The sequence below is a fragment of the Lepidochelys olivacea genome (genome assembly GCF_965140295.1).
Source record: "Lepidochelys olivacea isolate rLepOli2 genome assembly, chromosome: 9".
Taxonomy (NCBI): Eukaryota; Metazoa; Chordata; order Testudines; family Cheloniidae; genus Lepidochelys; species Lepidochelys olivacea.
Window position 1 is genome coordinate 86,587,926 of NC_140419.1, and position 72,089 is coordinate 86,660,014.

The following is a 72,089-nucleotide window of genomic DNA, read 5'->3' on the forward strand; positions in this document are numbered from 1 at the left end:
AAGGATTTCACCCCTTGACTGGGAAATTGAGGGGTTTAATTCTTGGCAACAATCTTTTTTAATACAAGCCAGCTAGCATAATCACATCTATTTCAAACTCAAAACATTTGCCTTCAAAAGTATATTTGAACCCTAAGGATCTGTTATCTCTGGCGCAATGGGCAGTATTCTGAAGGCGGGTGGCACTTCACCAGAGCATCCCAGCCTGCCCATAAATTTGGTAGTAGAATTTTAACAAGGGTCTCTTGAGGTCCTCCTCTAGGACATCACTGCTAAAATCACAAAGAAATAGTGTTTTTACTTTCAGTCTAGTCTGCAATGAACATTCCTTCCACATCACAAACTCATGACAGTTATGACTGTCCATCACAGCTCAGAAGAGGCTCAGTCCTTCGAACAATAGGAGTATTACAGGTGAAGATTTCAGTGCAGTGGGAGAACTAAGTACTTTGGGAAACTTGTACAGTGCCTGCCCACATTATAGCAGTGGGTTCTGCAGGAATATAATCAGCATTTCACTCTTAAGAGCAGCACAATTAACAAAATTAATCTAAAATCTGCAAATGGAGGGGCAGGGGATTCTAGGCTTCCCCGCTAATCAAATTCTGGCTAGTTTGATTTAAAACCTCTGTTATCCCAGAAGTGGATCTGTTTCTTCCTTGATCCTTCACTCATATTCATTATTGATTTTTCCTGAAGGATGTCAAGGCAGTTACTGAATGCCACTTTATCCTCTCCAAAAGAACCTTGAATGAAGTTTCAGGACACTATGAAATCAAGGAATGTTTACTCCAATCAGACACAGCCCACACTTTTTTTGTTGCTCTTAGAGATAAAAGTTTAAAGTGCAGTCTTGATTGGAGAGCTTCTGTGATTGCTGATCTGTAGCAAGTCCCACATTTCTATAGCCCATCTACCTCATATGGTTTGCTTTGACAGGCCAAAGTACCTTTTATTTTTGTTTCAAGTTTAGGCATCTTGTTCAGGGATGAATCCATTGTCTGTCTTCACTTTTTTTCTATTGAAGGACCAATGTACCATGGTTGTAGCAAGAAGATCTAAAAATCGAAACATCAAAGCTTTGCTTTACCCTTCTATTACCTAATCTGAGGTTTTAGATGAAATGAGTAACATGGATGGTTTTAGAGACATATGTAAAATTAAACTATTTTTCCACTGAAAGGTTGTGACATTCAAGTCAAATTAAAACTTTTTTTGTACCTCTCACAACTCTCACTTCCTATTACAGAACAAGACCCTGTATAAAATAATGACAAATACATTAAAAGAACATTATTAAGGTTGCAAAATCAAGCTCTCATGAGTTAGGAAACCTGTGCAATCTTAGTTCAGCTCCCTTGTGCATATACATTAGGATACAATCTTTAATGACATGACCACAGTTATTTTTATCCCCACTGCACCCGTGACTCTTTCAGTACACAAGCTGGATGGTGCTTACTGAATGAACAATATTTTGTTTTGTCTTCATTGTCAATGTGTTGCCCCAGGCCTTATTTACAGCAAACTATTCAAACCCTGTTCTGAAGAGAGACTTCCTAATTTTCTCAGGGGCTTTTCAGTGGTACTCATCGCTATAGTTATCTAAGGTTTCACAAACATTTTTAAATTAATCTCCACAAAGCCCCAGTGAAATGAGGTGAGGGGAACTGATGCACAGACAGATTAAGGTAAACAGTAGTGACTAATTTTGGGTGCCCAATTTGAAATGCCTTGATTTTTCAGCATTATATAGCACTTTATATGTTCAAGCACAGCTCCCAATGACTTCTGCAGTTGTTAGTGCTCAGCATTTCTGCAAATCAATCTCCATGGTCACTTGAAGGGCATCCATGAGGAACGCACAATTAGTGACCGCCTCTGAATATTTTTGTCTAAATGACTTGCTGAACATCAGAGAGGACCTCTATAGCAGAGGCAGGGATTGAATGCAATTCTTCAGGGAAGCATTCAACTGTCTTAACAATGAGAGACCATCCTTTCCCTTCCTGCCATCCCCTGCGTCATCTGCCATGTGCCTTCCAACTTCCATGGTAAATGAGGCAGAGATCCTATAGACAAAAATCTCCTCCAATGTACAACTCTGATTCCTTCTCCTGCACACTGAATGAGACAGGCTCCCATGGAAAAAACAAATATGTGATCACATACTTAAAGATTGTGTCATAATCCATAAGCACAAGGGGTCAAATTAAGGTTGCTCATGCTACCTTAAATCTGGCATTTCCTAACATTTGAGTGTTTGACTTTGCAACCTTAATAATTTTCTTGTAATGTGGTTTTTCCTTTGCTTTTAAAAAAGCAAACCAAAGACACAGAAATACCACCCTGTGGCATCATATTGACTCCTACATGGATTATCAGCAGGGTTGGAACCTTTAGATTTCTCACAGACTTCTGCTAAATAAGCCAACAAAGTAATTTACAGCAATATTAGGGTGTTATCATCATCCCCCTCCACTAAAGGGGGATGAGAAACACATTTCCAGTGGGTTTCACAGATATTTGCTGATAGCAGAAGAATAGAGAGACAGGAACCTTGGGTTTCATTCCAGGCTCTGAAAGGGAGTAGGTTCTGGAAGGGAGTGTGCTCTTATGGGCACAGACTCTTCTGCCAGTTTCCCCACAGGCATGACCTCTTCTGTCCTATGCCCTCCAATGTGTCGCTGCCTCAGTCCTCTCTCGTAGCTAGCACCTAGCTCTTTGTCCCTGCCTCAATCTCCTTGCCCAGCCAATCCTAGTCTCCCCTTCCAGGCTGTCACCCATCCTGTCTATCTGCTTCCTTCATTGGCTCACAATCGCAATTTCCCTCTCTGGGCTGCTCATCACATTTTGGTCTCTTGTCACCCTATCCCTGGCTCCTTCACCCAGGTTTGAGGCCAGTCCCCCTTTCTGTTCAATGCAAATCAGTCTGATTCAAGTCAGCAAGCTCTCCACAGGATGTGGGTCATAGGACCCTGCTAACGAGTGTTTCAGAGCTTGAATCCTACTGAGATTCAGGTCCAAGCCCTATCATTTTGTGCTGTTGATGCAGCTCAAGCCACAGAACCAAGTCAGAAGGTCTGCGTTGTGCACTATGGACACATCAGCATGGCTTAGGGTGACCAGATGTCCCAATTTTTTGGATCTTTTTCTTATATAGGCTCCTATTACCCCCCCACCCAGTCACGATTTTTCACACTTGCTGTCTGGTCACCCTAGCATGGCTGAGACCCAGGTCCAGCAATTGTAAATTGAGGTTTACTCTGCAGTGTGGATGCTCAAGCATGGGTTGGAGACACCAAGTCCATAAGCCCCGGTTCCACAGCATTGGGTTTACAGGACTTTGTAGACAAACCCTAAGAGCACAGGAGAGTCAGGTTCCCTACGGGCAATTCTGGTGTTTGACTGTGCTGCAGCTCAGCCTAACCCAGAGCAGCTGGGAGCAGTCAATACAGTGAAAGTGCTTCTGAGACCCGTAGCCCTGGCCTGGAGCATACTCAGTCATGCTGTGGGGATGTCACCTGCTCAGCCTGGTCACCACTAGGGGCTGTGAAAGGCTGGAATATGCTCATACTCCAGAGTCTTTGGAGATTTTAGCTGTTTGGCAAAGCACTCTATTTGTCCCTAGCCTCATTTTGGATATAGTTGAACTGTTTTGAGAGGAATTCAGCCCGAGGCAGACACCCAGCATGGAAAATTTCAGCCCAAACAGGTAGCGTGGTAAAGTTACAAGAAAAACAGGGTCTTAGAATAGGAACTGTTGAGCAACCTTAATAATAGTCTATGCTGTCAGCTTAATCTATAACAATACTTGCATGTGTATAGAAGTTTTTATACATGCAGCTCAAGGAACATTAGTTACACCTCACAGCATGCCTGTGAGTTAGATATTACTTAGAGGAAAACTGAGGTACAGAGAAGTAAAATGAAGTGCCCAAAGAGAGACAGTGAAGCAATGGAGGAATCTGGAATAGGTCACAATGGACTTTGCTCTTGTATGGTCTGAATTAGAGCCAAATGAAAAATTGATATTTTTGGCTTGATGGCTGATCCAAAAGAAAATTCTGAATTGGGGGCTGGGGTGGTTGTTTGTTTCGATTTGGGTGTTTATCACCAGAAGTAAATTTAGCCAACTTTCTTTAAAAAAGAAAAATTTTTAAATGTAAAGCCAAAACAAATGTTTCAACTTTTGGTGGGCAGCCAAAACTTTTGGCTAAATTTAACTCAAAATTAGAAATAATTTTAGTTGACTTGAAACTGCATTCATCCTAAAATTTTTTTTCCCAGCTCTGTTCTGCATACTTCACAATATGTCCACTCAGCTTTGGCCTATTGGTTTTCATGGTTTGGAACTGAAACTCAAGGCAAAGTACAAGTGCTGTGAACCCACACAAAGTGAAATAAAGTGCGAGCTTCTACAAACTCCCTGTAAACACAACCACGATGATTTTCACAGCTCTAGATTTCTTTGTTTTTTAAATAATTGTTATTAGATTATCCATCTAGCTAGTGTCTGTATTTTAGGCATTTCTATAGCAAATTGTAACATTTCACATCCATTATTACCATGCTGATTCAAGACAGCTCAGTAAAGAGTGCTTGTTTCTGAAAAGAGCTATGTAGAGAGGAAGGCTTTTTCCCCCCACCCTAAAGATGGGCTGTAACGGGAAATGTCACATCCAGAACTGAATTTTCCCAGAGTTCACAGTGCTCAGATCTGGGGGTTTGGTTTGGGTCCTATACAAAATAGGATACGATTGCCTATGAAAGAAGTACTACAGATAAAGATCTGGTGGTTATAGCGGGTCACAAAGTAAATATGAGTCAGCAATGTAATACTGTTGCAAAAAAAAGCAAACACCATTCTGAGATGCATTAGCAGGAGTGTTGTAAGCAAGACTTGAGAAGTAATTTTCTCTTTACTCAGCATTAATAAAACCTCAGCTGGAGTACTGTACCTAGTTCTGGGCACCACACTTTGGGGAAGATGTGGACAAACTGGAGCACGTAGAGAGGAGAACAACAAAAATGATAAAAGGTCTAGAAAAGATGACCTCAAGGAAAGATTGAAAAAACTGGGTTTGTTAGTCTGGAGAAGAAGAGACTTGCTGGGGGACATGACAACATTCTTCAAGTACCTGAAAGGTTGTTATAAAGAGGAGGATGAAAATTTGTTCTCCTTAACTACTGAAGATGGGACAACAAATAATGGGCTTAAATTGTAGCAAGGTAGATTTAGGTTAGATATTAGGAAAAACTTCCTAACTGTAAGGCACTGGAACAAATTACCTAGGGAGATTGTAGAATCTCCAGCATTGGAGGTTTTTATGAGCAGGTTAGTCAAACACTTGTCAGGGATGGTCTAGATAATATTTAGTCCTGCGTTAATGCAGGGGAGTGGACTAGATGACCTCAAGGTCACTTCTAGTCCTACATTTCTGTGATTCTGTGATCTGAGTTTGACTAGTTGTAATGAGAGCTGAGATTTATGCTTTCATTTTTAAAATGTCAATCATATGTTATATGACAAAGATGGATTCAAATGCACTTTGACTAAGGTCTCTATCTGAAATGATTGGCTTACGTCCAGTTTTGTTAATTAAACACTGTAACCTATACTAGATTACCTTAGAATTCAGAGATCATGCCCATATTTGGCTATTTGGGCTGAATCATGAGAAGTTTAGATTAAATTGTTGAACCCTTTAGGTTGAATTCCTTCCTGGTATAATTCCACTGTACCATGAAGTGACACCAGGAATGAATTTTGCCTATTATATGGAGAATTTGGGTTTTTGCCATATTCTGCTCAAGTGCCGACCTTCTCTAGCATTGGTTGTTCTCCATTCAGCTGACTTGTCTTAGAGTGCTGAGCTCTTCAGGAGGGCTGTGCTTGGTAGCTAGTCCCCTTCTGTTTTACTCCAGAGATGGAGTCCCTAGTATTAGGGTCTCCTGCATCATTCATGGAGAAATGGCTAGCTCTGTTTGTGTTGCAAAACGGTGAGACAATGTCAGAATAAATATCCAAAATCATATCTGTCAAACACAACTCTTCCTGTCCTGGTTTGATTCATTATACTCTAATGTGGCTTATTCAGATGTGTTTGCATTTTTGCCCAACCCTCTTATCCATCACTGTCACCACAAAATAAATTTTCAGTAATTTTCTATCACATTTCAGTGCTATAATGGGTATGTCTTCTGTGGAAGATAAGTCCTATATTCATGTTCCTAATGCTTGCACTGGTAATCTGATGACACTCCATTCAAGAGAACAACCTTTCTATTGCAAAGTTGCCTTGATTTAAATCATACCCGCAAGTCATAATTTGGGTGATGGTGATGTTACAATAACCTTTTCAGTTACATTATATCGGCTATAAATAGTTAAAGGAGCTGCTTTCAGATTAGTTTTAGGAGTCCGTTTTAATTTAATTTGAAAAGATATTCAAGGCAAGTCTCTAGTCAGTGTGGAGCAGTTTGTGGAGGGTTGGAATTGAAGCATTATGGTTTTAAGGCTCATGTACAATGTAAGGAGAGTGATCACTTTAGATAAGCTATTACCAGCAGGAGAGTAGGGTGGGGGGAGAAGTGATAAACACCCATATCACTTTTGAAGTGATAAACACCCATTTTTTCGTGGTCTGTGTGTATAAAAACATCCTCACTGCATTTTCCACTTTTATGCATCCAATGAAGTGAGCTGTAGCTCACGAAAGCTTATGTTCAAATAAATTGGTTAGTCTCTAAGGTGCCACAAGTACTCCTTTTCTTCCTGTCACTACTGTTCTCAGCTGCTATGGGGTGGGATGGAGTGAGTCCAGGCTCTGGAACTGAGAGAAGGGAGCTTGTCTCGCCTGTGCTCTCAATGACCACCCTCCACCCCCCGACTGGCATCCAGGCAGCATGGAGAGGGCGATTACCTATCTGATTCAAATGCAGAAGCAAAAGCCTGATGAGGGGAGGGAAAGGAGTAGATTGTGATAAGGTGTCTGGAAGGCTGGGACTGGAGAGGGGAGAGAAACTGTCACTGGGACTTGACAGGTGGAGACTAGGACTAGTTGGGAAAGGAGTCTGGGAGCTTGGGGTGGGTAGATTGGGAAAGGAGACTGGGACTGGGAGCTGTGGGAAGAAGGCAGACTGGGATTGGTCGGATGCAGAGGTTGGGGCTAGGAGCAAGGTAGGGTAGGGGAGGCTGGGAGCTGGTTGGTTGGTTGGTAGGGGAACTCTGAGATAGGACAAGAAACTTTGGGAATGCTGGGCCTGGCTAGACAAGGAGACAGGGATTAGGAACCAGTGATGAGAGTGAGGGAGAAAGGGATATGAAGGCTGAGAGAGATCTGATGAGGAGTTGGTGTTTTGGGGGAGAACTGAGAGTGGCTGAGCAAAGAGACTGGGTCAAAGAGTCAAGGAGGGGGGTGGAGGGCAGACAGAAATTGGATGAAGAGCCTGGAGCGGGAGACTGGAACTGAGTGGGGAGAGGGGGCAGATAAATAAGACAAGGAACCAGGAGGGGAGAAAACTGGGATTGTTTTAGCAGGGATACTGGAACTGGGACAGGGAGCCAGGGTGAGGGAAAATGGAGGAGTGGGATATGGACAAGGCAGAAGGCATCAAGCATGGGGGGAACGGGCTGCAGAATCTGCACACTAGAGCACACTCTCCTCCATAACCTGGAATGGAACCCAAGGTTCCTATGTCTCACCATTTCTGCGCTGTCAGCAAATATCTGTGAACCCCACTAGAAAAGGGTGTCATCGCCCCCTAGTGCTGGTTCACACAGAGGATAACAATCTAGTATTGCTTCTGTTGCTCTATTAACTCAAGTACCAAAGGTCAATTGAAAAGGGGATATAAAAATTTCAGCCATGCTGATACACATGTAGATGTCAATATGATACCACGATAGAATTTCTTTTTCTTCAGTTTGCTTTTTTAAAAACCTAGTAAAATACACACAAAACTATGTAAAAAGAACATTATTAAGGGGCAGACTCAATCACTTACAAGTTAGGAAATGCCAGAATTAAGGTCACCAGTGATGCCTTAATTTGGCCTCTTGTGCATATGAATTATGATACAGTCATATACTGTCTTTTCCACAGGACCCCTGTCTCATTCAGTGCTCAGGATGGATTTGCTTGCAGGAGAAATCAGGGTTGTGGAGTGAAGAAGGCTTTTGTCTATAGGACCTTGACCTCGTTTGGTGCAGAAATTGGATGGTGTGTACCAAACGAGACAGGGGACTGCAGGAAGGGAAAGGGACGGTCTCATGATAAGACAGTTGAATATTTCCCTGGATTCAATCCCTGCTCTGCCACACAGTTCCTGTGTGATGTTAGGCAGGTCATTTAAACCAAACTATTCAGAGACGGTCACTAATTGTGTGCGCTTCACTTTCTGGGTGCCCAATAGATGACCCTGGGGCCTGATTTTCAGAACTGCTGAACACTCATAACTGCAGAAGGCAGTGGAAACTCTGCTTGAACATATAAATTGCTATTTAATGCTAAGTATACTGAAAAAATCAGATCCTAGGCATTTTAAACTGGGCACCCAAATTTAGTTGCTACTTTTGACCTTAATCTGTCTGTCTTTCAGCTCCCTGTCTGTAAAATAGAGATGTTACCACCCCTCACCTCATGTCACTGGGGCTTTGTGGAGATTAATTAAATAACGTTTGTGGAGCACTCAGATACTCTAATGATGAGCACCATAGAAAAGCCCATGAGGAAATTAATAATTCTGTCTCAAAGCCTGGTTTGAACAGTGTGCATTAAAAAAGTAGGGCTTCTGATTTTAAGTTTTAACCAATAAACTCCGATAAAATACCGCCGATACAAAAAAAAATATAATTGATGTTTACACAGTAAACACCAGAAATAGTTACTTGTTTCTATGTTCTTGTCTACATGGAGCATTAATACAGACTGAAGAGGTGTGATTTCTAAAGTGCACTAATGTTGCACCTTAGTTGGCCCATGTAGATCCCTGTAGTGGTGCACACTAAAGGTTTCCTAGTGTACTTTAATGTAATGCTGTTTGAAACAGTTAAAATACACCAGAGAAATTGCAATGACATATTACTCATTACAGTATGTACTAAGAACTCTGAATCCCTCCCCCACTCTCCCCAGTTTTGGACAGCTACATACAACAAAAACTGCTAAAATAAAGTCAGAAAAAAATGACATTAACATAATTCCCAAAACAGAAGCCCTATCAATAAAACCTGCATCCCCTTATTGAATAGTGAGGATAAAACAAAACATTGAATAGCTGCTAATTAATTGAGCACAAACCATTCTGTGGCACTGAATGAGGCAGGGGTCCTGTGGAAGAAATAGTCTGTAATCATGTTTTCAAAGACTGTATCATAAAGCACATATACAAGTGGGCTGAATTAAGATTGCACAAACGTTCCTAACTTTTAAGTGCTTGACTTTGCAAGGTTAAAAGTTCTTTTAACATAGGTTTTTGTGTGAAATTGTCTTTCATACTTTCTTGTGCTGTTGGTTGACAGTTGTTTTGCATGGAATATAAGCAGTAGAATGTGGGTTCTTTTATGATCAATGTGACAAGATCACATTAAAAAACTGGGATTACCCTGGGACTTTACCACGAGAGTTTCAAACTTTTCTGTATTCTGTCCCCACTCTCAAGTAACTAAACTGAATAACATTTATAAATAGTTTCTTTATAATAAATCATTAATTCCTAATAAATTATTATGGAGTGCTACAATACAGTGTGTAGTGACAGGTATAAATAATTTTATGAACTTCCATTTGGAAGTGCTTCCTAACAGGATTTAACATTATTAAATAATTTTGAATTATTTAAAATGGTAATACTCTTCTTCAACATCTTACAAAAAGCCTTTTAATAACAAACTAAGAAGAGCTATTTCCTTTAGGTGGTATTAGTGTATTTATACACATTTTGAACTATTACAGAGTTTTGTTTTAAACTTAAGAATTTTTTCTAACTCTGAGTACCAGCTGCAACACTTTGAAAACAAAGAGTGTGATGTGATACAATAACATTTTTCCTGTTTCAAATAATAAGGTAAAATGCATTCATACTGAACTAAGGACTAGCAGTCTTTAAACAGAACTAGCCCAAATAGTAATTTAAAAAATGATTTGTTAATATTCTTCCCAAAGAAAAAGTCTGGTTTAGTTCATTGTGATCGGTGATATGTGAAAATGCTTGTGAATCCTGATTGTTTCAAGAATTTTGGCATCAATATTTATTCAGTTGACAATTAACATATAGAATAAAGGATTCTAGTACTCTTAATGCTAGAATTTGTTATTCTTCTGTTTAATAAGTTTGTTATCCAGTCAAAAAGCAGAAATAATAACAGGTAGCCAAAGTGACCAGTCTCATATAACATGAATAAAGAATAACAAATATTCATAGCTATGAATTCTTTACAAGTGGCAGGTTGAAAAATATTCATTGAAACTAATTGGTGGATATTTATGAACTATAAATAAAATTCACAGTAATCGTGGATGGCTCACAAATGATTTATCAAGCCAAAAGGGGTCAAAGTTTGTAATGAATATTATTCTGTGCATCAGTCTGACTGTCATTAGCTGTAAGTTTACCTTGAAACATGTACTTGGAGTAGGTGAGGTGCATACTGTGATAGGCATAGTTCCTCTAAGTCTGTGCTGAGCTGGAAAGGCATGAAATTGAGGGTAAGCAAGATGGATGGTGTAAAATCCAGTGCTAGAGCACAAGCCACAAGTTCAAACCTGACCTGTGGTTTACACAGCAAGACGGATGCACCAGGAGTTCTCACAGCTTTAGATGCTGACAATAAAACCAAGGTAAATCTCTGTGTATTGAAGTGTGAACCAATGTAAAAAGATAAATACAGTGGGACCAGTTCTCATGTCTAACTGAGCTTCACTCAGTTTAGTACCTGGCTGAGGCAGAAATGAGCAAAGGTGGCTTTACACAAGCTTTATGCCCCTAGTCCTAGAGGCTGGCTCAGAGCGGGATTGGCTCTGCTGCAACTTACAGCAGCTCGAGGTCTGCTCTGATTTACCCCCGGTTGCTAAGTCACTAAGGTATAACTCCACGGATTTCCCCCTCTTTCTCAGCCATTCTAGCTCTCCACCACTTGGGAGTTCCTCAGCTGCCAGTTATATTGCCATTTTGCACCACCAGTACAGTGCAAAGGGGCTGGGTCTCTGGTCCAGCCGTGCAGTCATAAATACATACTAATCTAGCAACGTTAGCTGCTTCTGGATATAATTCTTTTTGAAAGTATCATGCAAATCCATTAAGTGGAGCACTCAGTCTTGGTTTTCTTAAGGAAATTAGGCTGGATCCATTTCAACTCCATCACCTCTTTGAGTTGTTTCACAAAATTTGTTTAGACTCAGACGAACCGTTCCTCGAGGGAAAGCAACCATGGAAAGGGCAAAGCTCATTCAAAATACCTACAGCTTTGAACCTGTGGAAAACCTGAGGGCAACGTCCCTGAATGGGGGGGAGTGAGCAGAGCAGACAGCATCATGTTCTCCTAATTATGCAAATCCCAAGGTTGCCTGGGTCCATCCTTTGAGAATTCAGGTTATAAGCATGGAAGGACGGCTCCTCTCCCCTGTGGCACAGTCAGTTTTATGGTTGTGTTGCTGCTTGAGTCTGTAAGAGCTGCGTGTATACAGGGTTATACTCTATTTATCGATCAGTAATGCTGCAAGGAGCAGCCTCAACGGCAGAGACGGGTCTCACAAAGAGGGCTTCCAGTAGCCTTGGTCGGATTTGGATTTAAATGAGTAATTACCACTATTTTGCTCTCATTTGTGCTGTGCACCTGGGGGTGCCTGGGTTCCATGGAGCGGGGAGGGGGAGGGGGAGAACGCAGGCCCAGAGTTTCAGAAGTACTCAGGCAGACTGTTAGAAGGGCTGAGCACCCATAATTTGTGGGGAGGCAGATTTTCAAAAGAACTCATGACCCAGAACTCTATTGGGAACAATGGGAGGATCTGGGTTGCTGAGCACTTCTGAAATTCTGGCCTAGCTCTTTTGAAAATGTGGCCCCAGTTGTAACTTCTGGGTCCCTCTGAAAATGCTAACCCTACAGATTAGGTACAGGAGAATGCTTGTTTCCTAGTATACCCAGAGAGAGGACACTGGAAAGAAAAGACAAAAAAAAGCTCAGCTCTTGTGATGTGAGGTCTATGGCAAAACTTATCAAAAGTGGAAGATACTGCAAGTCAAGCAATATCTGCAGCAGAGACAAGGAGAGCCCTGAGGCTGAGCAACACATGCATAATTAAGCATGTTTACCAAGGCAGTCTTTGGTCTGAAGCAGGACAGTGGGTTGAGGAATATGTTCCTCTTAGATAAAAATGGCTAAAAACCTGATTTAAAACGCCCCCTTCTCCTTGTTACTTAGTAGCAGAATAACAGAAGTAAAGCAATGGGGGTGATTACTCAGTAGCTGACAGCCTTGATTTTGTCTCTGGAGACAGGGTTCACAAACACCATTTTGCTGCCTAATAGATACATTTGAGTCGCCAAAGATGAAGCAATAATGTCAGCAATTGGACCATCAACCAGAGAGACCAGCTACACCTTCAGAAGACCAGATAGGAGAGGGTCAGACAAACACGTTTTTAATTTGACCATCCCCACAGTTAAACAAATGATATCTACCCTAGTAACTGGAGCAAAAAAGCACAAAAAAGAAGTGGAAGCAACCACAGGTGGCCTTGAAAGTAGCAGCTACATAATGATTATTTGACAAGACTTCCTGGATACTAACAATCCCATTAAAAATAACTTGGCAAAAACATTAGGACCTTGAACTTGACTTAAAAAAGGAGAGAAATGAGGGGGATTAAAGTAAAGACTCTGAAATAAAAAACAACTGCTGGGCATGTCCACTGTGTGAGTCAGTCAACGTGATGGGAAGCTGTTGGTGAGTAGCCAAAGTCAACCTCTTTATATTTGGAGAGGCATTTTCTCTCCCTTGCTGTAATTATTTGCATTAAAGTTGTGCCTAGAAGTTCCTTGAAATCAGGAACCCCATTGTGCTATACACATTACAAACACATGGTAAGGGACAGTCCCCGCCCAAAGAACTAAGAATCAGCACACATAAGACTGAGGAAGGAGATAGTACAGATTGGGAATAGGCAGATTTTTCAAAAGAGCTCAGCTCACATCTACGCTCTGGTAGGAGTCTTGAGCTCTTCTGAAATTCTATCCCTGTGTGAGCTGGCCCAGGTTGTCTGTGGCAGAACCAGAAATTAAACTCAGATTGTCTGAGTCCCAGTGCAATAAGTACTGATTCAGGATAACAAGGGATCTTATGTTTGCCAATACATTCTAAAATAATAATAAAAATAATTAATAAATGGAGAAATAGGATTTTATATATATTTATATTACATATATATTATACACACGCATTTGGTATGAAACTGTTTCTACAGCTCTCATTTATTTTCATCTATAAAGAAAGCAAACAACTATGATGGCAACAACAAAAATAATTAGGGAGTCAGAACATGTTCAAATGAATAGATGGATAAGTATTGAAAATAATACTAAATAATAAAATAGCTTTCAGGTATATAAGAACAACACTCCAAGGATCTAAAAATATATTACAATGTTAACCTGTCATTCCTGTCCACGTCTCATAATTACCACCACTACCACCAAAAAACAAACTCTCCACTCATCCCCACCTGGGGATAGATAACAATTATTAATCTTATTTTACTGTTTTGGTAAATCTATGGCAGAGATTGATGAAGGGCCCATTCTACTCCAGTTGAAGTCAATGGGGATCTATTGACTTCTATAGGAATCCAGTGAGGCCTTATCTAAGGTCATACAGCCAATGGCAGAGTTGGAACTATCGTGCAATTACAACTGTAACACGACACTCCCCATGAAGGAAGCATCCCATGGATTTGTACAGTTTGGATGTTATCGGCTAGAACTCAGCTATACACGTTGCTACAAATAGCAAAATACTATGACACAATCACGAGTTTAATTTTCTCTTGGAAATTGTCATGAAAATAAGCAATTTTGGTAGGTGGGAGAAAGGTGTTATTTTGCTGAGAATAGCCCAGTTGGTGCTCTGGAAAAATTGTGTCCCACCTGAGTTAGTTAATAAAATTAATGATAACTTACATCCATTTTTCTTAATGGACCCAATACAGATCTTAGTTATACTGTTGTGAATGGTATAAGTTAAGTAGAATCACTCTAGCTTTACTTCAGTGTAAATGAGATCAGAATCAGGCCCATTCTCTTTTTCATTCTTTTTCTGATACAAATCCTCCTTCAATTCCTCTTGGACCTGATTATTTCGTTAGCTGTAGAATGAATATATATGTGTGTGTGTGTACCTATATACACAGTACCTATATACACAAAAGGGCTAAATTTGTTCCATTGTTTGTGTCATTTAAAAATACGGATTCTAGAAGATTTTTCGGAGTCTTCTAAACAGTCATTGTAAGTTTTCTTTGCTTTTAGTTTTGTATCTTGTTGTTTCTCTTTCCGTTTAGGTTCTGTATATACAAAAAAATCTTTAACAGTACAATAAAATAGACAATTTTGTACACATGGCTGGATTAGTTTTGTCCCCCAAAGATGCATTTCTCTAAATATTGCATTTTTCCTCCAAAAGTTGTGTTTTGGTGGAAAGGGATTTTTTTTTCATCTTAGATCAAACTCACTGATCTTCCCAAAATTATCAATTTTCTTCTTTGAAAAACAGCAAAAGAAAAACTGGTAATATCACCAAGTTTGTTTCCTAATTCCAAATTGAAGATTACTTTATAGAAAACAAAAATGAGTTTAATGAAAGGACAAACTCTATGACTGTTTTATAGATCATTAATCCAGTTTGAGAATTAACACATTTTGGATACTTTGGAGAGGAGGAGATTGTAAGTTCCTTCAGGTGGGGACCTCTTTTTTTTTTATTTTTGTGCTTGTACAGTGTCTAACACAGTGAGGTTCGTGGTCCATAACTGAGGCTCTTAAGCACTACTGTAATAATACTAACCAAAAGCAACTAAGCTATTTCCTTAGAAATTAGGTTGATTTTGTAGGGCAGAGTGTGTGCATGAGTCATTTTTCAGCAATATATTTGCAGTGAGTTTTAAGAGGCAGCATAACTGTGCATAGCCGTACAACTGAATAACCTGTAAATTTTTGAATTCCTAAGTACTAACAGATACTATGACTGAACCATTACCATTTATTGGCTTGGGAAACAACTCTTTCAACACCTTCCCCCCACAGCCTCCGGAATAGAGATTTACATTAGAATCTGTTTTTAAAAGATTGCAATTATATGCTGATGTTTAAAGTACCACATATTAAAATAGCAAAAGCCTGTCTTAAATTTACAAAGCATTTGTTTGGCTACTTAATGCCCCATGACTGTGAGAGATGCCTTGTGTTCCGGTGGTCAGAGCTGGAGAACAGGAGCCAGAACGTCTGGGTTCTGTTCTTGATTCTACACTCACACTGACTTGTTTTGTGATCTTAAGGGGACATTGCTTATTCTCACGCTGTTTACAGTCCCTCATAGAGGTATTGTGAAAATTAGTGTAGACCTTTGACCCTGGTATGTTCCATTAGTGTTGCCCCTTTGGTGTAGGTGGGGCATGGGGGAAACCCCAGTTCATGCAGAGTGAGTCAGGAGCAATCCTCCAGAGATGGGGGCATGGTCACAGCACTGCAGCAGGCCCTTTCATGCTTAAGGGCATTTGTGAACTATCCTCAACTAACTGGATTTAATTTACATCAGTGACCACACTTCTGTTTCCCATGCTCTCCTTTTAGGGATCTGCACCAAATGTGGTTTGTCTGGTAGGATTTGGAGATCCTCAGGTGAAAAGTTGATGTAAGTGCACTTAATATTATTATTATTATTATTTATTATGATAAACATTAATATGTTTTTTAAGATTTAATTTGTTTCAGTAGGGCTATGTTTACAGTAATTCCTAATTCCTTATCTTGTGTTTTAGGTAGGGGTTACCTTGCCTCTGAGAGAGAGAGAGAGAGACCTATAGACTACTCTTCCTAGAGCAAAAACAGATTTTTACAAAGAATGATCTGCCCCTGACAAAATATTTATACCCAATATTAGTGATTCACTTTCTGCAAGCTCAAAAGTACATCTTTCCAGGGATAGTTTTCATCCATATCAGTCCCTGAAATAAACCAAGCAATGTTACTTCCCTTTGGAGGATGAAAGTGAAAGGCCAAAGTTTAAAGTGTCAAGTAGAAATAGTGGAACACAGACAAATCTTAGTTTTGCTTATCAGTACAACCCATGTAGCATGGAAAAGGTGATATCATTGCCACTCGGCTGGGATTCATACCCATTTGCCCATCCAAAGTTAGATTAGAGAACAGATGTTAAAGAAGCAGTTAAAGCTATAGGGCCAAATTTGACTCTGAAGGTTATTGTTATGCACCCCCAATGAAGTGCAATGGAGCTGAAAAGAACAAATGAGAGCAGAATTTGATATTCAATCTCCAGATCCTCATTCCCTGACAGGAAATGTCCTCCATGACAGCTCAGGTATCGGAGAGGTAAAATAACATGGCATTAGAGCAGCAGTGGGCAACCTGCGGCCCGTCAGGGTAATCCGCTGGCGGGCCGTGAGACAGTTTGTTTACATTAACCATCCACAGGCACGGCCGCCTGCAGCTCCCAGTGGCCGCGGTTGGCCGTTCGTGGCTAATGGGAGCTGCAGGATGCGACACAGGCTGCCCGCCGCTTCCCGCAGCTCCCATTGGCCAGGAACAACAAACTGTGGCCACTGGGAGCTGCGGGCGGCCATGCCTGTGGACGGTCAGTGTAAACAAATTGTCTCGTGGCCCACCAGTGGATTACTCTGACGGGTCGCAGGTTGCCCACTATTGTGTTAGAGGGAAACAATGTGGTCTGGTAGATAGGGTACTGCACTGAGACTCAGAAGAGTCTAGTACTAGTTCTCCTTCTAAGTTTCTGTGTGACCCTGGAATAATAACAATCTCTCTCTACCTCAGTTTCTCTAGCTGCAAAACGGAGCTTATTACCAACCATTGTAATGTGCTTCTAGATTGAAGAAAGAAAAGTGTAAAATAAGTCATCGTTTCAATTAAATGCCCTTTTATCACTTTTGCTTCATCCTTTGAACAATCACCCCACACATATATACTCTGTAAATACCCCACAACATCCACTTTTTGCCTGATTTCGTAGATTGTTTTTTAAAAATGGGACCTTTATTAGGTTGGATTTGCAGTGACAAGGCAATTAGTCTTTTGGAAGCATGTTACCTCTGTTGTAATCATGTGACCAGGAACCCTGTTTGTGCTGCAAAACAGACATTGTCATGGAATAGGGTTAGGTGACTGGGGAAGAGGAAAACCGACCCCCCCCCCCCAAGGATGATTGAAGAGGGGATTTTATTTTCTTTAGGGCAAGGAGCAGTAGACAGAGATGTGTATATTTGCACTGCTTGTTATATAAGCATTAGATCTCCCTTCCCCTCTCCCTCTACATCTCTGTTGTTGAAAGAAAGGAGAAGAAAATATGTTTTTTAAAAGGGCACACTGATAAATTCATGATGCTGCAGAGACTAGGTGAGGATAGAGCTGCCTGGGGCTCTTTTTTGAGCTCACATGGGGTCGTGAATGAATTTAGCACCACAGAAGCAAGGAATAAACCAGAAAAGTGTAAGTGTGTGTGTGAGACAGAGAAAGCTGTGTACTGTACAAAGGGGTTATATTAAAATACTATACAGTATTGCAAAACTTTTGACCAATTTTCTAAGGTAACCTGATTAATTTTTCTTGTGACACACAAAACATAAAACTATCACCGGGTATTCGGATGCTGGATACAGAATATCATTCTTGGGTTATTTTGAAAACTGGACCCATCACTTATTGATTCCCTGCCAGAGAGCTGTTGTTAATTAAAATCAATTTAGACACTAGAGTAATTTTTCAGATCAGGGAAAAATGTAATTTCTAAAACAATTTTAATTGTCCGGTACAAATAACTGCAAAGGACTGAGGCTCATTGCTTTGGTTCCGGGGTAGTTGCTTATGCATTCTGAGCCCGGTCCTGAACTCCTTCGTCAGTGCAAACTCCCAATGATGTCAGCAGGAACTTTCACAAACTACGGGCTTCAGGATTGGCCCTCTACCTTCTCTCTCTCTCTCTCTCCTTCCTCTCCTTGTATCCGACAGTACTGGGGACTATTTTCATGTTTAATCTCAGAAAATAAAATCAGACCAGGTTATTATCTGGATAGGAAGCTTCCACGGAGAGCCCAGGAGGGGCAGGAAATGGTTTGGGTGATTCAGGAAGTGGCGCTCTTTCCCCCTGAGCGAGGGCTGAGCAACACCCTGATGTGAAGTGAGTGAGAGGGGTACAGTTGGAGTTGAAGTAGTTACTCAGTTTCCCTTCACTCTCCCACTGTGGAGTAGTTCAGGATTATGATGATACGGACAGTTTCAGAAACACACATCCTGAAAATACTGTATGTGGGGTATGCAGGCCCATAACCTGCAAACACTATAGGGTAGGCAATGTACAAATTAGAGGGATTATGAAGATTTTGAAATCCCAAAAGCAATTTCCTGCATTTAGTTGGCTTTAAAATATTTCAGTGTAAGAAGTTTATGCATCTCCCAACCTCCCCTTCGCCCCCTCCACCCCAGGTGTATCTAGGCACTGTGGATGAGGAAAATTGGTTAATGTGGCAAGTTAGGTTCTGTTAAAACACTAAAACAGTATTTAAGTGCACAAGTCCAACAAAAGCATAATACCTCAATATTTCCCATTAGGTGCACAAAGAAATAGACAGCATCTTATCTCCAGAGGGACTTCAGACCATGTGCAAAAGGAAAAGCAGGAAGGCTCCCTCCCTGCAGGTGTAGCCAGCACAAGGACCAGGGACAACAGCAATCCATTCATTGGGAGACATCTTTCCTTTCTGGCCCCACCGAGTGGCAGGTTTTGCCATTCTGAAGGATAGTGGAGCCTGAGTTACCCCCAGCCCACACTGGCCTAAGTGTTTGGAGCGATCCTAGGGTTCCTGGGCCTGGGAGGGATGACTTCTTGGAACAAGAGAGATTGGCTGGGGAGAAGAGCATTGCAGGTTTCCCATCTGTGTGAATGTCTTTAGCCATTGTTGACCAAACTTTTGTAAGCAGGGGCTTAGGTTCCCAATCAACGAAACCTTGAGCCCAAAGGTTAATTTGCCTGGGTTTGATGTTCAGGATGAATATTTCAAATAACTTTACCTGTTTCTTTTATCTAAGCAGCAAGCTGCACCAGACACCACACGTTTTTCCATGCACAATGCTTTCTCTTTCGCAGTTACCAGAACGTAAGGGTCCTTTGAGTTTGCTTGACAAGTTTTTCAGATGCTTGTTTTGAATTGATGGGTTTGAACAGGAGCAATTTGTTATACTGGCATTTCCCCCTCAACTGCACAAAGAGTCAGTCCTCTTGCAGATACATTATCATCTCTTTCCCTGCAGAAGCTACTTTTTGTTAAGATGGAATGAATGGGTTGGAAAAGTTTAGGTCGGCACCAAAGGTCAAAACGGACGGATGCCTGCAAACATAGGAAATGCAGACTGGGTGGTAGATTTTCTTGCAGATACAAGGCTAGTTAAAATTACAAACCTGGAACTCAGAATTTTGTTTGAAAAAGACGTAGATTTAAAACCTTTCTCTCTTTGAATGTTTGCTATTTCAGAAATACAGGCTTTTGCTCTATTTGAGCAGAAGAAAGCTTTAATGTCAAAGTGTAGGCAACACAATGAAGCATGTAACCTCCAAACCTTTGCGCAAGTCACCTATTAATGTTTAAAACATCCAAAAGCCCTGGCTCAGGTGATGAAATACAAGTTGAAAAACTATTTTCTGTGTTAAACTTTGTCTTAGGTTATGTCTACACTACAGAGCCTATCTCAGCATGGCTACACCGGCATAGCCCCCTCTGTAGACACAGTCTACACCAACAGAAGGAGTTTTCTTCCCATGTCAGAACTCTGTTTCCCTGCGTGACATTAGCTATGCGGACAGAAGCACTCTTACATTGGCATAGCTGCTTCTACACTGTGGGGTTTTTTGTTTGTTTTTTTGGTATAGCCGTGTCAGTCTGGGGTATGGGTTTTTTCATAGCTTCATTGGTATAAATTTTAAGGCATTCTCTAAATACACAAAAGTTGTAACATTTTACCTATATCAGTATAATTAAAGTGGTACAGCCCCTAGTGTGGGTGAAGTTGTATGGTATAAGGGGAGGGGAAGAAGCTATACTGCAGGGGTGGCCAAACTGTGGTTCTTTTACCATTTAAAGTGCAGCTTGCGGAGCCCCTTCCCACCCACCCCCTTATTTTCCACCTACCAGACTGTTGAAGGGAAGAGCTTGGGACCGCTGCCTTGCAGTGGGGTGGTGCAGAAGGGGCTTCCGCCCAGCGGGGAAGGGGGAGGGAGGGTTTGGGGTGTGTCCCAGTTCTCAAACTTCTGAAGATTGTCCTATGTGGCTCAGAGGTTCAGTAAGTTTGTCCACCGCTGCTACACTGGTATAAAGCACCTTTGTACTGGTACAACTGGCATCCACACTAAAGATTGTACCAGTCTAACTATTTTGGTAAAAAAACCCACACCCCTAATCAGCATAATTATACTGCTACAAAATCTCTGTGTAAACCAGGCCTTTGTGCCTGTGCTTCCCAGCCTGCAAACCCTTTCTTCTGTAAGCAATCCAATGACTTCCACTGAGGTGAGAAGATTACAGGTCTGAGCCTCTGCTGAGAACTTTGGTGCCAAATTTGTTGGGTGATTATACAGATAATTAAAACATCTGAATGTTTTAGATAATTATCAGGGCAGAAGGAAGAATATTCTTCCCCCTTGAGGGCAAAAAATGAATACTGTGTATGTATAATATTTCTAATTTGGCTCACTTGTGTATGATCAGAGATTTATGATTAATGTCAAGTGCATTCAGTATATACCTACACAGCAATAAAAGAACCAGGGCTGGCTCAGGTCAGCTGACTCAGGCTGCTGTGTAGACATTTGGGCTCAGGGTGGAATCTGAGCTCTGAGAGCCTGCAAAGTGGGAGGGTCTCAGAGCCCAGGTTTCCGCCCAAGCCCAAACACCTTCATTGCAGTTTTCAGCCCTGCAGCTCAAGCCCTGTGAGCCGCCCGCAGTCAGTCTAGGCTCTGAGACTTAGTGTTGCAGTTTGACAGTAATGTAAATATAACCTCTGATGGAGACAATTTTACAGGCCTAACAGTAGGCTTAAAAACTTGGAAAATGACTGATACTTGTATTCTGAACATCATCACAGGTTAGCTAACTTAAGGTGGAGTCAGAATTCCTGCCACTCAAAGTGGTGACAAATTCACTCTTGTCTGTATCTTCCCAGCTAAAAAACCTCAGACCTGCTGGCCACCTGATTTAAACATGGGGTAATTTCAAATTGTGTCTGATTTTCATCAGTTTGACATCTCATGAGTGTTTACAAAGTATTTCTAGATTGGAAAAGTAAAGGGGTAGAATTGTGTTTGTTTGCAGGGTTAAGCCTGCTGAGAGGCAAAGGATCCTTATTATTTAGGGGCTGTGGCAATACTCAGCTTTTTCTTAATGTCCTGTTGTCGCATTACCTCCACGGCAGTTCCACAGGAGTTAGCTGTAGAATAAAGAAGGTATCAGCCTTTTAATGCTAAAGTAAGGCAGAATTGCTACAGTGCAGAGAACAGATCAAAGGCTTTTACCATAGTTATGAGAGAAACTTGGTGCTGCTTTCTTCTGCTTTTGATTCCTATATCTAAAATCATTTAGGGCCTGATCCAAATTCCATTGTAATTCATTTTATTTACTTCAGTGGCCTTTGGATCAGGCTCTTATTTTGCATCTATCCATTAGAAACAGTGTCTGAAGTTCAAGGCAGTTGTTGCCTCTATGCACTGATTAGCTGAACTGGGTTTTGGTTAGGCACAAGTCGTCTAAAAAATATCTGTTACACACACACACTTTCTCTCTCTCTGTCTCTCACACATGCACACCATGTTAAAATATATTTAAGGCATTGCAGAGAAGAGTAAATGTCTATGAACACTTCCTAAATTTGAAAACTCTGTTCTACTCCAGTGCCATTTTAATTCTTGTCCATAATTGTTAATAACATTATCTTTGCTTTGCAGTCTGGACTTGCAATAACTAATTGTTTGACTTGCATTTGAAACAAGAGCTATTAGGGCTCTCAGACTTGTAAAATGACTGAAAACCTGCAGAGGGTTGCTTTTCCAAACAGTCCCGACTAAACAGACTTAGCTGAAAGAAACGTGACAGCCTTCTAATCCCACCACTGGTAATGAACTGGTTCTGTGACATCTATTCATTGAATAGAGAGACTTGGAAAAAAAAATAGAAGTAAGTTTCTTCGGGTCACAATGATTTAGTTAAAAAATGATTTGTACTAAGGAGGCTGTGAAAGTGGCCAGAGAAGTGATAATAGTAACTCTTCTGAGCTATTGCACAGCCCCTATTTATATCTTTAATGAGTCTTGTGTTTTCCAAACCTATGTGCAATTAATGTTACTTAATAGATATGGAAATTTTCATTGAACATTTATTCAGCAATATATAAAATTTAAGCAAGTTAGTTTCCCAGATGATAACATTCTCTTTGTCAAAGTAGATATTCTCAAATGGTGCACATTAAATTTTTGACTGCAAATATCACCTTTAATGTATGCTTTGGTGGCTGCTGGGGGCTGAAAAAATCATTACTAATTGATATGCCTTAATGGCCTGAGAGCTTTCAGAGTTGGATGAGCCCAAGAGAAACGCTGAGAGGTAGATATTTGATTCTAATTATGCCTGAGTAGGTACAAGGAGAAAGTAGAACCATCGTGACAGCTATATCATTGTCAAATTGCTATACCTCGGGTTTTCTACTAATTTGACACTATTACAAAACACTGCTTCAATAAGCTCATGAAAGGCAAAGTTAGATAAAGGAGAGAAGTATAGAAAAGTAGGTCTGTACTGGTATCTGTATTTGCTAAGAGTGTCACTGGGGAAAAAAAGGACTGGGATTTGTAACTGATCTGTTAATTAACCTACCTTACTGTGTCATTTTATTTCATCCTGCATCCTTAATATCTGAAACATTTTAAAGGATGTTGGAGATCTGAAATTTCCATTTGAATTCAACCGCATCATGTGTCTGGGATCAGAGTTTGTTCCCCCTCCCCTTTTTTTTTTTAAATGTATCCTTTGATCAGTTCTACCGTTGTTACTTGAAGCTGGGCTAGCAGCACATTGTACACAACCAGAGGCAATGCTTTGAGTGAATGTCGGAAACTCTTGAAAGCAGGGGTTTTTTTTGGTTTTTTTTTTAAAGCACGGATCTCAGTTGTCCACATGAAATTATTTCTGCTTACCTATGAAACAAGCTAATTTGTGAATCTATTGTCTCAATGTTCAAAATAGGTTTACAACTTTGTAGCTTTCACGTAAAGATTTGTTGATGGAGCTCTGATTTCATAACCAAAAGATCTTCTTGAGTGAAGAGGTAGTGAGAGAGGTGTTTTGGTTCAGGACTATTAGGCTTAGTGCGGGGTTCTGTTTCATGGCCAAACCAGGGCTATGGCTCACAACATTTGTTCTCGCAACATTTCTGCCATCTTTGGCCACCTTTGAGCAAAGAAAGTGCCTTCCAGTTTTGGGTTGAACCTTGAAGTCATCCCACTAAACTACATGTGTGTGAAGGAGGAAAGAGAGTCAGGTTTGAGGTTCTGGTTCTGACCCATTTGTAATTTTAATGACAGAACAATGTATATGTATGCAGCTGATAGTCAGTTGCAAATTAAGGACAGATATCTATATTCTAGGCAGAGTTTGCAGTGACTCAAGGTTAAAGTTGTCTGATATTTTTCATTATAAGATTCTGTTTTCAGTTGCTTTTCACTTTGTCATACTTAATCATTCAGGCTGAAATTTTCCATGTGGGGTGGTGTTTTCCTTGGGGTGATTTTTTTGGTGAAAATTTCAGCAAAATATTGTCCAGCAGCAGTTTCTGAGAATGAGGTGAATGAAAAATGAATGACACAGGGGCCCTGTGGAAGAAATAGTATGTGATCATGTAATTAAAGACAGTAGTACAAAGCATGTGAAAGGGGGTCAAAATTAAGGTTTCACAGGCAGCCCTAATTCTGACATTTCCTAACATTTGGGTGCTTGACTTTGCAAACTTAATGCCCTTTTAACATTGATTTTTGTATGCAATTATGTATTTAATACTTATACCCCTTCATTGTGTCCATTAACCCTTGTGTCATCAGGGCATTGCCAGGTACCACATGGTCACCTTATATTATATATATAGAGTATATATATATATACTCTATTTCCATCCCTTCTCTGTCTTTCTCTTATTTATAGTGTAAGCTCTTTGGCACAGGAAATGTGCCTTCATTTGTCTTTGTACAGCACCTAGCACATTGTAGGAGCAAAGAATCAGGCACACAGAGACTGATATAGTGATATCTTTACTGTAGATTTTTAAACCACTGTCTAGAATTCTGCACCTGACATATAATTTTCTATTAAATTGCGTACATATCGAGGTTATTTCTGTTACATTTATTATTATTAATTTAGACTGTGATCACAAAGTATTCCAGAGGAAGATGCAGTGTCTGCTGGAACATCAAACTATCTTAAATAGAACCTTTTCTGTAAGAGCCATGTTGGAGTATTATTAACTGTGGTCTCTGCAAAGCAGGGGTTGAAATGAATATGCAAAAAGGGAGGGTGGAAGGCAAAGGAGCTTGTACATGCTATACTCACAATCCCATCACTCCCTGTTTGCCATGTCCAACTTTACAAGTAAACAGATAAAATGAGACCGAAGGGAGATACAGCAGCATTGATAGAACGATGCTGGCTAGGATGTGAGAATTTTGTTGTTTCAAGCTGTGGCAGCTCCTGATGTTAAGAGCAATAATACCAATGAACAACAGATGAAAGGAAAAGGTTTTAAAGACTTTGAAATGCCTGCAGTGCTGACAGCAGGTGTCCTGTTCATTATCTCTCCCCATTTATCTTCTCTCTCCATTCCCTGCCATTTTCTTCTCCCCCTATTTGCCCATCTAATGCTCCATTCTATAATCTCCATGACTCTCAGCCTTCCTTCAGCTCTTGTTCTGGACTGTCTCCCTCCCTGCACTCTCACCTCTCCCCCTCCCCTTCTGAACTGATGAAGAGGATAATTTCCTTTAGAGGAGAGAAATGAATTGATACATTAGGCAGGTCTCCCTTTATTGACAGTATGTCTGGCTTCTGCTTTGAACAGAGATGGAAATTACATGACAAAATCATCACAGTTCTGGCCTGCATTTTCATAAGCTGGAGCAGCTCCCTGTCTTCCCGCAGAAAAAAACTCTGCACTTCCATGTATGTCAGTTTCAACAAGATCTGAGTCTCATCACTCTCTCAGCCCAGCTAAGAAGCACATAGGTTCAGAAGCCAGCTGGGCAAACTCTCTTCTCCACCTCCTGCTGCATCCTCTTTCTTATAGGTTTGCTTTGCTGTGGAGAAAGGACTGTCTTTATTAAACACACTAGTTCATGACTCAGGATTGAAGATGCCCACTCTTTTCAAAAGGTGACACTTAAACATTGGGCCAAATCCACAGAGATACAGAGTCCTGACATCTCTCTGGATTTGGTCTAGTATGTTCTGTATCTTAATTCTTCATGGACTAAAGAACCACTTTCATTGATAAAGAACTTGTTTTTTTAAACAGACGAATTAACCATTGGAACAATTTACTGAGGGATGTGGTGGATTTTCCATCATTTAACTTTTAAACTTGAGATTTGACGCTAAAATATATGGTTTAGTTCAGCAAGAAGTTATGGGTTTAATGCAAGGATTACTGGGTGAAAAAAATGGCCTGTGTGATGGCAGAAGTCAGACAAGATGATCATAATAGTCCCATCTGTCCTGAAAAAATGTAAGAATCCTTGCTCAGGCAAAACACTCACTGACTTCACGTGACAAAGGAAGCTAAGGCCGAGCCTGGTTCTCCATTGTTGTGTAGTTATTTAACCAAATAAAAAGTGGTTGTAAAATGTAACTCTTCTGATGTGGTAACATTTTGCACACATTTTGGACAGGTGTAAATGGCCACAGAAGTTAGAAGGCTGTGGAGAACCTGGTTTATCATCTTTCAGTTGAGAGAGTTTGCAGTGATTTTTGACATTGTGGGCCAGAGTAATTGATATGTTCTGACTAGTTTGTGCTGGCTAAATCTATTTTGCAGCTGCATTACCTGACAAAAGCTGCAGAAAGCAGCCAGAGCGTATCACGTGCATAAAATTATGCTCTTGGCTAAACCAGTAGAACTCAAATAGCTTCAATAGAGGCATTGCAGTTACCCCTATTTTACCCCAGTGTAAAGGATAGTCTGCTGTTTTATTTTGGCTACAGTATCGAAGGGATGCCTTTTTGTTTGTGTTTGGATACAGGGAGTTAGGCTTCTCTCTTCCAAAGCTCAAGTATGACTACAGTGTTGAATGTATATTTTTGTAAGCAATGGTTTTCTGCTATCTCAGTTTTAACTTACATTTATACCAAAGATATTTTGGAAAATTCTTTCAGAGCTTCTTTAGCTGTTTTTTAAAAAAATGATAGCAGCTGTTATGAATAGCTTCTATGTTCTGGGTGCATTAGAAAGAAGCTCCGTTTTTGATAGTATCATATTGACATGTGTGGCCATCCCTAGACTATGTATTAATTTTGTCTTCTCAAGGATACTCTAGTTAGAGGTGTTACCAGAGACAAAAAAGAGATGTTTTCATAAGCAGTTGTGGGTAGAACTTTGTGCTTGATTGTGTGGGTGGAGGTGTTTGAAATGCTAATTTTTTTCCAGGATGCTGGCATGACAGAGGGTGTTAAGTTTTGATAACTGGCAACTGCAAAGCGAATGTGAGTTTCACTCTGTGTTCTGGCTGATTGTAACATTCTTACTGTCACCCTAGATTCTTTTCTTTCTTCTTTAATTCTGGTGTTTAGACAATTCTCCAACAAGTTACATTAAGTGATCTCCTTGGGGGTTGTCAGTTTTCAGCTAAGGTTGCTGGAAATAGTCTGTAATGTTATGTTTGATTTTCCTCTTAAAATTAAATGCACACTGGAAATTAAATTAAAAAATTAGAAGCAAGTTTTCAACTGAAGGTTTGTGTGTGTTTTAATATAAGAGAAATAAAACCTGTTTTCTGCAGCTTGAAGAAAGCCCTGTTTGTCAAATGTTGCTTGATGGTGTGTGTGTGTGTCTGTGTGCGTGTGCGCACACATGCTATATAAAATGATTGTCTAAACTACTAAAAAAATTATTGCGTATACTGGTTTTGTTTCTTAAGATTTTTCCAAATTAATATTCTTGTGTAGACAGCAGATGCCTTACAAATAGTTTCTATGTATTTCTATCTATCATAGGGTGTTGTACTATATTAATTAGATCTCACTCCCTGCAGAGACTATAAAAGAGCAAAAAACTGTTTGAGGTCAGATGTGAATTAGCTAAATCTTGAGCCACTGTGAATATCTTGGGAATTCTCTCTAAAAGTAGAAACCAAAAATGTGTTGTTGTTTTTTCAAGTGGTCTTTACTAATTGCAATTTCTACAGAAATGAGCTCTTAAAACAGAGAAGATGCTGTTCCCCAGCCTCATTTACTGATGTTAGTTCAGGAAAAGGGCAGATGCAGAAGGGAGTCTGTCTGGATGGAGACGGAATGGAAAATCAGACTTTACAGAGCAGTACCTAAGAGAGCTAAAGTAAGTCACTCACAAACATTTCAGGTGAGTGTGGTTCAGCCCTGAGTGTGGGTGATGCAGAACCAGATTGCCCCAGGCACAATGCTTCACTTCACAGCTCTTACTAGGACCAGGTGCTTCTGCCACATGGGGAGCTGTACCTTAGAGCCGCAGTACAGTGCACTGAGGTCTGGAGGAGATACTGACTAACCTACTGTAGATGGATGAGTGGATGGTCACTTCCGTTTGCCTGGGAAAGAAGGAATTTAAAGTAATGCCACAGGAAAAGTCTTGACTGGACTCCAGATGTCTTAGGAAATCAAATCATGGTAAAAGATGGGCCAGTATCTCATCTCCAATTACTCTGACTTTACACCCTGCTGAAGTCCACCAATGATTGAATATCTGCCAATGCAAAACAGATTTGTGTAGTTGAATATATTTTTAGCCTTCGAGATCTCAGATCCCATCAGCTTCCAGGAGATGGGAGAAAAGTCCTGTGGAACTTTAAACATTTACTTTCACAGCACAGTGACACTGCGCATATACATTGAATTCTGCCATGGCAACAAAGAAGTTAATTTATAGTGGGGAATAAAATTCCTATGCCCAGATGTGGCTTCCTTGCCTAGAAGAGGAGCTGCTAAACTGAGCACCGTTCATAATGAGAAAACTGTTCTTCAGTGCTGGGAATTGTGCTAGTACATCAAGGAGTAACGAGGACAATACCAGAAGCACAATCTCCTGATCTGAACAGTTAACCCTTTGTTTTTGCCTGTACATTTCTTGTTTGAAGTTTGCTATTGTGGTTTGGGCCTGAAACATAATGAGGACTTAGACATTGAAGTTTTGAACAAGAAATATATCTACTATGTGTCTTTGTTGTGTGAGAGTGGATAGGGCACTGCAGGGGGAGTCCAGATACCTATTAGATAGCTGAGGGAAAATCCTGGCTCTGTTGAAGAATGGTATTGTCTTCCCATGGTATTGTCTTCCCATTCCCAAATCCCATTGTCTTCAGTGGGGCCAAGATTACACCCCTGGCTTTTATTGCTGTCTCTGCCACTGACCTAATGTGTAACCTTGGACAACTCATTTACCTGCTCTGTGTCCCACAGTCTCCCTCTATGGAATAGGAATAATGATACGTAACCACCTTTGTAAAGCACTTTCAGACAAATGAATGAAAAGTACTATATTAGGGAGTTTTCTATGGTTTTCAACAGCAAATGTTAGTTACGCTGTTGCAGGTATTTGCCCAGTATTAAAATTTCCAAAAGGTGTATTTATAATATGTAGACAGATATTTCTCTGTGCATGTAACAAATATAAAAATCAACTAAAAAGAAAGTAAAAAGAATATATTCTTCTTTAACATATTCTGTGGACATTTTCATCTAGTATCCAATGACTCAGAGGAGAAAATATTAAATCACTGATTATGATTGCATAAAAATACTCTCAACTGTCAGATACAGGACAAGATTTTTTGTTTTTAACAAAATTGTTAAGGATCTGTATTATTTCATATGGTATTTATTTAATTATGCATCACAATTATGTAATTGCATGTAATTATATGATTACATGTATTTACTCTAAATACATAATTAGATGCAATTACACACTAAGAACATGAATTCATTACAAAAATAATAATATAAATGAATTCACAAATCTGAAGCACATTAACATTAGCACACTCATTTCAGCTTGATAAAGTGGAGCCTGACAATATACATAGCTGTGGCTCAAGGTACGTTTCACTAAAGAGAGAATTGCCATGAAAAATCTTGGCAAAAAGCTGCCATTTGCAAAGTTATTTGTAAAGGTCAAAAGGTCTCCATTTAGCTGCCGTATTGCTAACTTCACAAATGCAAAAATTGTAAGTCAGGGTCTCCAAAATCATTACATGAGTTTAAAAATCATGATTTAAAAAAAAAACAAAACTTTTTTTATTTGATTTCTGGGTTTTGAATTTTTGGGGTGCACTTGGGTCACTTTTTCCAGCTTTTCTCTGCAACCACCTCAAAACTTCCTCTTTTGAAAAAAATTGAAAGCTGATATTCTTACCTAGGTACTTGCCTTTGGGTACTGCAGTTTTAAGAAAAATCATGAATGTCACAAGTTTCACACTAAAATCGCGAGAGTCCAGCAGCTTTTATGATAAATCACACAAGTGAAACTGATGTTGTCCTGCTTCCTGAGATGTACCTATAGCCTTGTTCAGTTTTTTTGCTGATGGTGGAAGGTGCCGGTCACAGTTTCAAGGGAACTGCACCTGTATTTCCCCCTCTGTGGTCCCTTGAGGGCACCCACTTAAGGACTCTAGCGCACAGCTCTCACTTCTCTTGGGCATCTCTCACTCCCTCCTAACTAGAGATTTTAAGGCTGCACAGCTCCCAGCCTTGCACTGTGATATCCCTAGCAAGCCAGACTGCCTAAAAAGACCAGCACCTGCACTTTGCTTTCTCTCTAAAAGCTGTGACCAGTGTATTGCCCACAGTTATAAGTCACCACACAGCTTTTTCTAAGCAAACACAATTTATTCTTAAGGTAAAACATTACAGAGAAAACATTTAACACAATAAAAGAACTGACATACATGCTAAAAAGCTTACCAAAAATCTCCTCCATCCCCAACTCCACCATAGGGCTCTTGTAGGTTTTAGTCCTTCCAAACCCACAACTGGGTTTCTCCATAGTTACAAGTTCAGCTGTCTTAGATCCAGAATCAGAACCAAGACAGTCAGCCATTTAATATATAGCTCAGGCCTTTGTTCTTGGCCTTCTGTAACAAATAACAAAGACCGTCTCCTCAGGGTGTAGCTTCGTAAAGTTGGGTTTTTTGCATAACCAGAGTTGGGGAATTTGCATTAACCACTCCCTAGGAATTCTCCAGGAAATCTACTTAATACTCATTGTGCCTAAAGTCTGTACTTGGCTGGCACATGTTCAGTACAGTCTTTTGAACACCCAGGTCTCACATCTGTCCCACCTCCCCTGCCTGGAATAATACATACACTTAATTCAATACGATTTTCCAAAGATATTGCAGAAAATTGCCCTATCAATCACAGTACCAAGTTGACAGCAAACCTGGGGACTGATGCTCTCTTTTTAGCAATGGAACAAACGTATGATGTGAAGCAACAGCTACAGTGTAGGCTTTCCTTGCCCCCTCCCTATGCTGCTTCACCAACGTACTTCAGCACTGACCTGGAGGGACCCACTCTACATGGTCGATGACAGTAATGCAAGCTTTGGTCACCTTGCAAATGCAACACCCAGGCAGTGAAACACAGGAAGTTTTAATGCTTTTAAATACAGCATGTGCTCTTATTAACTGATCAGGGAAATAACAGGGAAATGACATGGGCATTTCTTATAGGCTCCTGCGTAGTAACTCTGTTTCCAACTTCCTGGCTTCCATAATGTTCTTTTACAGGAGGGTCCACACAGAGAATTACAGCATGTTCTTTTTTCCAGAAATCCAGCAACTGCTTTATCATACTTGCTTTCACTAAAGGGGGACAGGACATGCAAAGTTGGCATATGAATTCTGTTAGGTTTTGTCCAATGCAAAAAAACCCAACCGTCAGTCAAAGTGATTTTTATTTTATATTAAGGAAAGCACAAACAAGAAAGAACAAAAGTAAACTCTCTCTGAGAAGAGCACATCGTGGTTGACTCCTCTAATAGCCTGAGCTGAGGTCCTAGAACAAAATGACTGCTGAACTCTGTACGCAGAACACAGGACGTGTGCTCAAAATATAAAGGTGCCGTACACAGAAAACAAGACTGCACAGCTTTATAGCTGCATACAACACAGCTCCAAACTTTCTCAAAGTCTGTGGTGTTTGGATCAGGCCAATCTGATAACCGAGAGAGTTGCTTCTCTTCTGGCCATATTCTACTGTCCTTACTCGTTTTGTACCTGGACAAAATATCAAGGCCAGTATTTTCCACTGGTCACTAGTTTTGGGTGCCTTAATTTTTGTGTCTCCAACTTGAGACCCTTGAATGTTTCAAGCTGATCACCTAAAATAAATGGCCCCTTTTGAAAATTGTGATACCGTTGATTTCAGTGAGAAACGTGCAGGATTCAGGATTGAAGAAGGGCTGCCGAATTTGACATGTGGTGCTAGAACCCCGCCCCCCGCTCCCAACACACACACACCGTCATGCATCTTCAGAATTAAATGGAAACCAAACCTTTCTTTACATCATGCAGCAAGTGTAAATTGCAAATGTGTAATATCTTTACAGCACAATCATCTACTTACTATTATAAAAGGGATGGCATGAAACAATTCAGCAACTGTTGCTGTTATTGAGTGAATAAAATATTTATCAAATTGTTTTTCTACAATAGTTGATCTCCTCTAGCTGTTTTATAGGTAGATGATAGACTTTAAAGTTGCAGCTTCATTTTATATTTTTTGCGTAGCCAAACTCCCTTTCAAATCAACAAGAGGCTAGAGTGAGCAAAGAGTACAGAATCAACTCCCAAATCTGGAAAATTATTTGGTATGAGGTCTTTAAAAATAGAAAGATCAGCTACATCTCTTACTTTTGCTTCCTATGATAAACATGTTGTTTGTATCAATCATCAGCTTTCAAGCAGATGGGTGGTTATAAAAGCCCAAAGAATCTTTCCAGCTGATTCTTTTACCTGTGTGACTCAATTTTTAGTGACATTAAAAGTCTCAGAAATACACCAAGAAATGCTAGTGATATTTTGATAACAGTTAAACACTTTTAAAAAACAATTTAGGAGTCTGCTCTTTTTCTGTTTTGTGGATACTTATTTGTGGAAGAACTAAGCTCTACTTTTGGTTTATGAGAATAGGAACACTCACTTTGTCTTTAACCCTCACAAACTTGTTGTGCTTATGCCTTCTTCCTTAATCTTAGTCCCTATTAATCTTAGTCCCTATTAATTTTCCAACTACAGTGTTTCCTAACCCACAGGTGGCTACCTTTGTATTACTTTACCATGGAGGGCAAGATGACCTCTTTCAGGGGCAATATTGTCTGGCTGGCCACTTCCCCTGAAGGTACTCATGGTTCTTCACAAATTTCATACCCGTTCCCTGCATAGTTTCTGAGGGACAAGGCAAGAACAGGTAAAACTGGAATATCACATTCCAGGTACATTCTGTAAGTCACCTGCCAGTCCTATCTCCAGTAACAGGATGTAAGAGAAGTAACTGAATGGCAAACACTCCTCCTTTCCGTCCAGACAGGAAGATGTACCAACTCATGATTTTATTTTAACTTTTCATGTCTTTCAAGGAGCTTGGAAGCCCATGTTTACTTTGGGCTCTGTCCCGCATATATTGTAGATATACCTGAGTTATCTCAAGGGAAGGAAACCCAGCATTTATTTCAAAGCTGAACAGTGTCTTCAAAGGACTTATGTCAACAGCACATGTCCAAAATGTTCATTTTCTCACACACAGTGTTTGTTGTTACTTTCTTCAAATGGGAGGAGTTAAAGGCACCAGGTGGCAGGGTATGTGTGCTAGTACCAGCAAAAGCACTTCTCTGTGTATTCCCCTTCTCTGTATATAAAACATAAAGGTCTAAGCCAATATTTTCAAACACGGCCTCTGATCTTGGGTGGCTCAATTACTGGGTGTCTATCTTCAGATATCTTTGGTCTTATTTCCATAGAAGCTGGAATGGCCATGTCACGGTTCCTCCCCCACTCTGAACTCTAGGGTACAGATGTGGGGACCTGCATGAAAAACCTCCTAAGCTTATCTTTACCAGCTTAGGTCAAAACTTCCCCAAGGTACAAAATATTACCCCCGTTATCCTTGGAATGGCCGCTACCACCACCAAACTAATACTGGTTACTGGGGAAGAGCTGTTTGGACGCGTCCTTCCCCCCAAAATACTTCCCAAAACCTTGCACCCCACTTCCTGGACAAGGTTTGGTAAAAAGCCTCACCAATTTGCCTAGGTGACTACAGACCCAGACCCTTGGATCTTAAGAACAATGAACAATCCTCCCAACACTTGCACCCCCCCTTTCCTGGGAAATGTTGGATAAAAAGCCTCACCAATTTGCATAGGTGACCACAAACCCAAACCCTTGGATCTGAGAACAATGAAAAAGCATTCAGTGTTTTACAAGAAGACTTTTAATAAAAAATAGAAGTAAATAGAAATAAAGAAATCCCCCCTGTAAAATCAGGATGGTATATATCTTACAGGGTAATTAGATTCAAAAACATAGAGAACCCCTCTAGGCAAAACCTTAAGTTACAAAAAAGATACACAGACAGAAATAGTTATTCTATTCAGCACAATTCTTTTCTCAGCCATTTAAAGAAATCATAATCTAACACATACCTAGCTAGATTACTTACTAAAAGTTCTAAGACTCCATTCCTGTTCTGTCCCTGGCAAGCGCAGCATACTGACAGACACAGACCCTTTGTTTCTCTCCCTCCTCCCAGCTTTTGAAAGTATCTTGTCTCCTCATTGGTCATTTTGGTCAGGTGCCAGCGAGGTTACCTTTAGCTTCTTAACCCTTTACAGGTGAGAGGAGCTTTCCCCTGGCCAGGAGGGATTTCAAAGGGGTTTACCCTTCCCTTTATATTTATGACAGGCCATTACTCTCAAAAATTTCAGTTGGAATTGTGGGTACTCACCACTTCTGAAAAGCAAGGGTGTCTCAAGCCGGGCAGTAAAAACCAAAGCCCACTTTTGAGAGTTTTGGCATTATTGGCTTTTAAATTTATATTGTGACGGAAAATAAGAGTTGTGACAAATGTATTCTATAAAAATATCTTGTATGTATACAGTGTCATTCATCCCAAATAATCCTAGTGTTTTACACATTGTACATGTTTAGTAGTCACTTCACCCACTGCTGAAATGTAAACACCTCCAGTTGAAACTGCAGCTGAATTTATCCTAATGCTACCTTAAAATAACATTGAAAATCATCTTTAAAACTGTTTGCAAACAACTACATTCTGCAGAGTACAATCCGATAATTTTAAAGGTGATTCCAATGTAAAGTTATAGAGAAGAAGGAGCAGACTACTATACAGTTTTGGAGGACAGACTGGAAATCACGTTTCCTGCAAGTCTTATAATGTACTTTTGGATAATCTATGCTCAAGTGCAGTGAGTCAATCTGAAAATGTTACAGTGTCCTATTAAGTCCTTGGACAACAGGATTTGTGTATCTTTGAGTCTAAATCAAAGGCTAATCCATACTTGGTTATTCTGAGTGAGCAAAAACACAGTAATTCATTTTCATGATACATTAGGCATGCTGAGCAGAGTAACCAATATGTTACTGAAATCTGGTTTCTGTTTTCCATTAGCCCTGAAAAAGCAAGAGCCGTTTTGACACTTTTCTTCCAAAAGCAGGAGGTAGTATACCATCTCCAGGAGTCTATAGTCTGCTAAAAGAGTTTATGCCCCAGTGATGGCTGTTCAAATCAGACTGAACAAATGACTAGGGTCAAAGTTTGGTGCTTCTGAAAAACAAACTGAAAAATTAATTCTGTGGGAGGAGCGCCAGTGAAAAGGTATTAAAAGTAGAAACTGGTGACGCTAAAAAAGCCTGGAAACTGCACTCATGGAAAACATACAGTAAATCTGCCTTGCAAAACTCTCATAACAATTTACCAGTGTAAGCACAAAATCTGCTTCCTCACCTCTTCACTGAGTAAGGGATGATGATATTTTACTTAAGAAATATTGCTTGCCACAGGCAAATAGGCAACTCGGATTTGAAAGGATTCATTATATGAAACGCAGCATTCATTCTTTACAGCAGCCACACACTTGCATGGAAATCTGGAGCTCCCTGGAATGTTATGACATGTTAAAAGTGGATCAGAATTTTGGTACTTTTAATTTCAAAGGCTCTAATTTTGCCATTGATTTTCAAGCAGAACTCTCACTGTGAAATCAGTGGCAAGTTCTGATTAACAATATGGCCCTGAATGTTTCCATTTTCTGAAACTTGACGGAGGCTTACCACTTTTTTTGGAGTGATTGACAAAGAAGTGGGCCCAGGGGTATAAATGTTTTGCATGCATAATTCCTATTGAATTCAATGAGAATTTTGCATGCAGCCAGGACTGCAGCATCAGGTGCTGTGTGGGTCAGGGTAGGCTGACATTACTTAGTGTTGGACAGTACCAGTGCCCTTCCCTTTAACTTTATGTAGGAGAGATTTATATAAACTCCAAATATGGCTGCCAGGAGGCATATGTTTTTCTTTTTATGAAGGTCAGAGAACAAATATAGGTCAAAATTTCACTTATGTGCTTATTTTGTCACTAGATTTTGTCCCTCAAATTCTTTGTGAAAAAGCTTAAAAGGTGGATTTAAGTTTTTATTTTTAAAAAGCTTTTTTAACCAAAGTTGGTCATTTTCTGAAAACAATCTCCTACTGTGTATTTTTTGGCTTGACGTGTACCACCCTTGCAGAATGACAGCTGATCTCAAGTTAAATGGCATCTTCTCAAGGCGAGCATCTGCATGAGTCACATGTTATGGAAAAGAGCTGCAAATTGTGGCAAAGCTCAAAAATATAGACTCTGCTTCAGGAAACCATCTAAGCATGCACGTCTGACTTCAGTGCTTTCCTAAATTAGGGCCGTTCTTTGTATATCTGACTGCAGAAAGTGCCCTTTCCTTTCTTGGGGACACAGAGTCTTGAGTCAATGTATTCTTTCTTCTTCTACTACATCCATTCTATGAATGAATAAATAACGGTTTCAATTTTCAGCATTCATTTTGAACCTTTCAGCTCTAAAAACAAGTGAACAAACCATTAGATTATTACATATTATACAGTAGGCCTTTAGGGGCCTGATCCAAAGCCCATTTAAGTCAATAGAAGTCTGCCTGGTGAGCTCAGTGGACTTTGGATCATATTTCAAAAATTCAAAACTAAAGTGGCTTAATTGGTGTCCACCTCTTGTGATAAAAAATATTAAGGATTGTCTGGCTGAGTACACAATAAGGTACCTTTGAAAATTAAAGATGGCCTTCACGTTATTTTGCATCTCTACTTTTTTTCCCAGTCACAAAAGTAAACATAAGAGTATAAGAATGGCTGTATTGGGTCAGGTCAAATGTCCATCTAGCCCACTATCCTGTCTTCTGAGGCTGCTTCTGTCTTTTGCTAGATGCTTCAGAGGATATGAACAGAACAGAGCAATTTATCAATGATTTTGATTTATCCTTTGTTGTCCAGTCTCAGCTTTTGGCAGTCAGAGCTTTACAGAGCATGGGGTTGCATCCCTGACCATTTTGACTAATAGCCATTTATGGACCTATTCTCCATGACTTTATCTAATTCTTTTTTGAACCCAGTTATACTTTTGGTCTTCACTGCATCCCCTGGCAATGAGTTCCACAGGTTAACTGAGCACTGTGTGAAGAAGTACTTCCTTATGTTTGTTTTAAACATGATGCCTATTAATTTCAGCGGGTGACTCTTAGTTCTTGTGTTATGTGAAGGAGTAAATAACACTTCCTTATTCACTTTCTCCACACCACTCATGATTTTACAGACCTCTATCATATCCCCCCCTTAGTTGTGTCTTTTTTCTAAACTGAACAATCCCAGTCTTCTAAATCTCTTCTGTTATGGAAGCTGTTCCACACACCTAATTGTTTTTGTTGCCCTTTTCTGTATCTTTTCCAGTTCTAATACATCTTTTTTTGAGATGGGGTGACCAGAACTGCATGCAGTATTCAAGTTGTGGGTGAACCGTGGATTTATATATTGGCATTAAATGTATGTGTTTGTGTTTAAATGAATACTTGTCTCTAGGTGGCAGCAACTTGTAAAGCTTTAATAGGCTGTAAATTAGCTGAGTGAGTAGAGCAAAGAGAGTACAGTGCCTGGTGATTTTGTTTAGCAGATTTCAGGATGTTGACAGGGAGGAGATATCTTTCAAAATGATAAAAAGTTCTTACAGACCAGGCCAAAAGATAACCATTTATTATTCGTTATGTTTTCTGATTAATCTCAACTGATACTTCCAAACAGTCCAGCAAGACTTTATCATAGCCAAACCATTTTGAAAGTGCAGATAGTGTCTTTCATTCTCATCTTTACACAGGTGAGTGAAGATCACCCCTGATTTTCAGAATAGGGGAGAGTGAGGCACCACGAGATTTTCCAGTGACACACAGCGAACGGCAGAGTTGAGATTAAAATTCGGGTCTCCTCGCCCAGATTTTACTGCTGTTACTACTAGACTATACTGTTTATGGGGTGCTTGGAGTGTTTCAGGATAGTCAATCAAGTCAAAAAAGTCAGCGATAGCAATAATGAGGTCCCTGCTTACAACCTATTTTCCTTAGTGTGTTTGAGCTTAGACAAATGGTAGAACTGCCATTATAATGATGTCATATAACATTCTCCTTCAATAAGTGCTATTATACACTGTATTTGGTTTTGCTTGGGTGTTTATAGAATGAATGGCACTATACGTTGGACAAATGGTTAAGCAACCAAAAAAAGTGAGGATTAGTGATTGGTTGCCCATTGCCTTACCCAGAGCTGCGGGAAGTCCAACTGCAATGCAAAGACCTTTCACAAGCAGGTGGTATTCAGGGGAGCTGCTTATGTGTAACAATGAAGCAGAGCCTATGGGACTGAATCAGGGATAGTTCTCCATTGTGGTAGGCACTGTGTAAGGTGAGCCCAGGGAGCTTACTATCCAAGTTATTTATAAGGTTCCACTGGCCCAGTCCTGAATGTTTCACCCTTTGGGTAGATCCAGAGCCCATTGCAGTCAGTGGGGGATCTTCCATTGATTTGAATGAGCTTTGGGTCAGGCCCTTTAAGAGCAGATGTATGCATGCTTGGCATACATCATGGCTGTGTTGGCTTTTTCTTACAGTAGTGGGCATTGTGCATTTCTCTGAGTTCATTCTTCCAAGGGGAGGTTCTCACTTTGCTGTCTGACCATCTTGAAGCCACTTGGGTTTGTTTTATTTGGTGCTAACATGCTTTTTCATGTGGTTGTGCTAAGGGATTCAACTAAGGCCTAGTCTACACTACAGAGGTAGATCAAAGGAAGCCACCTTAAATCGACCTGTTAATGTGTGTGTCTACACTACCGGGTCCTTTACGCCAACCTAAGTCGCCTCCAATGTCGACTTCTGTAATCCACCTCTACGAGAGGCAAAGCACTTAATTCGATTTTCATGGGTTGACTGTGAGAACCAGAGACAGAACCAGCGTCGTGTAATTTGACTGAATTGGCCTCCAGGTGGATGAGTACAATGCTCATCTGTGACCGCCCTGGAGATCATTCTCAACTCTGCTGCACCACAGCCAGGTACACAGGAAACAGCTCCTCCCCTGCTAAAGCCCCGGGGATTTTTGATTTCCCATTTCCTGTTTGATCAGCATTGAGAGCATGCCAGCTTGAGCACAGCTGATCATGGAGAGCCTGGCCTGCACAGGAAGTGGAGGGTCTCATCGCTTTGTGGGGAGAAGAGTCTGTGCAACAGAACTCTGGTCCAGCAGAAGGAACGCTGACATCTATGCAAAGATCACTCATGGAATGGAAAAGATGGGCAGCCTGAGGGACACATAGCAGTGCCATGTGGAAAATAAAAGAACTTCGCCAAGTGTACCAGAAGGCAAGGGAGGCAAACAGTCATTCTGGTGCTGAACCCCACACATGCCAGTTCTACAATGAGCTGCATGCGATTCGTGGGGGTGACCCTACCAGTACCCCCACAAACAATATGCACACCTCCAGGTGTGTGAGTCTAGGGACAACAAGGAGGACGATATGGTGGATGAGGAAGAGGAGAACGGGAGACAGGTGAATGGTGGATCTATTCTCCCCGAGAGCCAGGAAATATTTTTAATCCTGGAGCCCTGGGGGTTGCAGGACATCACGGTGGCCGACCATGATGCTGGGGAAGGCACCTCTGGTGAGTATATAGTTACAATCAAAGCCCAGTTAATCTTTAGCAGGCACTCACGTTCAGTGGTATTGCATGTTTACTGTGAAGAAAAAGCAAGGTGCTGTTGCTCTCTGCTCCAGCTACACAGAGGGTGGCCCCTGGAGAAGACTGTTTATGTGGCCTGGGATAGCCCAGGAATCCTCCAGGGATATCTCTAGTAAACTTTCATGGAGGTACTCTGCAATCCTTTGCAGAAGGTTTCTGGGCAGGGCAGTCTTATTTCTTCCACCATGGTAGGATACTTTCCCACGCAACTCCTGAACTAATTCTGCTATAATCACTGCGGTACACAGCATAGCAGCATAAGGACCAGGTCTATACCCAGACGCTTGCAGCATCTTCTTCCTTTACACCTCTATGACCCTCAGGAGACTGATATCACATAGGGTCGCCTAGGGGAAATGGGGGAAGTTCTCATTAAAAGTGCTCTTACAAGAAAAAAACAGAGCATGTAGACCCACCCCACCCAACACACACGCATTCTGGATTGCCAAACCACGCGGCTGCTAATGTGCCTTTACTGTGCTCGGCTTGGGTTGGCAAGTAGTTTAAGTGGCTGATAGGGGACTGGGGCCCCACATGTGGGATACTGCAATTTGGGAGTAAAAACGCCCCCCCCTCCACCCCGCCCTGTTCGTAAACAGCTTCCTGTGGTGCTATGGGAAGGCCATTGTTAAACTAGCTACTTCTGCTCCCGACATGAGCCTGCCATAAACTTCGTTAAAAGTGCAGTCACCCATGACGCGGCGGGGCCTACTCACCATGGCTGGAGCAGCAAAACGGTTACAGATTCTGATTATGTTTTGGCTTGCACCTAGTGTAATAAAGGTTTTTTGTTTTTGTTTTTTTTAATGAAAATGGCCTCACTATGGAAACATTTTATGCATGTGCAATAGCTCCTTTCTATTTTCCTATGACTGACAGCTGGAAATGTGTCCTTCAGCATGTTATCAACACCTGAAAACAGACTTTTGCTGATTAGGAGGAGGAGAAACAGAATGCAGGAGGACATGTTCACCAAGATCATGAATGCCTCTGGGACAGTTGACACAGGGCTGAGAGCATGGAGGATTTCACTGTCTGAGAAGTTAGACATGGACATGGAGAGCAGGAAAGCTTCCCATAAGCATGACTGTATGGTGCAGGATGAGATGCTTTGGATTATGAGGGACAAATCAGACATGTTGAGGTGTCTGGTTGAACTTCAGGAACAGAAGCAGAAAGGTAGAGTCCCCCTGCAGACCCTGGTGCAGAGCCAGCCAGCATTGCCTGACGCAGAATCACCCTCCCCGAAGCATTCCATGAGGCATGGGAGAAAAGTCCATTATCCCTTTCACTTAACTCAGGGGGTGGGTACAAGGAACAGAAGGTGCCCATTCACAGACCTTTGATGGTCTGGAATGAGGTGTTATGTTGTTCTTCTTACAGCTAAAAATGTTTCTCCTGTTCCAATTCTACAACCCCTTTTCCCCAAGCTAACTTTTTTCCTGTTCTCAGTCTTTACTTATGTTAAATAAAGTAAATGGATTCGAGAAATAAATGTTCTTTATTGAGTAGAAGAAGCGGGCTTGGGCGGGGGGTTGGCTTTACAGGGACAGTGATACAAGCCAGGTGAAGATTTGGGAAAGCACAATGCAGACAAGCAGTTCACATTACTGTGACTCATTATTGAAATGGCTTTTCAAAGCCTCATGGATATGCCGTGCCCCTTGCTGTACTCTTCTTATTGCCCTGGTGTCTGGCTGCTCAAAAATGTCTGCTATGCGATCTGCCTCGACTGCCCACTCCTAAGGAAAATTTTCCTCCTTTTTTTCCACAGATATTTTGGAGCACACAGCAGGCAGCTATAATCATGGGGATGTTCTCTTCACTAAGGGCCAACCTTGTTAGTAAACTTCTCCAGAACCCTTTTCAAATGACCAAAGGCACATTCAACAACCATTCTTCACTTGCTGAGCCTACAGCTGAACCGTTCCTTACTGCTATTCAGACCTGGTATATGGCTTCATGAGCCATGGGAGCAAGGGGTAGGCTGGGTCCCGCATGATAACCATAGCATCTCAACATCATTAATGTTCATTTTGTAGTCTGGAAAGAAAGTCCTGGATTGCAGCTTTTTTGAATGGAGGATATGGAGGTAGATATTATCAGATCCGAGGTAGAAGCGAAACTCAAACAGCTTAATGGGACTAAATTGGGGGGCCCAGATAATCTTCATTCAAGAATATTAAAGGAATTAGCAAATGAAATTGCAAGCCCATTAGCAACAATTTTTAATGAATCTGTAAACTCAGGGGTTGTACTGTATGACTGGAGAATTGCTAACATAGTTCCTATTTTTAAGAAAGGGGGAAAAAAGTGATACAGGTAACTACAGGGTCTGTTAGTTTGACATCTGTAGTATGCAAGGTCTTAGAAAAATTTTTGAAGGAGAAAGTAGTTAAGGACATTGAGGTCAATGGTAAATGGGACAAAACACAACATGGTTTTACAAAAGGTAGATCGTGCCAAACCAACATGATCTCCTTCTTTGAGAAAGTAACAGATTTTTTAGACAAAGGAAATGCAGTGGATCTAATTTACCTAGATTTCAGTAAGGCGTTTGATACCGTGCCACATGGGGAATTATTAGTTAAATTGGAAAAGATGGGGATCAATATGAAAATTGAAAGATGGATAAGGAATTGGTTAAAGGGGAGACTACAGTGGGTCATACTGAAAGGTGAACTGTCAGGCTGGAGGGAGGTTACCAGTGGAGTTCCTCAGGGATCGGTTTTGGGACCAATCTTATTTAATCTTTTTATTACTGACCTTGGCACAAAAAGTGGGAGTGTGCTTGTCAAGGTTCCTTCCCCACTCTGAACTCTAGGGTACAGATGTGGGGACTTGCAAGAAAACCTCCTAAGCTTACTTTTACCAGCTTAGGTTAAAACTTCCCCAAGGTACAAATTATTTTACCCTTTGCCCTTGGACTTCCACTGCCACCACCAAACTTTATCTGGGTTCCTGAGAAAACGTAGTTTGGAAACATCTTTCCCGCCAAAATCTTCCCAACCCTTGCACCCCACTTCCTGGGGAAGGTTTGGTAAAAATCCTCACCAATTTGCATAGGTGACCACAGACCCAAACCCTTGGATCTTAAGAACAATGAAAAAGCATTCAGTTTTCTTACAAGAAGACTTTTAATAGAAGTAAAAACGAATCACCTCTGTAAAATCAGGAGGGTAAATACCTTACAGGGTAATTAGATTCAAAACATAGAGAATCCCTCTAGGCAAAACCTTAAATTACAAAAAAGACACTCAGACAGGAATATTCATTCTATTCAGCACAGCTATTTTCTCAGCCATTTAAAGAAATCATAATCTAACGCATACCTAGCTAGATTACTTACTAAATTCTAAGACTCCATTCCTGTTCTGTCCCCGGCAAAAGCATCGCACAGACAGACACAGACCCTTTGTTTTTCTCCCTCCTCCCAGCTTTTGAAAGTATCTTGTCTCCTCATTGGTCATTTTGGTCAGGTGCCAGTGCGATTACCTTTAGCTTCTTAACCCTTTACAGGTGAAAGGATTTTTCCTCTGGCCAGGAGGGATTTTAAAGGTGATTACCCTTCCCTTTATATTTATGACAGTGCTAATAAAGTCTGCAGATGACACGAAGCTGGAAGATATTGCCAATTCAGAGAAGGACTGGGATATCATACAGGAAGATCTGGATGACCTTGTAGACTGGAGTAATAGTAATAGGATGGAAATTTAATAGTGAGAAGTGTAAGGTCATGCATTTAGGGTTTAATAACAATTTTTGTTATAAGCTGGGGACGCATCAATTGGAAGTAACGGAGGAGGAGAAGGACCTTGGAGTATTGGTTGATTACAGGATGACTATGAGCTACCAATGTGATGTGGCCGTGAAAAAAGCTAATGCGGTCTTGGGATGCATCAGGCGAGGTATTTCCAGTAGAGATAAGGCGGTGTTAGTACCTTTATAGAAGGCACTGGTGAGACCTCATCTGGAATACTGTGTGCAGTTCTGGTCTCCCATGTTTAAGAAGGATGAATTCAAACTGGAACAGGTACAGAGAAGGGCTACTGGGATGATTCGAGGAATGGAAAACCTGTCTTATGAAAGGAGACTCAAGGAGCTTGGCTTGTTTAGCCTAACTAAAAGAAGGCTGAGGTGAGATATGATTGCCCTCTATAAATATATCAGAGGGATAAATACCAGGGAGGGAGAGAAATTATTTAAGCTCAGTACCAATGTGGACACAAGAACAAATGGATATAAACTGGCCACCAGGAAGTTTAGACTTGAAATTAGACGAAGGTTTCAAACCATCAGAGGAGTGAAGTTCTGGAACAGCCTTCCAAGGGACTCAGTGGGGGCAAAAGACCTATCTGGCTTAAAGATTAAGCTTGATAAGTTTATAGAGGAGATGGTATGATGGGATAACATGAATCTGGCAATTAATTGATCTTTAACTATTCATGGTAATTAGGTCCAATGGCCTGTGATGGGATGTTAGGTGGGGTGGGATCTGAGTTACTACAGCGAATTCTTTCCTGGGTATCTGGCTGGTGAATCTTGCCCACCATGCTCAGGGTTCAGCTGATCGCCATATTTGGGGTCGGGAAGGAATTTTCCTCCAGGGCAGATTGGAAGAGGCCCTGGGGCGTTTTTGCCTTCCTCTGCAGCATGGGGCACGGGTCACTTGCTGGAGGATTCTCTGCACCTTGAGGTCTTTAAACCATGATTTGAGGACTTCAATAGCTCAGACATAGGTGAGAGGTTTATTGCAGGAGTGGGTGGGTGAGATTCTGTGGCTTGCATTGTGCAGAAGGTCAGACTAGATGATCATAATGGTCCCTTCTGACCTGAATGTCTATGAGTCCATGAGACCCAAGTTCCTAAAGATGCGCGTGTCATGAACTTTTCCCGACCATCCTACATTGATTTTGGTGAAATGCCCCATGTAATCCACCATTGCGTGCAACAGCATTGAAAAGTATCCCTTTCAGTTTATGTACTCTTTGGCAAGTTGGTCTGGTGCCAAGATGGGGATACGCGTGCCATCTATCGTCCCACCGCAATTAGGGAACCCCATCGTGGCAAACCATCCACCATGTTCTGCACATTTCCCAGACTCACTACTTTTCACAGCAGAACTTGATTAATAGCCCTGCACACTTGGAGCACAGCAGCTCCCACAGTTGATTTACCTACTCCAAATTGATTCCTCACTGACCAGTAACTGTCTGGCATTGCAAGTTTCCAAATAGCGATTGCCACTTGCTTCTCCACTGTCGAGCAGCTCTCATTTTTGTGTTGCTGAACTGCAGAGCAGGGGAAAGCTCTGCACAAAGTTCCTGGAAGGTGGCCTTCCACATTTGAAAGTTCTGCAGCCATTGCTCATCACCCCATACCTGCAAAATGATGCAGTCCCACCAGTCAGTGCGTGTTTCAGGGGACTAGAAACAGTGCTCAGAGTGCAGCTGCTCTGTGACTGCCAGCAGCAACTGTGAATTGTTTTTTTTTCAATGGCTTGCAGGACATCGCTATGTTCCAAGCGGCAGATCCTAGTTCAGCTCCGGAAATACTGCAGGAGAAGGTGCAAGGTGTTTGAGATCTCACAGTGAGAGTGCGCAACTGAGCAGGCTTCATGCTTCTGGAGTTATGGCGTATGTACAGCGGTTTTAAGGTGAGAAAACCACTGGGTTGTTTGCTCTTGATATGAGGGAGGGAGGACAGTACATTATGGGATGCCAACGCAATGTTCCCATTCTACCCTGTGACCATGTTTTGGTCCCAAGAGGCATTGCCCACACTTCCCAAAACACACTGTGGCAAGTTGGACTTTGGGATAGCTACCCACGATGCACTGCTAGTGAGGACACACTCTATCGAGACAATGAGCATGGTGTGGCCACACACAATCGACTTACTTAATTCAGAGGCTCGAGGTCAAATGAGATAAGTCGACTTAATTTTATAGTATAGACCAGCCCGAAGTGACATTTCAAGACACGGGCACCTGTTCCTTTTTATTTAGCTTACTTATTTTGTTTTCACACTTTGAACTGTTATTTCTTTAACCATAAAGATACACAAAGTATACACACAGCTTACAAATGAGCGACAAAATGCAACCCCAAATTTCAGAATAAAGACACCACAGATCCCCTAGTTACTAACTTCAGGTCTATGTCAGAAGAATGGAAATTACGATGATCTTTGCAGAGAGTGGGAGGGATTTTCCCTATTTCTCTTGTGCTTATGTGGACTTTACAGGAGTCACTCTGCTGTGACACACCTACAGGAGGAGAGTATCTGCTCTTTGGGATGCATCAGCCTCTTATCCTTTAGGCCACACTGGTTGGAGTTCCTAGCAGTAACACGGTATTATCTCCACAGCATCATTCTTCCCACTCCCTGCAAGAGTAGCAGAATGACATGCCAGACAGTGGGGTAACATCGTATTGTTTTGGGAAGGGGGAAGATGGAACAAAATTATCCCTCTTGCTACATGCAGTAGCACCATGAAAACTCTGTTGTGTGCCACGCATATGAGACGGAGGGAATGGAGTTGCCGGAGAAACCTGCTTACTTGGCACCTGCTGCTTACTAGCAGCATGATCACCAAAAGCAGTGACACACATTTCAGAAGAAGCAGAAGTTACAGAGACACATTACAGTCCCTTGCAGAGAGATTCTGCGTGGCTGCTACCTGGCATGGCTGCAAACCAAGGCACAAAAGGAGTGAACTCCCGCTGTGGGATCTCTAGCCCAGTGCATGATTGCCTTAGGGAGAGAAGGGGCCTGGTAGGGCTAATCTTGGCACCAGAACTGAGAAGCCCCACCTTCACTCCCTTGGATTGGTGTGCCCCTCGGGGGCTGGGTTGGGAACTACTGAGTTAATCTTTTTGTTGTGACCGCTATAGTAATTGTGCCAATAGTATTTGTATGGTTTAATTTCAGGCAGTGCTAGTAAAGCAGTTGTTTTGTTGCCCTTTTTCTGAGTGGTAGCAGATGTGTGGAGTTTTGCAGGTCGGATTTCCAGTGGAGCATTCAGTGATGCAGAGTCAGGGTATATTCTAAGTGTAACTTGTTCTACTTACACATCCACCCCAGTCCAGGATCAGACAAGGTCAGGCAGCATGCAGGACAATTCCTTCTTTCAGGAATCTCAGCCTGACACCAATGCCTAGTTTCCAAGGAGCAACTGTGCTCGTTGTACCAAGAACCCTTGCATAACAAGAATAACACCACCATGCAGCATGTCTTCCCAAGACTGAACATTTGGTTGCATCCCCCTTCCCCCCCAAAAGTGAACTTGGAAGATTACATATAAGAGTGTCACGTTGTGACACCTACTATAAGGGTGTGTTCAGGAACCCATCCAGGACTAGACCTCGGGGAGTATACAGCACTTGCCCCCAAACTTCCGGAGCACCCAGCACACTACTAGATATCAGAGGGGATGGGTGTACCATGACACTCACTGACAACCTGCACTGAGGTCAGCTACATTTGCTTATGGCAATTTTTAGTGCCTCTGAAACCACATGGTTTAAGTAGCTCCATAAGCAGGAAAGCACTAATAAACCTCTGTGGAGTTTTTCTGCAGCTGCTGGACCCCTCACCCCCTACAGCATTTTAGCCCTTGCCTTGTGTAATCTAAGCTCCATGCTTTCCTGTGTTGTTTAGAGTTTCAGGCAATAAAGCAAAAACACTCTCCACAATTTATTTTCTTTCTGGGGCTGAACCAGAGATTTAAACTTTTCTGACACTTACAGAAAGAAGAAAGATAGCTGTGAGGGATCCTAAATAATAACGCAGGCCCAGATTCTCTACCGCAGTCTGACCCATTTGCCTAGGGCTGGGAATCACCCAGATCTCAGCCAGGCATACCCCTGCCTGGCACCTGCCTCAAAGGTGCAAAGCCAGGTGCCTATAACACCCCTTGCCATACCTGGCACAGGGAATATGTCAGAATGTGGCCAAAGCATGTTGAGCTCTGGCAATCCCTGGTTAGCATATGGCCCCTTCGGGACCAAAGACAACCAGTTTAGATTAAGCGCCCTCCTGTGTCAGAGTTAGGGCTGGTATAGAACGGCCCCAGACTCCGAGACAGTATCGGCTTCCCTGGGCGGTCCCCACCCTCCCACCCCTCGAGGCTGGGAGCAGCTGGGCATAAGTGAGCTGAGGACGAAGTATAGATTGATTTAATATTTGGAATCACTCCGTTTTGAAGCGGAATATAGCATTTCAAATGATTCATTTTTCTTCTTCTATGACTTTAATAAATCGGCTTTTGCTTTGGAAGCTTGACAACCTTGAAGTAATGAATTGTGTTCTTTTGAAGTGCGCTTGTCCAACAGACAGCATCACCTTCCTGCCCTGGCTTCAAGCTATCTTAGATCTATCGCATCAAATGCTAAGTCAGAGCTAGATAGACTTAGTTGAGATCTCAAAGTCTACAGTCTTAGATAACCAAAAGGAATTTGTTCGAGCCACATGCTGTGTTAATACACATTTGGATAAACCACAATTTATAAAATTTTATATGTATATGTATATGTGTGTATGTATATATATATATAGTCTTGAAAATCTTGTTTGCTAAAGGTTGATGCCAAGAACTTTCTCACGGTAGAAAGAACTTGGTAGCTCCAGAGCCAAGCAGACAAAATAAAATACACTAGTGGTGTTTATTTACTAGTGTAGCCAGCTGCTTTGCAGAGATTGCAGTTTAGCTCATCTCCCTGCTAGTTGGTGTGAAAATCCAAATTCCAACTGGGAACTTTAGATTGTGGTATATCAAGAAAAGAGCAAATTCCCTAGGCCAGTTGTCTTTGAGGGGAAAAGGGGGATGCCAGCAGTATTCAGTTGATAGGCAGCCTCATACCATTAAGCTGGCATTTCACACTAAATTAGTATTGTAAGTATACTTCAGTTACAGCAAGTATTGAAAATGCCCCAATGATGTATAATAAGAGTCCAAAGGCTTTGAAATCCAGGGATGATAGTGGGTGAAGTAGATAACAAAGCCGAGAAGGTAGCTTTCAACGATGGATTTTGTTTTAAAACTGCAAAAAGCAGCTTTGATGCAAATTAAGTTTCCCATCATGCCAGTCATTTTGCCTAGTAATTATATCCGTGTGCCAGGAGGACAACCATTCAATTTATACATTGGGTATAAGACAAAATAATGTTTTCCAAACATCTCTGTCTCTCTCTCTGTCTGTGTGTATTCAGGGGTGGGCGGGGGGAGATGTACTTTTGAACTTGGGTTTTTGTTATCTCCCTGGCAGATGGGTCAGGAATAGTATTAATTTTATATTACAGATACTGCAATGATGTTAAGGCAATGAATCCCTGTGATATTTCCCCACCATCAGGCAATCCAAGTATTGCAGCAGGGACTAGGGTGATTTGGTGGCTTGATTATTTTTGTTTCCTTTCCAGACAGAGCATACCATGTGGTGAACATGGACAGGTGGCTATCTGTTGGATGGATGGATGGATGACAGTTTTGGGACCCCAGTGAAAGGAGGGCACTGATTATAACTATTTTGCTTGGTCCTTTCTAAGGACAAGATTGTCCCTTTGCCTGCACCCTTATACAGGGTAGATTCAGACTCTCCTCCTCACTTTAAACCCTTTACACAGGCTACCCAAACCTTGGGTCTGGATGTGCTGGGGAAAGTGGAGGCTGCATGCTGGCTATTCTTTCCTCCTGCACAGGTGGGTGGGGAAGCATTGGCTCTGCTCCCATCTCTAACACACTAGCCCCTGGAGCCAATTGTTGGAATAGACCAACAGCAAACTACAGCTCCAGCGCTGCAGGGGTGCTGGAAGGTGATCCTAGGACAGGGCTGGAAACTGCTGCCAAAATGACTGAAATGGAAAGTCCCACTCCCCCATCTTATAATGTTCTTTTTGAATTGTCTTGCTTGAGCTCCAGAGCCACGTGGTACTGAGCATGATACACTTTGTGCTCTCATAGCAATGGAGGTAATAACCTGAATCTGCCAGGGATCAGGATCTCTGTTCTTTGTGGATTGTCTATATGGGGAAATTGAGCAGCCTAATTGTACAGCTAGAGTTATATTGGTATTAGAGGCCCTTTCCCCACTTCAGCTTAAGACAGTTCCAAAGAGTAAAGCCATCTCCCGTGTTCTCACTCCCTGCACACATCTACCTACTTCTTCTATAGCCCTTCCTGTGAGAGCTTCAGTGAAATGGCATCAGGTTTCCTTGAATCCAGCCTGCTAAGGGAAAGGGAGGTAGCAGTGATGGTGAGCAGCTCTCTCTCTCTCTCTCTCTCTCGGCCCTGTAGATTTCTCTGCTAAAAAAGCTCCATTAACTCTTCCATAGACCACTCCACCAGCTCTGTGCAGATGCTGGTGGAAGGCATCCAATGGCAGCTGTGCAGCCAGGCATAGGGAAGTCCACAGAAAAGCATAGTGACCCAGACTCTCTGTGGCTGGCGGCCTCTCTTTCCTTGTGGATACTGCGGCTCCATGTAGTGTGGGGGAGTTTGCCACCAGCACATCCATGTACTGCATTCTGCATAACACTAGAGGACTCCGTTGTTATTAAATTAAGCTGGCTTTTTATCAAAGCACCTCGTATTTACAGACCTGAAGCCCCTGTAGCTTAGTGATCGAAAGATATGCAGACACCTAGCTCCTGGTGCCATCTCCAAACATTCCTCCCTCAACCTGTGCTCCTCTTGCCAAGTTCCATGCTAGTTGCTAAGACCTCCCACGAGGATGACAACCCAGGCCCCCCTAGAAAGAATAGCTATAGGTATCCATGGCAAATAGTTTTCCAGTGAGAGGGTAATAATTAGTTCCTCCAGTATAAGGTAGCTTCAGTTTTATTTTTCAACTCAGCACTCAGGAGGAATGCACAAAAATACTGCATGAATATCAACAAAGTAGTAGGGAGGGGAGGGAAAGCCCTGGCTCTGGATAATAACCTATCATTCTCTTAAAACAGTGAAACACCAGGACAGTCCAGGTCAGGGGTGAGCAAACTTTTTGGCCCAAGGGCCACAGATGGGTATGGAAATTGTATGGTGGGCCATGGATGCTCACAAAATTGGGGGTTGGGGTGCAGGAGGGTGGGAGGGCTCCGGCTGGGGGTATGGGCTCTGGGGTGCGGCTGGAGATGAGAGGTTGGGCGTTCAGGATGGTGCTCTGGGCTGGGACTAAGGGGTTCGGAGGGCAGGAGGGAGATCAGGGATGGGACGGGGGTTGGGGGCATGGGAGGGGGGTAGGAGGGCAGGCTCCGGATGGCACTTACCTCAAGCAGCTCCCAGAAACAGCGGCATGTTCCCCCTCTGGCTCCTATGCAGAGGTGCAGCCAGACACCTCTGCGCTCTGCCCTGTCTGCAGGCGCTGCCCCTGCAGCTCCCATTGGCTGCAGTTCCCGGCCAATGGGAGCTGTGGGGGTGGTGCTTGGGGCGGGGGCAGTGTGCGGAGCTCCCTGGCTGCCCTAGGGTAACCAGAGAGCAAGTGTGAAAAATCGGGCAGGGGGTGGAGGGTAATAGGAGCCTATATAAGAAAAAGACCCAAAAATCAGGACATCTGATCACCCTAGGCTGCCCCTATGTGTAGGAGCTGGAGGGGGGGACATGCCACTGCTTCTGGGAACAGTGCAGAGTGGGGCAAGACCCCAACCCCACTCCCCGGCTGGAGCGCCGGAGTGGGGCAAGCCCTGGACCCCACTTCCTGGCGGGAGCTCAAGTGCCGGATTAAAATGGCTGGAGGGCCGGATGTGGCCACTGGGCCATAGTTTGCTCACCCCTGGTCTAGGTAAATGTAGCTTTTGAATAATGCCTAATTGTCAGTTGTTAACACCAATCAGTGAATGCCAAGAGCCCAGGCCAGGTTCTTTCCTGTGCAAGAGATTTCTCTGAGGCATCAGCATTGCTCTGTGATAAACAGGAGGATTAAGAGAAAGTATGAGACAACTGGAATAAAAGTCTAAATATATTTAGCATTATGGTGGTAAAACCAAAACTATGTTGTTAGAAAAAACAATGGTAGTTTATTTCTTTTCAGTGAATCTTGATTTTCAGTGTTGTAAAGCATGAAGTTGCCATCTGCAAAGCAAAGCGTTTATGATGATTTGACTTAAGGCAAATCTACCCACGGTCAACAAAGACACACTAGAATACAAAGCAGAATAAACATCCTGAGAGTTTGCTACTAATAATTCTTCTTTCTTAATGTATAGCAAAAGCTTTTGAGGCCTCCTAAATCAAACATGATTGTAATCTTACCTTTAGATTACCCAGTGATAGATTTGTTATAAGGAATAATAAAATTGTCATCTCTCCAACCTGTGTAACCACCCAAAACCTATTTCCCAGTCCAGCTTCCAGAGAAATAAATGTAAAAGACAGCAGAAGGATATTTATCATCACTGTCATAATTAGACCCAATTGGGAAAGCCAGATACAACTTCAGGCTGGTAATTTGCTGAAGGTAAGGCACAAACACCATTTTGCAGGACATGTCTAATAACCTCCGCTCATTTATCACTGCTCCCAAATGCCAAGATCATTAGAGCAAAGGCAGGTGTTGTGTATTTCAATTCAGGTAGCCTCTGTCTTCTGGATAAACATTTTGAAGGGAGAATGTTTTAGTTTGTGTTTTTAAAACATACTAAATAGACTTCATTAGTCTAAAAATTCATTATTAAGATACAGATTTTCTAAAGTGATTCTTCTTCCTGGATAATTGCCAGCTAAGTGACCTATGAATTATATATCTGACTCAGCACCCCCATATTTGTCACAGTGCACTAGAGTGGGAACTGGACCAGCTCATGCCTCTGAGATCTTTATGCATGCTGTGGGTTTGGAAAATCATCCACCTCAACAGCACTTCTTGTGCCCCTATGGAGGGCTATCCAGATTGTCAGGATCTTCAGAGTGGAGAGGATGAGGAGTGGGCAGGCATTGGTCAGGGAGTGGTTAGGGCTAGGTTGAAAAGGGGTGGTTGAGGAGAAGAGCTTTGTACAGTCCTGTATAGGCTATCAGAAACAGTGTCGTAGCTCCAGGCCATGTTATCTTTCCCCCTGGAGAACCCCCATTTCATGGGACATCTTGCTCGCATGGCTCAAATGGATCCACACTTGGAGTTTGGCGAGTGCCTCGTCCTGCAATGGAATCCTCAAGCATGGACCTTTATTTCTATGGGAGTCCCACTGACAGGATTCCACAGAGGAGTAAGTGGGCCAGACTCAAAGCTGAGAGGTACAGCTCAGGAGTTGGAAAGAGGCTTTAAGTCTCCTTTGTGCCCCCCACAAATTCTGAGCTGGTATGGAGGCCAGCTACAATCCTCTCAGCCTCAATCTATCACAGGGACTAAAACTGCAGGCAGAAGGGCTCTATCTGGATACTGGCCTATTCATTCCCCTGGAGTGGTGTAAAGGGGCCAGACCATAATGCAGAACAGTCCATATATGCAGGTCCTATTTGCATGACGAGAGGGGCTAAGGAAGGACTCAGGGTTCATGGGCTTTTGCTATTGTCAATAGAAGTTTGGTTGCGTTGTGTGTGTGTGTTTTTTTCTATACTGTACTGTAGAAGTTCTGTACACATATCTGATGTTAGGAGACATATAGGGTAATGTATTAAAGGTTTGGCATTAACAAAATTCCCACAAATTATGCTAAGAGTGTCAAAATTTGAGCTAATGTAAAAGAAGTGAAGGATTTCTTTAAAGCACAACATTCAATTAATGCTTCTGTGGAAGAGCTAAATGTATTCAGTGTGCATTCAAAGGAGAGGGAAAAAAACCAGAAGCAGGAGGATTCTTTTTGGCATTTTCTTATCCTTTTTATTTGATGTGAGTTTATTATATTTACAAATTGGAAACACCCATTGTAGTTAAACGTGGGGGGGCAATAATGAAAATAACTATTGGTGTGGTGTAACTATCTTCTGAGTTTATTTTGATTTCTACAATTGTTGACAATTTTTTATAAAGCCCTTGGAGCAAACTTCTCTCTAGTATCTCTCTGATGTCTATGACGGTACACCAGGAATGAACAGGGCTCCATGGGATAGTAGACTGGGAGGGCCAAATAGTACCTTAGTATCCGTTATACCATCTCAAGCAATGTGACTGATTTCAGTGAGATTTCTCCGACCTTATACTGGCATAAATGAGAGCAGATTTTCCCCTTATTTATTTTAAAAAGTAAGGTATTTTCATATTAGTGAAGCACAGACCAAGCCAGGCATCCTACCCAGTTCCCCTTTTAGGTGTTAAAGTACCTGATTAGTTAGCAGTCATGGTGGGATTGGGAAGCTCATTATTTAGTGACTCCTAGTGCCCCTTTCCTAGAGCTGCATAAAATGCAAAGGAAAAAATATCTCTGCCAGCACTTCTGCTGCAATTAGATAAGCATAATTCCCACACATACATGTCCTCCATTAATGAAAGAAGTGTTTGTATGTCATGTGTAAGCCTATTGAAGCATTTTGCATCAATTGGTCATAAAAAATAAAACCTAACTATTTTTAACACAGACTAGATTTAAAGATTGGCTGAAAACTGCAGACACATGGTGAGAGCAAAGAAAATGCCTGTTTCAAATCAGATCATACTTTATACATGATTTTGAATTATCTACTAGTCTTTAATTTCAGAACTGTCCTCTTCATTGCACAAATGAGATATCACTGTGAGTTTACCATTTGTATGCTAACAGAGTTCTGCCTTGGAGAGTGTAACACAGACTCATTTAGCAATTCCAAACAAAGTTAATTGAAAGATATACCCAAGTTCAGGTTTGTCTACTCACCTGGGAAGGATAAGAGCTACTTTACAATAAGTCTCAAAATCCTGTTTGAAATGGATGCAAGTAATGAACACTCTGTGTAATCTGAGGCAGATTCCTACCTATTTCTCGCTAAATTACCTTATTAAGAGGATGCTTTTAAATGAAGGCTCAATATTTACCTGAAGCATTGTTCATTTACCTTCCCCTAGGAAAAGAAGGATTTATTTGTATTTGAACTGAAACCAATAGGATGGGGAGAAGACAGGTGTCTCCCAATAAAAGGACAAAGCCATCTGTCACACAGTAAGGGCTAGATTCAAAACCCATTGATGCTAATTAGGAGTCTTTCCATCAATTTCCGTGAACTTTGGATCAGGCACTGAGTGTATGCTGTGAGTCATGTTTTGAAACAGATGCCTCGTATATTATATTGCAACAAGGTTTCTTCAGGTAGACTAGTGTGAAAAGATTTTTCATAAGTGCCTTTGTCTGGTGATTCTAATTTACTATGTTTCATTTTCTATTTTTTCTATACCAAGTAATAAACAAACATTTTACACTAGCGATCTGAATGGGAATTGGCTATTATATCAGGGAAGGTACTGATTGATGACTTAGCAGAAAATGTCATTTCTATCCTCTTAGAAGCAGGCCAATTTTCCGTAGAGAAAATACCACAAAAAGCCTTGCCCCTCACTATCACCAAAATTCCCAGCCTGAGCAGAAGCCGAGAGTGCTGGAAGCTTTAAGGCTTTCAGACAAGTTTTGCAACTGGATATCTTGGGATAAGCAACCAAACTTGGTGGTTCGTCCAAATCAGAGATGGAGCTAAAACAAAACCCTGCATCTGAATGCCCCTGAAATGTAGGTTAAATTTGGATGAGATCAAAACTCCTTGACAGTGGATGAAATTATCTCTTTACTAATGGGTGAAATGAAAATCCTGGGTCTAAATATTTTTGGATTTTGGAATCTTCAGATTTTGGGGCTAGGGTGCATCTCGGCTCCAAATCATTTTACCTTCACTCATTAACACCAAAAATACAAATTGTCCTCAGCAGTGCTAAACTTTTCACATACCGTTAAACCCCTACTAACTACATTGGGGAAAAGGATCAGGGCCTTATCTGTTTGTCCTGCAGTCCCAGGAATTAAGGGTAGAATTTCAGCCTTCTCTATGAATTAATTTGGTCTCCTGAACAGGACTTGCATTCTTTGCACACCCAAAGGTCCCAATGAAGTCATCATCACCAGCTAAGTACAGCAGGAGACAGCATAATATACAGAATATTGGGTCTTTTGGCTTAAAAGCATTAGTCTTGTTTAACCACAGTGAGGAGGTGAAAGTTTACTGATGACTGCAAATTAAAAAGAACTGTGTTTTGAAAAGCCATTTTCAACTGATAAGCCATTTGGGAAATATCCATCAATCAATTAGAACTACTCTACCATTTTATTTGAAAAGTTTTACATAAGCCTACGGTTTTGTCCATAAATATACTTTGAATAAACAGCTGCAGTAACAAGAGAATTCGTAATTCCATAACTATAGCCTTCCTTATTTTCCTGTCTTTGACAGCTAAGTAGTTAAATTCGATGAGCGGGAGTATAGTGCACAAAAATGGATTAGAAAGAAATTGATAATGTAGCACACTTTTCCCCTTCTCTCTAAAATGCTTAGTGAAAAACAATCAGCCCTGTAAAACTCTGTCCATGTATCAGTTAATCAATAAGAATGTTCAGTCTGCTCCAAGATTTTCTAACACCTGTCAAAGCTGACTAATCAGTGATTGTTTAAATCTTACATGGAAGAGAAAACCACAACAGAAAACCTTTACCATCTCAGGGGGATTAACTCTGAAAGACTTTGATTACTAGAAAAGGCGGAGGGAGGGGGAAGTGGGAGAAAAGAAAAGGAAAAGATCCAATTCTCAGATGATCCAATTATTATTTGGAGGACTAGGTAAAAAATTAGAGCTGGGGGAGCCAGGGATTTAATCATGATTATCTCACCCTTGTGAGTTAATGTGAGAATCTGTCAAGCCCACCTTTGCTCATCTACCCTGGGAGGGTTGAGGGAGAGAAGTAAACATAACTTGATGCTTGCAGGCCACACTGTGAGAGCAACATTGCAGGTGAACTAATTCCCTCTCAAGTTGTTTAACCATCCTACTTTATAATTCATTCATACTATTATCAGGAATTTTAAAAGTTTAGTTGAAGAACATGGACTCCCTTATCCTATTGCAGCCCTATCCCTCAGTAGCAGAATGGGAATTTGCTACATGTGCTGAAGGAGAAACCAGAAAAGAAAAAAGGCCCATCTCTTTTTCCATTATAAACCATGATTTCCAAGGTTTAATATTTTCACTGTCTTAAATCACATTCGGCTCCAGCATGGCAGAAAAGTTTTAAGATCAGTTGCACTTTTTAAAAACACAGTCTTCAAAATCTGTTTAGTTCCTTAGTTAACTACGGAACTCAAATGTATTTATTGGTTGCAGATGATTCCCGTCTCCAAAAAGCCCCCAACAACAAAAAGAACCCCACACGCTTTCTAACAAAACACAAGAAAATGGTACTTTGAAGGCAATTAGGAGTGAGGCCTGAACATTGGTATTTTGAACAGAGAATTAAAAAATATTTTTACCTCAGTTTAGTGCAGTTAAAAGACCTGGGATTGACTGTCCTGGAAAACAGAGTCTGCTTTATGCTCAGAGCAAATATAGATGGGCAGTGGTAGTGCGTGCTTTCCAACACCCCAGTGCCAGAGTATCTCTACCCTGATCTGTGAGGAAACCTGGTTAGTTCAATCTGCATGCTAACCCAGTTCTTGGCCCCTCCAATGAGACTGTATGCTTCTGGTTGTGATGGGGTTTTTTTGTGTGATGTGGATACTTGTCCCCTAGCAATTGGACTGATATCATATTTCCCTTCTCCAACACAAACAAACAAAAATCCTCTATTGATAGCACTAAATGTACTTGAAATAGCTGGTCATAACGTTGAGGATACAGTCCTGCTGACACTTACTTCCTGTTAGTTTTTTTGGTTCTGGTGGCACTAATCATGGTAGTAAGCACTACACCAGATAGTGTTTTCAGGACCAGGCCTTAAGAAGTGGCTATTTACAGTGTCTTGCGATGCACAGACCATCCGCATTTATGGCAATGCCATCTGAGCCCCAAATTCTGCTCTCATCAATGTAAATGTGGAGTGACTTCATTAGAGTTATTCTAGCTTTACACTGCTCTGACCGAGAGTCGAATGTTAGTGTGTTGAAATGTTTGTCTGAAACGGCAAAGGTAGCACCAAGCAATATGGGAGAGCTGGGTGCTAGGGAGCTGTCTCAGGAGCTGTCTCAGAAGCTTGTGCTCTAGATCCCAGAGACAGATCATGCTGCAGAAATAACATAATGTGTGCTCAGTAGGAAATATTGCTGTTAGTGATGCCTTTCAGGAGTGCAGGGGTGACCAACTGGGTAATATCTCTGACTCTCAACTCCAGGAAAGGTTCTGAATATGGGATGGTGTAGACCCATATGAGCACTACTGGTATTCAGAGAGAACTTGGCCAGGCCTCATACTTATTTTTTGGCTGCATGCCAGATAGGCCAGTGTAGTGCTCCGGGGCTGGGTTGCTAGTGCTAATGAGTTCTCTACCACCTGCAGAGCACTAATCCTAATTCATTAGAGGGGTTGTTTTTATTAACACTCCATGGCCTATTTTTTTTTCCCAGGAGTTATTCCAACAAGAACAGAAGCAGGCCACTTCCGCAGCTGTGTCTCGGTAGCCGGTTCCAGGGACCGCTTGGCATTTGCCATGCCAAATACTCAATGGACCTCTTTGTTAGTGTTCTAGTGTTCTGAAGTTCTCCATTGTTCAGCCCCAGACAAGATTTACGTATCTCTCTTTTTTTTTTCTTTTTGTATTACGAATGGACTCTGTGCTGGTGGTAGATTGACAGCACTAGAAACTGAAGAAATCTATCTATCTATCTCCAGAAGAGTCACTAGTGCAGTGCAGACAGCAGCACTGCAAGCATAATTTGGTAAAGCCAAAGGCTTTGCCTGCTATTCCATGTAATAGAACCCGTTCTTTATTTAGAAGCTAGGGCATGATTAGGCTGCACAGCTTCTGAGCTACGAAATCTGGAAGAGGCTCAGTGGTTCAGCACTAGCAGAGATGAGTCTCTGAGAATCACTGCATTGACTCAATTCTTTTTATGCTGTCAGTTCACCCAATAACTTACCCTATAATGACTGAAAAAGCCCACAGGATCACAATAACTCTTCCACAATGTGGAATCAAATACATAGAAAGTCAAGTTTGTAAGGTTTTAAAGCTAAATAAGAAATTCAGTAACAACACATAAGATAAAGCTCACCAAATAAAGTTAACTACCCTGCAATGCAGAGGAAAATAATGCCTCCTCTTATGTAAGAATATTTCCATCTGTTTGCTTTTTGCTGTTTCGTAATTTAATCTTGCTTGCTATTTTGCTGCAGTTCTAAAAAAAACATGTTTATCAGTTTCTCCACCAGTTTACTTGATAAAGAAGGCAGCTGCCAAAAGGTTACACACTTGGTAATACAGTGGATTAATGTGTCCATCCATTACCTGCTAAAAGATGTACAGGTATAATCTTCTGCACTACAGAACTGTCTGTGTGCCAAAATTTGCCAGTTGGATGATAAATCTTTGCATGCAGCTATAAACTTACATCCACCTGGGAAGCTGAAAAGGCACAGTGAAGGTGTCTCCAGATGTAACTTCCCCTTATCTTGGCAAACAGATTTGGCAGTTTCCTCTAACATACCTCCAAAATAATCTAACCATTCTCAGAGTCCCTCCTGGTAGAAACTAAACGAGATAATGAATACTAAGTGGATTTTCTATTAAGGCCACTGGACGTAGAGAGAATCTGGAGTTCTTTCTGATTCTCTGTCTCCCAGACTAAAATAAAACACCTTGGCCCTGGTTTATCCATTGTTCTGCATTTTCTGTAGTAATCTGCATTATTTGTAAAATGCTGTTAAATCAGAATGGTAACATTTTAAGCCCACTTAGCACTGCTAGGGAACAGAGAATTGTACCTATCGTATAAAGCCTGGTGTCACTCCACAGAGTTCCTAACTCCATGCTTAGATTTAGCAGTGGAAGGAACTGATACATACATCACACCACTGTATGCAGAGGAGGAAAGGAAGAAGATGCGAGTCCCTAGCTGAGTCGTCTATCACATAGAATGCTGAAGCCGAGCTTGTGCCATACAAAGGAATGGGGATAGGGAGGGCTCTGATTTCAAATTCAGCTTCACCCATTGACTCATCTGACTATGGGAAGCTCTTGTCTGCCTCATACCTCCCCAGTCCATCCATCCATCCACTGTAGTTGGGAGGAGCAGTGAAAAACAAACACTGAACCTGTGTGGAACTTTCCAGGATAAACATAATTAAAGAAAACTGAGGATTAATCTGGTGAGAGAAACTGACCAGAGTTTGTATAAATATGGGAGGAAGGTTAATATAAAGAGACTACAATGCTAAACTGGGAATCAGTCTTGGAACTTCCTGTCAGTGACTGATAAGAATTGCTGCTTCTAGAGGTACCGATTTAGCAGATCGGTGGAGCGGCAGTCTGGTGTCAGGAGAAGAAAATTGCAGTGAATGAGCTATTAGTTTTGACTTGTTTTTATGGAGGTATATACTAGCAGAGGGGGACATTCAAAGTGGTGTTTGCTAATACAATGTCACTGAGGAGACTGGGAGCTCAATTCTGTAAACAGTCACACGTGAATTTTTACTCCGAAGTGGCTTCTCATTGAAGTCAGTGGGACTTTGTATGGGAGCAAATGTCCACAGGTATGGATTGGTTTGCAGGCTCAGACTCCATAAACCCTTCCCATCACTGTGAAATTCATTTACCAGCAGTGAATTATATTATTTACATAGTTGTGATTGTTTTCAGCTTTTGGTGTTACACTAGTCTCCTTTCCTGTCACTGTTGAGAAACCATGGAGGTGCTGGGTTCAAGTTGAACATTGGAGTCAAGAGATAAATCAGAGATTTTGGGAGAATCTTGTTCCATTCCATTCTGTCAATAATTGTGTCCAACAGAGAAAGGACTAAAGCTATGTCCAAAGGGTGAGTGGAGTAGAGATGGGCCTGAGCCACAGAATTTGAATCCAGATCTTAACATTCTGGAGGGGAGGGATAGGATACAGAAGGACCTAGACAAATTGGAGGATTGGGCCAAAAGAAATCTGATGAGGTTCAATAAGGATAAGTGCAGGGTCCTGCACTTAGGACGGAAGAACCCAATGCACAGCTACAGACTAGGGACCGAATGGCTAGGCAGCAGTTCTGCGGAAAAGGACCTAGGGGTGACAGTGGACGAGAAGCTGGATATGAGTCAGCAGTGTGCCCTTGTTGCCAAGAAGGCCAATGGCATTTTGGGATGTATAAGTAGGGGCATAGCGAGCAGATCGAGGGACGTGATCGTTCCCCTCTATTCGACATTGGTGAGGCCTCATCTGGAGTACTGTGTCCAGTTTTGGGCCCCACACTTCAAGAAGGATGTGGATAAATTGGAGAGAGTCCAGCGAAGGGCAACAAAAATGATTAGGGGACTGGAACACATGAGTTATGAGGAGAGGCTGAGGGAGCTGGGATTGTTTAGCCTGCAGAAGAGAAGAATGAGGGGGGATTTGATAGCTGCTTTCAACTACCTGAAAGGGGGTTCCAAAGAGGATGGCTCTAGACTGTTCTCAATGGTAGCAGATGACAGAACGAGGAGTAATGGTCTCAAGTTGCAGTGGGGGAGGTTTAGATTGGATATTAGGAAAAACTTTTTCACTAAGAGGGTGGTGAAACACTGGAATGCGTTACCTAGGGAGGTGGTAGAATCTTCTTCCTTAGAGGTTTTTAAGGTCAGGCTTGACAAAGCCCTCGCTGGGATGATTTAACTGGGAATTGGTCCTGCTTTGAGCAGGGGGTTGGACTAGATGACCTTCTGGGGTCCCTTCCAACCCTGATATTCTATGATTCCCAAAGTTCAAAAGGTGGGGGTAGGTTTGGATCCAGGTTTTTGATTTGGGGCAACATTCAGGTCCAGATTCAGTTTTTCCCAGAGTTTGAGCATTGGTTTAGGCTCATCTTTAGTGACCAATCTTAGTGCATGCAGCTGCATTTACAACTGTCCATCTGGGCTCTGGATACTTTGAATCAGCAGTGATTAAAATGGGATAGAGTGAAAGAGATGATCTTTGTCTCTGTGGTTTGTTCATATGGGACTAAAACCTGAAACAACAGATTAAACTGGTTAATTTCTTCTAACTGAGCTGCAGAACAGGATTAGCTAGACAGTATGGAGTGTAAAATAAGTGGATACTTGAAACATTAGAAAATGAATTGTAAAATTCATGCAGAATAGACTGTTTTAGGCCCTGCTGTTTTAATTTTGCAGGCCTGAATCCTTTAAGAATGGAGTCATGGGAGTCGCGTCAAATTGCTACTGAAACAGAAACACACAGTAAAATGTGCTGATCCGTCTCTGAGAACTTCTATCTTTGAGCAAAGTTTGCATATTTGGTTAGTAGCAAATGTAAATTCAATATTTAACTTTTAATCTAAATATCCAGATCTTTCACATCAGGTCTTTGGAACACTAAGTAATTAAGTAAATATTCTATCAGTATTGAATTAAACTTGACCGTTATCAGGAGGCTGGGAAACCAAGCCTGAAGCTGGGATGCCTGAGCTAGGAGGAAGCTTGTAAAGCTAGGTGCAGGTGTGTGTGTAAAGACTGAGCTCAAGAGGAGCCAGAGGTTCATGGGCTGGACTTGGAACTTGGGAACTGAGGAGAAAAGCCCAGCAATTAGGGACTGGCTTTGGGGAGAGCAGAGAGGGTACTCCTATGTGAGGCAAAAATCTCACCCTGGCCTAGGAACTGGCCGAGGGCTGTAGACTTCCAGAGACACCCTTGGTAAAATGGTATCACTGAACCATATGGTCTGGTTGATTGGAGCCCAGGTGCTGCCAGTTAGACTATAAGACCAGCTGTTGCTGCTGGGAGACAACCAGTAAGGAAGGATGCTGAAGGCTGAGCCCAGAGGCTCTCTTGTTTTGATATTGTTGTTGACTTGGACTAAGGGACTCTGTTACCCCAGAACGGGTTAAATGTTTTAATGCTTGGCCAGAGGGCTGAGTCACCTCTATAGCGGGAGGAGGTTGAAGATCATTGTTGGAAAATGGAGGAAGAAGTACTGCAATGCCAGGTCTTACATCTAGGGAGTGCTCTGAGAAGGTGAGTCTTGTAACATGGGCCCATATTATTTATTAACATAAGCAAAACCTGGTTTCATGACAGTTACAAGCTATAGAAGGACACTCCCCACGTAAGCCAGACCTTGAAAGTATGGAAATAAGAAACCAAGGGAAAAGTCTCCAGCAATACCTGCCACCTTGACATCTCCTACAGCAGGTATCTGTGCATGCGTTTAATATTATTTGTCATTTATTCTGCCACATTAAAAAGCTTCATTCAGCCAATTAAGAAACTGAAATAATACTATGCTACTAAGCTGACCTATGAGATACAAAAATAGAGAATAATGGATAGTCAGGCTGAACAACTCATAATGATCCCATCGGCTGAAAATTGTTCATCCTAATTCTCCATAAAACAGTTACAAATGCAAATACATCTGTGATAATTGGGATTCTGTCCCAAATAATTTATGAATAGGAGAAATAATTAAGTTCACAGAGAATATTATTCACTATGACTAATGCAAGCAACCAAACTGGTTGACACATACTTGTATTTTTACAGCTTTTTGGGTTTGTGTTGGCTTAGACCTGTGTGGGTTTCTACATTGCCCATCATGGTAGCAGTGTAGGCCGTATCAAGTTAGCATCTGCTAAAGATATGCCTGAGCACAAATTAGGTTTTTTTTACTGTGCAATGTTAATTAAGTTCATGCCAGATTTCCAATACATATTGTCTTCATCCTAAAATTGGCCCTGGTGCTGTGGGCTGACAAAACTAATTGATGGCCATGTAACTTGTGTTTCACAGAGGTCCTCATATCACTTTCAGGACCATTTTGAGCCCTGGTGAAGATGTGGGTGTTGGACTAGGTAGCTTTAATGACTTTACATGTTTGTCACTGAAGCTGTCATTGGCTTTAAGAACAAACCCCAATTTGGACTCTAATGGTAAAATTGTGTACCTGTCAATCATACATCCATTTGTAGACTTGCATTGCACAAGCCTCCTTTTTCAATAGTTGTCTCCTTTGATTATGTATCTTATTTGTACATCTTGTAAAATGTATGTGTGAAACTAACGTGTATGAATATATATGCAGTTCTGACTGTTTCTGCTTGGAGCTAGCAGAAAGACAATGAATTTTAGTTGGAACATCTCATGTATAAGAGCAGACAATTTGAAGGTGCCACTTTACTTTATACACTTTGTTTTCTGCACCTGTTTTGCTGTATGAAAATGGGCCAAATTCTGCTCAGCTATTTCTGAGTTCAATAGAGTCTCATAAGGTTCAGTCATGATGCTTTTTCTGGGGGATGTGCACTGTCCTGGTGTAGCAGTTAGCTAGTGCTGGGAAAAAGTTTCATAAAGTGCTGCCAATATTTTAAGAAGAGCATCCCAATTTTTTTTCAGTCTTAGCCTGTAATGAAACCTATGTGCCAGAAATGGCTGTCCATGGAGGTGCTCCTGTGAGAGAGTGAGGATTCTAGTGATTAGTTTTACTACTTAATTAAACAAAACAGTTTTCCTATAACTGTAGTCACACAGAAGGCAGACCTACTTGGTAACCAATTTGTCTGAAGTGCATTTGCTGGAAACATTTTGAAAATGTACCAAATCTATGGTAGAGCAAAGTGATCTGCTTGAGTAAGGTGAAGGTGGGGATGGGGATGGTGGAGGTGAAGACCTTTCAGAGGAGAGGGGGAGAGCTTTCCAAGGAGTATTTTTAAAATACATGCCATTTGGTGCCATCTGACTCATTCCTAAAGCAAACATTTGTTCTTCAGATGTGTTTTTTATGGGCCCTCTCTTCTCTGGCACAGATAATTTAGCAGGCTATCATCCCAATCTTCCCTTCATATGGTGGATTTTAACAGGGGTTACCCAGGACCCCTAGAAAGTCTCCTTCCCTATATCATGATATCTGCCCAAAGTTTAGGCCAGATTGCTGATGTTTGAAACCAATTAGGATTACTTGGGCTAAATTACGCATTATCCTGTGCCAAATTATGGTTTCCTGCCTATGCCAGGAACCTCAGTGGATTTTGCCAGACTTCCAGTTGCTCAGTGGTTTCAGCTCAGGGTCATTTTAAGATTTAGGGTTGACTCAAACCTGAAAGTAAATTTTTTGAGGCTTCATTTCGGTGAAGCTGCCCCTTCTTGTGAAAAACAGACTAGTGCTTTGTAGAGCAGTTGCCCTTTAGACTAACGCTTTGGTAAATGGTGGGGGGTTGTAATCTGTGAATGTTTCGCAGTTTTAAGTTACCAGTTGCACATTGAGGAACTGGGAAGGTCTGTTGTTTTGTTAATACTGCTGTTAGATACAGCATAATTTTTTTTGGGGGGGAGGGATAGCTCAGTGGTTTGAGCATTGGCCTGCTAAACCCGGGGTTGTGAGTTCAATCCTTGAGGGGGCCATTGAGGGATCTGGGGCAAAAATTGGGGATTGGTCCTGCTTTGAGCAGGGGGTTGGACTAGATGACCTCCTGAGACCCCTTCCAACCTGGATATTCTACGATTCTATGAAAATGGTTGCCTACCTAGACTCTTAACATTTGCAAGATTTGCTCTGTTTGTAGAACAAACATGAATTTTACGTGCTCATCCAATACTTAATAGTGTAAAGTAGGTGCAATCCAAAGACTTCACATAGAAATTAAGGCAGAGTGAAAGGGCTAAAAGTACTGTCATTTTAAGATCCAGGTCCCAACAACATGGGAATTGCAAGACTTGACTGTACAGCATTTTCCAGGTTAACAGTGACAGCTCCTTCAACTGAGCCAGCTGGCAGGGTTTAAAAAATAGCTGATGTTAAAATGGCCACTTGTAAAAAGAAAATGTATTTACATATAGCCAAACAAAATACAGTAAACAGATTGTATTCGCTATCTTATCTCTATTCAAATATATATTTTTGTAAGCAAAACAAATAGTTTTAAAATGATAGTGGGCATGTTAGAAGCCACCACAATTCTGAACATAGGTGTCATGCTTCACTAAATCCATTCTCCTGTGTCTAGCTATTTAAGGAGACTCAGAATAGCCAATGATTATGTATCCCATACATGATATGTTATTGAGATTATGGAAATATAAATTATTCAGACAATTAAATGAGCATGACATCTATGTACTGAAATATGCACTTTCTTTTCAGAGATAAGAAATCTAAGATAGCAATGCAAATCTGCAAAATCTTTCCTTGGACGTTACAGAAAAAAAAATCACACACAAACGATGCAGTGAAATCTTTTGCAATTTCTATTGCAAGATTTCACAACATGAATATAATTAGACTGTGTTAACATATTTCATTAATAAAGAAGCAGTTATGATGCTGTTGGATCCTTGGATTTAAACAGGTTGCCATGGGAAATTTAAGATACTCAATGTGACTCTGGCTTGTCTACTTCTAACATGCCACCCCAATTAAGGTGTTCATGCCCCCAAATTAAATAGCAATTCAAAATTACTGCAAACTGATTTCTATCTGGGTTGTGGTTAAAGCTGCCAACTGAAATGTCAGAGAGGAACAGTTTCTTAACTCAGAATATTATATGGATTTTTAAAAAAACTTGTTTTAACATTTATAAACATTTGGTAAGCTTTAAAACCTTTTATTAAATCCTTTCTTTGTGAAATATGGAGTACAATATAATATAAAGTATGATTAATCTATCTTCTTTGTATATGTAAGTGTATTTAATATGGGTCTGACAGTAGAGTAGAAGGTAATTTAAATTTTAATATATTGCAGTCAAGCAATGACAATGTATTATTTCTGCCTATGGAAAGATATCAATCCTCAGATATGGCAAAAAGGAAAAATCATATCCCCAACTTGCATTAAAAAGACATACTTATGTACATTTTTGTTATGACATCATAGGCACTTACATGATTTGGTAAATGTCCCTGTGTCTGCGATATCTGGGAGCATTGGTGATTACAGATCAGCCATTTAAAAATAATGCTGAAAGATTTGACTTTTCTTCTGAGTTTGGTATGTGTATTGTACAAAGTAGCCTGGATTGATCTGTAAATCCTTAATTGTTCAAACAGTCAATAAAAGGGAGCAAGGATGGTCTTGTGGTTAACACAAGGGTGCAGAACATGTGGTTATATTCCTGCATAATCTCCACATGCCTTAGATCCCAATCCCTTGTTTCTATGTTGTATACCTTCCTCCCATCCTTTGTCTATATTGTCTACTTGGACTGTAATTCCTTCAAAGAGGGCACTGTGTTTTACTCTGTACAGTGTGATACACAATGGGCCTCTGATGGGGCCACTAAACACTACAAATAATAATATTAATAATAACTTAAGCAATAACATTGCCTAGACAGCAGAAGTTTCAGTTCCAGCTGACTGCTGGCAGTCAGCTAGTCTTTACCTTAACCCAGACTGCATTTTATGAAGAGACTCACAGCAGGGTTGGACACAATCTATTAAGCTATTTTACAAGAGTGGGTGGCATGTTCACACAAGCTATTACAGTAAGATCAGCTATTAAAGAGTAGTAAGAGTTTTGTAGTGTACTTCATTAGTACTCTCACAGCATATTGAAAGAGCAAGGGGAACCTTCAAATCAAATATATGGTAGTTAAGAGGTATTATGACAGAGACATTGCTCAAAGTAAATCTTAAGGTTATAAAATAGACCAACTGGTAAGTATATAAACATATTAATGATAGACTATTAGGCTACCTTATTAAAGACATAAAAAGCAATATAAGCAGTGTAAAAAAGTATAATTCTGTCTGGATCTTCTTTCCATAGAGTTACACAGTAATTTTAGGGTTTCTAAATAAAAGCCAAATGGCATAAAAGAGGCTTAATGCACTGGAGAGCTAGTGCTAATAAGTATTAATAATAAGTTCAGATCCAAGCTTGGTTCTGAGGTCGGAGCACAACCCTCTAATGAACGAAATACAAATATTCTGATATTCTCTAACATTCTGATTTCAAATGCCCAAGGTTGGGATAATATGGATCCAGGGTTGTAGTCTGAGATAATGATTCATTTATTGTACTGAGTGTTTTGGAGCATTTCTTCTTGTCCACTATTCATGCGTAGGTAGAATTTAAATTGATATTTGGATTTCCATCTTTTGAACAAAGTATATAGAATAATAGAACTTGTCATACTGGAACAGATCATTCGTTCATGAAGCTCATGTTTGTGTATAGGCTTGTTTGCCAGCCTGAGATAGAATTTTGGGTTTGATACTCTTATATCCTATACTTATATATGTGAACAAGGGACAAATACATTGTATATGTTGCTTCTGCTTAGCTAGATGGGTTTGTTACAGATAACAAAAAGTTAAAGTGTTACTGGGCATGGTGGGAGTATAGGAGTGCACACTTTAAGATTGCTTCAACTCCTATCTCAAGGCAAGGTCAACCAACCAGTTGGGAGGTGCAAGGAAAGATGAGGAGGGGGAAGGCATAAGAAACACTAAAAGCCAAAGAAAAGCCTAGCCTTGGCCAGAACATAACCTCACTCCTTATCCCTTCCATGGTGTACAGAAGAGGTGGGACGAAGACCCCAGAATGACGACCCTGCAAAACTGAACATGACCATAAGTTGTAAGGGGTGGGATGTAAGGGGTGCATTGCAGGTATATTGGGGTCTGCTAAGAAGGAGTGGGGGGAATGTGGAATGAGAAATGGAGACACGGGCAAGACTTGGTGGCATCACAGCTGGAAAAGGGGACATGGGGTAAACGCGGTGCGACGTCAGAGCTGGGAATGGAACTCCACCGGCGTGTAGAGCTGTGGATATGCTTGCTTGGAACTAAACCCAATCAACATTACATTGCCTGCACTTCAGATGTCTGGTCTTCTGCTTTCTGTCTGTGTAACGAAAACCAGGGGAGGGGGTGAAGGGAAAACCCTCTAACAATTCAGTATCCATCTGCAGATGGATAACTGATGCTTCAGAAGAATAACTGATGCTTTAGAAGAAGGCAATATCCTTCATAATATGCCTAGCCAAATTGTACAGCGGTACATAGTGAATGGGGAAAATTCTTTCCATGGCCCTTAGTTTACAAGCATAAGTAAATACAAATGGTCTGCCCCTATATTAAAGACTAGAAGAATGTGGATTTAAGGTACAGGACAATGTGGAATTGAAGCCTTCCAGACTAAAAATATGCAACCCTAGATTACAGAGTATTCACTTGATTCACTTGTTAGGTGACCCAAAAATAATAAACATGTTACTGACTGATTGTTTGTCTGATTTTTACACATAATCTGGGTGAAGCTGGTGAAAAATATGATGGTCCTTGGGAAAGGCAGGAGGAAATTAGTCTATTATAAAGAAAAAATCTACGCAAAAACATTTCTGCATATTAACAAGATGTTAGGCTCTTGATTGGGTAGATTCCACCAGAAGTAAACACTGAAGACTTATAAGGGAATTCAAAACTTACTGATTTTCTTTTACTCACATTTTAAATTGAGGGAAATAAATCTGTGCAGGTATACTTTGATATAATGAATCTGTACTTCACTGAAACCAAAATTATGATGCAGGTATAGTAACTTCAATCAGCCATTCTCTAAATGACCTGCCTGTCAATTATTCTGAAATGTTATACTCCTGGAAAGCCAATATTGCACAAATCATGCTACCTAGAACATGTAGTCCCAGGGCCTGGAGTGCAGTGTCGCTGCTTTGTACCACGCCACCTGTAGCTCTGACCTTAAAATCAGTCACCCTTGGGAGGACCACCTAAGTATAGCAGGTTACTCTGACAGAGTGGTGGATCCCAAGTTACCCTGGATGACTTCACCAGCATTCAATCAGCCCAGGATCAGAGAGTGTAAAGGATATGTCAGCACAGTCTTTTGAACTGTATTGTGTGCTCTTCAGCCATAGCCAAGAATCTGGGCCCAATTCTGCTCATCATTACACTGGTATAACTCTCATTTAAGTCAAAATTTGGAGTATAATTTCGGTCCTAATTTAATATCTTTCACTGATTATACAGAGAATGTTTTAAATGACTGAGCAGACTTTGACAATTCTGTAAAAACTGAACAGTAAAAATAGCATATACAGGCCATATTTAAAAACTAAAATAAAAAAATCCTACTTATGTGAGATTCCCTAGTCTTGGAATGGGTAATACCTCTCAAGATGGTTGAAACTTTTTAGTGATTCCACTATACTATGTTTTGATTGTAAAGTACTTTGCAATGACAGGTAAGCATTATAATCTCTGCAGATAATTTCATAGGCTACATTCACCTTTTTGGCTAAGTAAGTCAGTGGTGGAGTTTGTGAACTAACTCAGGTTTTCTGACTCCCAGCCTTGTGCTTGATCCACTGGGCCTCAGCTGTTCCACAGTGTTTTGGAGATGGCATGATCTCATGATTAGTAAAAGATTAAAACCAGGACACCTATGGTGCTGGAGCATAAGCCTTTTCCAGAACAGATGCAAGAAAGCAGCCAATGTTCTGCTCCCCACATGCTAGGGAATGAATTCCCACAATGCATGATTTTATAGGGCACCGGCCAACGCTCTCCCCATGAGACATGATACAAGATGAGTTGTATCAGGATGCAACAGCACAGTAATGATACCTGTATCTAAATGGGAGTAAGCTGTGCCTGTCAAAACAAACGCTCACATTGCAGGTTCAGTTAAATAGATACAAATGAAGATGGTTCAAGGTGGTTTGAATTTCCACTCCAAACTCATGCGCTTAGCCTTAGTACTGAAAGATTAAATCTTGGTAGCCAGCCAAGTTCAGCATGTGTGAAATTCATAGGCAGAGGACTTACACAAAATGCACCACTTATTAAGAGCTTAAGTGCTACTTAAATAGAGAATAGGGTCTGGTGCAGGCACTCTGCACTGGGATGAATATGGCCAAAGTGAATTATTTGGTTCATGGTTGTGGTTGCTTTTGGTTGAAATGCACTCTCTTGGGAAGACCTGTTAATCCTGTTTTGGTAAGATGCAGAGCCCTGATGTTGCTTCTCTTTTATTGCTCTGTTGGTTTCCATGCATCCTGTTTGTCTGCTTTTAGTGGCTTGCTCCCCCATGCCTGTTACCTTCCTCAGCATCTAAATCACGCTGAAGTCAGATGGAGAAACTTTGTTGTAGGGCTAACCTGAAAAGCAATTAGTTCTTTTAACTTGTTTCCTTCAAGATGTCTGCATATTCCTTATCATATCTTACTGTCTTCAAACCTAGTTACCTCCCTTGAAAGCAACTGAGCCAAGCAGATGTTTTCTTATCAAGAATTCACACCAGACCTATTTATTTTATATTAGCATATCTCATTAACTGTCTCAAGGACACTGGCTAAATTCATCTTTTAATAACCATCTCAAAAATCTAGCTTTTCAAAATTGAAATGTAGCCACAAATAAGCTGTGTCTTTTTAACTCTGTAATTTCCATAGCAGAAACAGCGTGGACCAATGGACAGTTCAACAGGCTAAGAATGGGCTACACAGCTTTTCTAGTCAGCCTGGGTCCAAAGTGACCCAAAGGCACTACAGCTAACATTTGGTGTCCTATATCAACTGGTGGATCTCAGTCCATATCCTAGGGTGACCAGATGTCCTGATTGTATAGGGACAGTCCCAATATTTGGGGCTTTGTCTTATATAGGCAATTATTACCCCCCACCTTCTGTCCCGGTTTTTCAGACTTGCTATCTGGTCACCCTACCATAGCCTGACCTAGTGGATAGACAAAAGGTACCATCACAATTAGCATCAAGTCACACCTTTTTCAGCAATGTGGCCAAGAACTGAACAGAAAAGGGCAAATAATTTGTCAACAATATTCTTGCTTGATATATTAGAGGGGCAGGGAGCACTGGCCAGGCTCGGAGGCCAGCACATGCTTCTACTTTCTAAGAGGTGGCTCAGCAATTACGTCCCCAGGAGCTCAGCGAGGATGCCTGCCCAGAGCTTCCTCTTGGGTGCTGTATTCTTAAAGCAGTAGTGTATCTCATAGTTGTGTTCTGACCCGTTCACTATATTATCTTGTTTGTCCTTCAGATAGCTAATGAAATTAATATTGGTCATTCAAGCACTTTGGAACCCTATTTAATCATTTAACAGGAAACCAGTAATTTATATGATTTATTTCAATCACATATAATCCAGCAACCCTCATTTATGTACTCTACT